This window comes from Glycine max, chromosome 19 (genome assembly GCF_000004515.6).
Source record: "Glycine max cultivar Williams 82 chromosome 19, Glycine_max_v4.0, whole genome shotgun sequence".
NCBI classification, from domain to species: Eukaryota; Viridiplantae; Streptophyta; class Magnoliopsida; order Fabales; family Fabaceae; genus Glycine; species Glycine max.
In genome coordinates, this window is record NC_038255.2 from 25,694,648 (window position 1) to 25,766,736 (window position 72,089).

Below are 72,089 nucleotides of genomic sequence, written 5' to 3' on the forward strand. Positions count from 1 at the left end.
ACCTTTTTCCTAACACTAAGTGTTAATTGACTATCAACACTTACCAAGATGAGTTCTTATTAACATAGATTGTTTCATCATATCAAAATGATTTTATTTGAAATAAAATAATAATTTTGAAAAACATAAAAAATATTTTGAACAATCAATAAAGTAATTCAAACATACCAAACAAGAATTATACAAGGATTGAAGGATATAGATCACAAACATTATCAAATATTCAAATTTGTTATAGATAATTTAAAAATTTAGAAAGTTCAAAGAACTCAATCAATCATGTAATCATTATTTTCTCTGAAATCTACATGCTCAATATCTTTATTATGCTCATGCTTAATAACACATTTTTTAGAATCAAAAGGATACTTTATATATGAAATTTTTTATATAAAAATAAATAAATATAACATAATGAATTTTGAAAAAATTTATGAATGAACCTTAAGTAAGTATTTCACATGTCATATTTAAAAATTATGCAAGAATCATACAAGAGATATAAAATCATACATAACCATTCATAAATGACTAATCACATACTACATCAAAAATCATGCATAATTATTTTTAAAAATATATATTATCAAAATAATCAACATAACTTTTAAATAATAAAAAAATCATAATAGCTTTCAAGAACAATCAATCATCAATCAGTTCAAATTAATTAAATTTAATTAACAATCAACTAACTATGCATAATACTTTTAAAAATTTCAAATTTCAAATTTTTTAAATTTCAATTTTAAATTTCAAATTTTAAATTTCAAATTTCAAATTTCAAATTTCAAATTTCAAATATTAAATTTTAAATTTCAAATTTTCACTTCCAACTTCCAATAACTTCCACTTCTAATTTTCAACTTCCATTTTCAACTTTTAATTTCTACTAACTTCCATTTTCAACTTCCAACTTCTATTTTCAACTTTTAACTTCCAATAACTTCCAAATTTTAATTTTCAAACTTCCAATAACTTCCAAATTTTAATTTTCAAACTTCTAAAAAGTTGAACACAATTACCAAAGACAAAAGATCAATCATGTATATAGAAATTCTTTAAACTAAATATAGTTAATTAATCATAATAAATTTTAACATAATCAAATAACATTCATCAACACATATCATGGTAATTATTCAATTATCTTAACATGTCAAAACATTTTTTAATTTTTTAACAGAATCTAATCGTCTTGGAAACAAAACATAAGCAATTCAAGCATTAATCAATTCAAACAAAATTCAATTAATCATACATACTAAATATAGTTATTTAATCATTGTAAACACAATCAAACAATTTTAACAATTATTTTCTATTTGCCACAAAAATAACTTAACTGTAAATACTAATCATACATTAATTCATAGAGATGGCTTAGATGTTACCTCTTTTGAGATTTTACTGATATTGTTGTTGTCGTATGTAACATGTCCATTTTTATGAACATCCATTGTCGATGTACCACTTCTTCCTTACAAATTCTTCTTTGTTGTTTTCATGAGATTTTGTCATGAGACAAAAGTTGACTTGGTCTTCATCATGATCTTGGAATAACCTGTTCCTAAAAATACTATCGAAAGACAAAGAATCTAAAGAGGCCATTAATCTTGAAGTTGTTAAACTTTCTACAAGAAACCTGCTCTGATACCACTTGTTGGATCGAGTGGCCTTAGAATAATTAAGAAGGGGGGTGAATTAATTATTCCTAAACCTTTACCAATTAAAAAATTACTCTTCTAAGGCTTTTACTTATGTTGTTAAGAGAATCTGGAGTAGAAGAGAAACTTAACAGAAAGTAAAAGTGGAAATTAAATGCACAACGGAAAGTAAAAGAGTAAGGAAGAAGGAAACAAACACACAAGAGTTTTTATACTGGTTTGGCAACAACACATGTCTACATCCAGTCCCCAAGCAACCTGCGGTCCTTGAGATTTCTTTCAACCTTGTAAAAATCCTTTTACAAGCAAAGATCCACAAGGGATGTACCCTCCCTTGTTCTCTTTGAAACCCTAGTGGATGTACCCTCCACTAGAACTGATCCACAAGAGATGTACCCTCTCTTGTTCTCAGTCAAACCCAAGTAGATGTACCCACTACTTGTACCACAAAGGATGTACCCTCCAATGTGTTGACACAAAGATCTTAGGCTGTTAAACCTTTGATACTTTGTGAATGGGGATACAAAAGAATTCTCAGGCAGTTAGTCCTTTGAATACTTTTGTATTAGGGAAAGGGAAGAATCAAAAGAATTCTCAGACTGTGTCTTTTTGAATTCTTTGACAAGGGAGAACGGAGACACAAAAGAATTTAGGCGGTTAGTCCTTCGTTCTTTTGGAAAAAGGAGAAGAGAGACACAAAAAGAATTCAGGCGGTTAGTACTTGGCGAATTCTTTTTGGCAAAGGGAGAAGAGAATGAAGGGGATGAAAAGCACAAGCTTTCAAGGTTTAGAAAACCAGAAAACTTCAGAAAGCTTTTGGTACAAAGAAGAAGAAGAATTTCAAAGAGATTCAAGGCTTGTAAAGGAATGATTGAATAAGTGTAAAAGTGTTAGAAAGATTGATTGAAAAATGCAAAACAAAGCCTTACTTTTATAGACTCTTCATGTCTGGTCAAGAGGACCATTTAGAAGAGTTATAACTTTTAGAAAAAACTTAAAACCAATTTGGAAAAGTCAAAAACCTTTTGAAGAGTTACATCTTTTGATTTATTCAGAAACAGTCACTGGTAATCGATTACCAAATCAGTGTAATCGATTATACAAAGCTTTTATGTGAAAAGATGTGACTCTTCACATTTGAATTTGAATTTCAACGTTCAAAGGCACTGGTAATCGATTACCAAAACATTGTAATCGATTACATCTTTTTGAAATTAATTGGAATGTTGTAAATTCAATTTGAAAACTTTTTCAAATCCATTTTGCTACTAGTAATCGATTACAACAATCTGGTAATCGATTACCAGAGAGTAAAAACTCTTTGGTAAACATGTTTTGAGAAAAACCATGTGCTATTCAATTTTTGAGAAAACCTTTTCATACTTATCTTGATTAAGCCTTCTCTTGATTCTTGAATCTTGAGTCTTGAATCTTGATCTTGATTCTTGAGATCTTGAATCTTGAATCTTGATTCTTGACTCTAAACTTTCTTCTTGAGTCTAGAATTCTTCTTGATTTACTTGAGTTGTTCTTTGATTGATCTTTGATTCACTTGAGTTGCTCTTTGATTGATCTTTGAGCTTTTTGTCATCACCTTTGTCATCATCTTTTGTTATCATCATTGTTATCATCAAAACACCTTTGAATCACCTTTGATTCATCATGAAGCTTTGCTTCTACAAGAATAATTAAGAAGGGGGGTTGAATTAATTATTCCTAAACCTTTACTAATTAAAAATTACTCTTCTAAGGCTTTTACTAAGTTGTTAAGAGAATAAGGAGTAGAAGAGAAACTTAACAGAAAGTAAAAGCAGAAATTAAATGCACAGCGGAAAGTAAAAGAGTAGTGAAGAAGGAAACAAACACACAAGAGTTTTTATACTGGTTCGGCAACAACCCGTGCCTACATTCAGTCCCCAAGCGACCTGCGGTCCTTGAGATTTCTTTCGACCTTGTAAAAATCCTTTTACAAGCAAAGATCCACAAGGGATGTACCCTCCCTTGTTCTCTTTGAACCTAGTGGATGTACCCTCCACTAGAACTGATCCACAAGAGATGTACCCTCTCTTGTTCTCAGTCAAACCCAAGTAGATGTACCCTCTACTTGTACCACAAAGGATGTACCCTCCAATGTGTTGAGACAAAGATCTCAGGCTGTTAAACCTTTGATACTTTGTGAATGGGGATACAAAAGAATTCTCAGGCGGTTAGTCCTTTGAACACTCTTGTTTTAGGGAAAGGGAAGAATCAAAAGAATTCGCAGACTGTGTCGTTTTGAATTCCTTGACAAGGGAGAAGGGAGACACAAAAAGAATTCAGGTGGTTAGTCCTTCGTTCTTTAGGAAAAGGGAGAAGAGAGACACAAAAAGAATTCAGGCAGTTAGTCCTTGCCGAATTCTTTTTGGCAAAGGGAGAAGAGAATGAAGAGGATGAATAGCACAAGTTTTCAAGGTTTAGAAAACCAGAAAACTTCAGAAAGCTTTTGGTACAAAGAAGAAGAAGAATTTCAAAGAGATTCAAGGCTTGTATTGGATTGATTGAATAAGTGTAAAAAGTGTATTAGTGTATTTAAAAGCAAATCAAAGCCTTGCTTTTATAGACTCTTCATGTCTGGTCAAGACAACCATTTAGAAGAGTTATACCTTTTAGAAAAACTTAAAACTAATTTGAAAAAGTCAAAAACCTTTTGAAGAGTTACATCTTTTTATTTATTCAGAAACAAACACTGGTAATCGATTACCAAATTAGTGTAATCGATTACACAAAGCTTTTGTGTGAAAGGATGTGACTCTTCACATTTGAATTTGAATTTCAACGTTCAAAGGCACTGGTAATCGATTACCAAAACATTGTAATTGATTACAGCTTTTTGAAATTAATTGGAACGTTGTAAATTCAATTTAAAAACTTTTTCAAATTCATTTTGCTACTGGTAATCGATTACAACAATATGGTAATCGATTACCAGAGAGTAAAAAGATCGATCACCACCCAGCGTCCGACTAAAGATGTTAAAGAAGCACTCCTTGGAGGCAACCTAATATCTCTAACTTTGCTCTTTAATTTCATGTTTCATACTTGTTCGTTTTCTTGAATTATATCCTGAATTCGCCTAAGTTTGTATGTAATTATAGGGTTTAAGAGAGAAATATATATAATAACAATGAATAACAAAGCTTTGCAAAAAAAAAAATTCAACTTGCCTAGGCGAGCGTGGTCCGATGAAAAAAGATAAAAAGGGTAGGGGTGAAGCCAATTTCACCCCATCTTCCCCTATTTTCTTCAAAAACTCATCAAAAGCTCCCTAAGACCCACGGGAACCACCATTTTTGCACCAAACTTCAAGCTTTTTTTGCATTTGTCTCAATTATTATTGCTTTCCATTCATCCCACTCAAGTAAGTGCCATCTCTATCTATTTCTACTTCTTCCTTGTGGTATTTGGTGCTTTATTTGTTGTTTTCTTGGCAATATTTGTGAGATAAATTATGTGAAAATCCATTGTCTAAATGCTTGGGTTAAGGGCTGCAATGGATGGCTCTAGGCCTATCCTTGATTCTGTTGTAAATTTGCATATCATGTTGCTCTTTATCCCTTATTTTTTCATGTTTTAACATGCGCCCACCAACCATTTGATAAAATGCCACAATGACCATTCCATGTGTTGTTTTGAAATTTGAATGAGGAATGAGCTTTATGCGTGTCCAGCCATCTTTTTAAATGTATGAGCAACTTAGGTTGATAGACTAAATGTCAAAAGTATGAACTAAGCTTGGAAATCAAGACATTGCCTTAAATACAAATTACATGAGTTACATGACTGCGTAAAATTGATTGGGTAGAATTAGTCTAATTGTTGGTTTAAACTTGCTACACCATGATGGGCACATTGCACCTAGATTGTTGTAGAATGTTAATTTCTTTCAAAATAATACACACTAAGTTGTGATTTGTTTTATTAGTTGCATGATAACACATGCAATTAGCAAAAAAAAAAAAAAGAGGAAAAAGAAAAAAAAAACACCCAAAATTGATTGACTTCATGCTTGCTTAGGATAACTAAAGTAATGGTTACGTATTTCATGCAAACTAATTTTTATGGATGTATCGTTGCAGGCAATGCCTCCAAAGAAGCTTCTCACTAAAAGGGCAAGGAAGGACGCCGTAGGCGAGGGATCCAGTGTAGCCTAACAAGCAGAAATTGAGTTTGATGGACACCGTTTCCGAAGTGAAGAGCATTAGCACCGCTTCAAAGCAATCAAGAGTTGGTCTTTCCTCAAAGAAAGATGGGTCCAACTAAAAGAGGGGGAATACATAGAATTCCAGAAGGAGGTTTCCAGGAGACAATGGACTCAACTGACAAAGCCCATGGCTAAATATGACCCAGAGATAGTCATGGAATTCTATGCAAATGCTTGGCCCATAAAAGAAGGAGTCACGGATAAGCGCTCCTAGGTGCGGGGCCAATGGATCCCCTATGATGAAGATGATATCAACTAGTTACTAGGGCATCCATTGGTTCTAGAGGAGGGGCATCGTTGTGAGTTCAGAGAGAGAAGAAGCCAGGTCTCAGGATTTGATGAGGAGGCCATGGGACAACTGTTGTGCTCCATGGGACAAGACTTTGCACAAAGCGTGACGGGGAGGCAGGTGCGGATCATATGCACTAGCATGACCACCTTGACACAAATCTGGATGACACTTCTCCTCAGCAACATCCTTCCTAGTGACCATAATTCTGATCTCCCACTGCCTAAATGCCAGTTGTTCTATGCTATTCTGACCCAGGTCAGTGTTCATGTAGCCCAACTTATCTTGGATGTCATTTACCAGTTTGTAGGTATCATGCCTCCAAGGCACCCAGTGGACCCAGAGAAGTCCAACAGAGCATTAGGATTTTCAGCCTTGATCACATGTCTTTGCCAGTTCTATGGGGTGTCAGTTACGCCCACAAAGCTCATTTGGCCTCCCATTAACAGGTCGTTCATTGAGAAGTATTGCATTCCAAGGCAGGCACAGGAGTCGGGGCAAGACCAACAACAATAGTCGGCCGCAGACGCACCACCTCCACCTCTACAGCAACCACCATCTCTAGAGTCCATCTTGACTCACATGTAGAGGATGGAGCTCTACATGCAGCATTTGGCTGACCAGCAGGCAGCCAATCATAGGGATTAGGTGCATTTGAACAATAGTTTCTACCAGTATACCCTATACCAGCAGTGCCAGGACCCCAACCCTTACCCATGGCCTACTCTAGAGCAGTTCAGGGCCACTGTAGCATGGCCTGGAGACAGGCCTAATTTTTAGGCAGGGGCAGGTCCCGTAGAGGCCCCAGGAGGAGAAGACGGAGCTAAGGAAGACGGTGACATGGCAGATGTCATGGATTTTTTCCTTTGAGGAGACTGAGCCTCTCGACCAGGATCTTCTAAATCTGTGAACTTGTCTTTATGTTATTTATCGCCTTCAGTATTTTTGTTATGTTATTTCATTGTGATGTTTTGTTTGAAACGGAAAAAAAAAACTAAACCAAAAAAATTATTCATGGTTTCTTTTCTTCACGCACCATTTGTTCCTTTGATAAGTGTAGTCTCGGATTACAACTTTGCTTGTGTTTCAAATTTTTCCTAAAAAAAACTAACATGCTTTTTAAAAGAAGCAATCACTAGTTTTCTTTGGAAAGTTTACGGATCAAAACACAAAAGGATTTTTTTGAAAAAGAAATGTGTACCTAAAGGGTGAAAACAATGAAAGACTTTCCCGAATGCCAAAATGGACTTGGATGTTTTGAATGACTTGATAAAAGAGCAATCATTGAAACACTGATTTGGCCTGAATGTGGAAACAGACCCTAAGCCTTAGTGATTGCGTGACCACCAAAATTTTATATATTTGAGTGTCCGCATGGATATGTGCTACGATTGATTTTGCATGAATTTCTAATTGTCATAATATGCAATTCATGGAAATGATCTGGGCATTCTTTTCTTTCTAATCCATTGGCCAGACAGCTGGCCCAATGCATTATTTTTCTGCCACTTGCAAACCTTTTGAGCCAAACATTGATTTTTTTTACCAGAACCTTGACCTAGGATGGAAGTTTCCAACCTTACCCTGGGATAAGAAAGAAAGGGTATCTTCCAAGGGGGACTTGTATCACCTTTTGGTTAGTGATGTTCATCAAAACAAGAAGACAAAAAAGAAAACACAAAAGAAAAAAAGAAAAACAGCAAAGAAAGACAAAAAAGAAAAAAAAAGAATCAATCAATCAAAAATAGAAAAGAGCAAAAGGAAAATAGGAAAGAAAAACAAGTTCTTTGGAAGAAACAATGTCTGAACCATGTACAAAGTTGTTGTAAAGAGTAAAAAGGAAGGGGAGCAGTAGTAACTTGGTTAAGACATGAGGGGATAGGAAGTGATCGCCCGTTTAAGTTACTAACCCAATCTTTGGGCCTACTCTCCTGTTCCACACAAAACAAAAGGGAAAAAAGGGGAAAGACCATAGCAACCAAAACCAATTTCCTACAAAGTTTGACCTTAGAAAGTCCTATTGATCCATGATGATCATGCATATTATCCTTGATTTGATGGGAAATGACTTGCAAAATCAATTTATGACATATCTGTGATTTGGAATTGAGACAAAAACACTTGCCTATACACCTTGTGCGATTTTCCTTTGTTCGGTTGGACCCAGTGTTTCTTCTAATGTCCTTTTAGAAACGAAATGCAAATGTCTTAAAACTCATTTTCGATTATGAGAAATTCTATCTGTATGCTTTCATTCCCTATTAGTCACATTGATTTTAAAAAAATGTGTGTTGTTCTGATCGGTTTAGGGTTTTGTTTCTTTACCAAGCGTGTTCACGTTTTAGTGAAAATTTCAAGGCTTCAATGTCTTCTGTCTTTACATTTCAAAGACTTCAATGTCTTATGCCTTTTATTTTCCAAAGACTTTAATGTCTCATGTCTTTACATTTCAAGACTTCAATGTCTTCTGTCTTTACATTTCAAGACTTCAATGTCGCCTGTCTTTAAATTTCAAGACTTCAATGTCTTCTGTCTTTACTTTCCAAAGACTTCAATGTCTTCTGTCTTTACATTTCAAGACTTCAATATCTTTTGTTTTTACATTTCCAAGACTTCAACGTCTTTCATCTTTACATTTTCAAGATTTCAATGTCTTCAGTCTTTACATTTCAGGAGTTCAATGTCTCCTATTTTTGTTGTGCAAGACTACAATGTCTTTTGTTTAGTACTTTTGATACTTCATCCGTTTATTCTTTTTTGAAGTCACATTGCACACCCTCGATTAAAGGCTACCGTCCCTTGTGACGGGCGTGTGAGGTGTTAATACCTTCTCCATGCGTAAATAACTCACGAACCCTTATTTTCAAAATTCGCAGACCTCGTTTTTTATTTTCCTAAGGTTTTCCTCGAATACCTTCCCTATGTGTTCTTTTTTTGGAAGACGTGCATTTTTATCTCACCTCACCCTCATGTCGAAGGGTAGGTTGTAACATCCATATAATATTTTTTTATAGCTAAATTGAGTTTCATTTAAGGATTAATTGTTTTTTTTAAAATATTATTCTAGATAAATTATATTTTATAAACTAATATATATAAATTAGTATAATGAAAAAATTAACACAAATTAAAACAAATAAAAATAAAAAACCAATTAGTTGTTTTTAAAACTATCTTTTTGAAAAAAAGTCACGTCATGAACCGATTTTTAATTTACATTTTTTAAATTACTGTTCACATTGATATTATTTGGATAAATATTTGGATAAAGATTACATTGTATTATTTAAGTAAATATTTTTTGGATTGTATTATTTGGATAAATATTTTTTTTTTGTATTTTGTGGGTGAAAATCTCTCTCATGTGATTGAAGAATTCAAGATTCAATTATTGTAATAATTATTTGAGTAATGTAATTTTTAATATTTTTTTAATTAATTTATGAAAAGGTGAAACAAACATAATATTATTATCTTTTGCATATGTATTATTTGTTCTCAAAGTATTGTCAAAGTACAAAACAAAACCAAAATAAAAAATTCTCAAACACTTTGCCAGTGCATTTAGGTGTCAAAAGATTGTTTAAACAAAAAACAAACAATTAATTTTATGAAGAGTTTTCCTTTAGAAGGACTATATGAAGATTTATTTAATACAGTTTCTAATTTTAATTTTAGTTTTTAATATATTTTGAAAAGCCGAAAGTGTTTTATTTTTAAATATAAATAGAATCACAATAAACATATTTAATGGTGTCTCCAATAAATCCAAAGGATTAGCGCACTCGTCTAAGATCCATTGTATTTATGAGTGATAATGTTTTATTTAGCATGAAAATTTGTATTTGATTTTTATCATGTGTAAAATTTTATTGGGCTAGCAATAACCACACACTGAGAGTGAGGTTAATCTCTAACTAAGTGGTGTTTGAGCAAGACAAAAAATAGTGTCTCCAATAAAATTATTTCTAAAATAAAATTCACATGAAAAAAATGGAGTATTTTTTATTTGAAAATTAGAGATTAGAGTAGGGGTGTTTGCGGGTCGGCTTAGGTCAGTTTTGACTAAATTCAGGACCTAACTCAATCAAATTTCATCGGTTTGGTTCGGTTCGGTTTTCACAATTTTTTTTTTGAAACCCAACCCAGCTCAACCTATTCATGAACAATTTGGTTCGGTTCAGACCAATGGGTTATCCATTTAAATTTGAACTGTTTTTTCTTAGAACTAATATTTTATATCATGATTCATCCAAATATTAAATACAATTAACAAAATGTTATCAAATGTCTGAAAGTAGTAAAATTGATTCATTTAATACCATCAACATAATCTTCTATATTATACTAGTACAAATTAAAACAAAATATTTTTCTATGAGATTTATTATAATAATTCAAATCACAACTATTTCTTGTAAATTAATTTCTTACAATAAGCTTTGCTACAATCAGATTTGTTGCAACCAAATTTGCTGAAACAAATGAACAAAATATGATCCATTGATATTATATACATGATAGAAAAAATAAATATGAAAAAATGTGAAACAAATAATAATGTACCTGAAAGTAATCCTTAAGAAGTTTCAACACAAGTAGTCACAACACTTTCCAACACTTGGAGTCTTAATATTAGCAATATTTCAATTCAAATCAAACAATTCTAAAAATTTAAACATAAACCCATTAACATAAAAATTAATTCATATTTTATACAAATATAAAAAAATTAAAATAAGAAATTACACATCTGATTCAATTTTTTCCGCTTATTTATTTCAACTTGCAAGTCATTAACATTTTGCTTATCATATCTAAGCCAATCTGACGTTAAGGAACTACAAAATGAATCTAAAATTCTAACCCATACTAAATGCAGACTAACTCATTTTGCAAGTCATTAACATGCTGCAGACTAACCCTTACGAGATGATACAGTAGATTCAAAGATGACCAATATATCTCTAATCATACAAGAAACAATATTTTCAATTTCCATCAATTCAAAATATCAAATTGAGGGTGGTCATCTTCAGCATCATCCTCCAAAAACATGCCTAACTCTTTTTTTTTTTTCATCTCATCCTGTTTTTTTTTCTTATTTTCATTCTAAATTCATTTTTTAGTTTGAATGGTTCTAATTCAAATAAATAAATGATACAACTTTAAATTTGTTTGATCTCCATGAAGTTTCTTTTACTAGAGATGATTTGAGGATAATTTGAGAAAAGAGAGGGCAATTTCCCTTTTTCTTTTCCGACCACGTCTCTCCACGTAGGTCAGTACTAGCCACACTATCCTCTTTCATAAGAGGAATTGCAGTTAATTCACCTTCAAAAACCCAAAACCCTAAAAAGCCAGAGAAAACAAAACCCCCAAAATATCTCTCGCTCTGAAACCGGCATGGATTTGCAGCAGAGCGAGTTCGATCGCCTCTTGTTCTTCGAGCACGCTCGCAAGGCCGCAGAAGCTGAATACGAGAAGAACCCTCTCGATGCCGATGTTCGTTTATTTTCTTCGCTTTTTAATTCTTTTTTTTTTTTTGGATTCGTCGTTTCGATAGAACTCCGAATTTTTTTTCTCCAAGGATCAGTTCATGATTGCTATTATAGATTTTCGTCGCAATTAATATGTTGTTTTTGTTGTTCTGTTGTTTTACTTTCATGTGAGTTGATAGTTGCTTGCTAGATTGGGAAATGGATTTCTTTTTTGCAACTTTTGTAAAAAATGTTCGTGTTATTCCTTATCACGTATGTTTTATTTTCATATGAATTGGTTGATGCTTGTTAGATTGGGAAATAGAATTTTTTTTTGCCATTTTTTGGAAAAATTATGCGTTTTTCCCCCTAATTTCTGCAGAACTTAACAAGATGGGGTGGAGCTCTATTAGAGTTGTCTCAGTTTCAGAGTTTTCCTGAATCGAAGAAAATGACCCAAGGTACTGCTAATTCACTATGCCCTAGGTATTTTTTTACTCAATTGTTTTTTCGGTTAATTAAGGGCCTGTTTGTCACAGGTTTTTTTCTCTCCATAAAACATCACTTTTATAAAAAAAAAAAAAAACATTTTTAATAGTTTTCCATGCGCTTCAGCTTTTCAAAATAATCTGAAGCTGGAAAAAATATAAAACCTGGTTAAAATAAAAAGTTATTTGAATAGTTTCTCATAAAATCACTTGTTTTTAAAAAAATGGATTTTATAATTGTAAACAAACATAATTCCTGCTCTTTATTTATAAATCTCTAAAAAAGAGTCACTAGGTCATTGTACATCAGAAGCACTTTTTTTAGTATTCCTGAGCTTGTGATTTTAATTTTCGTTTTTGTTTTTGTTTTGTGGATTTACAGAGGCTGTTTCGAAGCTAGAGGAGGCGCTTGCAGTGAATCCCAAGAAGCATGACACTCTTTGGTGCCTGGGAAACGCTCACACTTCGCAAGCGTTTTTAATTCCGGACCAGGAGGAGGCAAAGGTTTATTTTGATAAGGCAGCTGTGTACTTTCAGCAAGCTGTTGATGAGGTACTTTTTTTGGTTTGGTGTCAATAACTGTGAGTGATTTGGGAATTATTTTACTTGTAGAAATAATGTGTAACGAAATAGTTTTGTTTTATGTAGGATCCTTCAAATGAACTTTACCGCAAATCATTGGAAGTGGCTGCTAAGGTATGTTCTGTATTGTTGTTATATTAGTTTTGTACCATATTATCATATTGCTTAAATTACTCCTTTGTCATCTGTTTTGTGTTTGGAAGCTGCAATGGAATATAGAAATGGGTGCTGCAATTTGTTCAGTTTTGTTGTCATTGGTTTTTTCATCTGTTTCATGAAGTGGTTGACAAAACTAAGAGAGATATGGATTTTAAATTTTTTCTTGTGCCTTGTCTTTTTTTTCAAATGCTTTACAACACTGAGTATGGAGCCCTTCAAATATGGTGTGGTGATTTGTAAAATGGTTCTGATATCTGTATTTATGCTTGAAATTGTGAGACTGCCTTGAACTTGTAGATTGTGAATAAATCCATGTTGACCACAACTTCATGAATCTTGATGCATTCATGTGATTTAATCCAATTCTGAAAGCTGCCATTATAGATCACACAATTGTTTTGAGTCATACCAAATTTGTACCAGATTTGCATTTTGTCTGTGATGTGCACAAATCTTGCACCTACAGGTTGCATCTTTTATCCAGGTTGTGTCCTTGGCAACCCAATTTCAAAAGCCGACTTTATTTTTTCTTTTCCAAATTTTATTGTGAAGGTGAAGAGAATGTGTCAAACCTTTTGATCTGCCTATGTTAAGAAGCATAACCTTATTCTTGTGCCCCCACACCCTGCCTTCTTCTCTGCTTCTGTGATTTGTGGGAGTGCTGCTGTGTTTTGAGTTTACTAATGTGCTATGCATGTATAGACTGTGTGTAATACAATGTATAATATGTGTTGATTACTATTCTATATAATGAATGAATTAGCAGTGATTTTGATGTTTATCTTTCTGTTTGTTAACTATATATTGTGATGTTTGACTATAAAATGTCTAGATGTAGAAATCTACAACCATAGATTTAGTCAGAATGGGTGATTGAGATTTTCTTACTGAAATTTTAATAGTGTTCATAGTTATCAATCAGAAAATCACTATCACAGTGCTTGAATAAGTTACAGAGGAGTGCAAACCAAGTGTTTCTCTGTCATGGTGAATCATAGATGCTATTGCAGCCAATAGTAGGCCATTTCATGGTTATGGCAATCGCTATTTCACTCTATCTGAGAAGCCCCAAAATACCCCAATATTTTATCCTTGCCTCCCATTTTTAGTTTTTTTTTTTGGGTCAGTTTTGTCTCCTCTAAGACCAAATAGGGTTTGAAGAACTCAGACCAGCCACTCCCTCGTATACTTCTTTCTTCCTTTGTTTTTCTCTTTTCTTCACTTCTGCTGATAATGATTTGACATGTGGAGTTGTTGCTGGTGAGCCTGCAGCCTACACTTGGCAGCAACCAAGATTGAAGAAAGTCACTGCTAGTTATAAAGGGAGTTGTACTAGATGAATAGGAAGATGATGTAGAAATTGAAGGAGGAAGAACACATCTAAAGATCTACTTGTGAGGAGAATTGTTAGGAACTAAGAGTAGAAATGGGAAAGAAAAGCAAGATTTTATTGAATTAGTATTTAGTGTAAAGAATGGTTTCTGTTTGAAACAGAAGAAAAAACCAATGACAAATAGAAGGGAGATCTCTCCTCCAAAGGTTTCCTCTTCACAAAAGGGTTTTCCATTCACAAAGGATTGAAAGCCATTATCATGCTGCTAGTCTACTGGTTTCTGTTTGTGGTTTTGCTATGGGTCAAGAATTTGGGTTTGCTTATGTTTCACAAAGGAATTAGGATGTTCTTTAAAGCTGATCTGTTCCTTTTTTTAATATTGCTTTATATTGTCTGTCCTTTGGTGTTTTTTGATGGTACCCTTATCCCCCCCCCCCCCCCCCCTTCCCTTTCCTGTTGTCTAGAATAATCTTTCTTTCTTCATCAAAAAAGATAAGGTTCAGCAACTTGTTCTCAGATTGGCTACTGGGTCAATTCAATTACTAATGCCATTTTTTCAGGCTCCTGAGCTGCATGTAGAAATCCATAAGCAGGGATTTGGTCAGCAGCAGCAGGCGGCAGCAACAGCTGGATCTTCTACTTCTGCTTCGGGTACAAAGGTAATACTTCAAAGTTTTTGTTGTCTCTCTTGACCCTGTGATTATTTTGTATCAAGTTTTTGTAGTTAATCTCTGATTGTATATTTTTTTCATGATTTTTCTGAGATTTAGTAATTTTAAGTTCAAATCTTCTTCCACATATGCAATGTTCTCTGACTGAGTACAGATACATGGAGTGTTGATGCAGTGAAACAAAGGAGTTTGTTGACTGGAATGTATTGTGTCATTAGATTGAAAATTAATTGTTTTAAATGCTAATTTTTCTATGATATTTTTGTTTTTTTGAAGTGAGAGAACTGGGTGACTAAGGTACGGGGAACACAAATTTTATAGGATGGGGTCATAGTTTCTACCATGACTGCACCAAATTGACTTTGTATAGGTCTTAATTACCTAACTAATGTGTACAGGCTTTGAGATAGATTGGATTAATGTCTTGGTGAATTTTTTCTTTAAAGAGAAGAGAATACTATGTGTATTTTATCTTTTTGATAAAATAATAGAGAGAACTAATCTTTCAACTTGTCTGGTCTCAAGATAAGTGCTATTTGTCTATTTTTGGTTGGACATGGCTCTTGGACTGCTAGTTATTTATGATATCTGCATTTTGGGTAAGCACTCCTTGTGCTACAAAAATCACATTGGAGATAGATAGACTCTGATCTTCGTACTTGTGTGCTCATTCATTACCTATTTTGTTTGATTATTTTTCAGACTCAGAAGAAAAAGAAGAGCAGTGATCTGAAGTATGACATATTTGGATGGATAATTCTGGCAGTCGGCATTGTTGCATGGGTGGGATTTGCAAAATCAAACCTGCCACCGCCTCCCCCTTCCCCTCCTCGATAAGTGAAGCCATTTGATTTGATCTCACACATTATTGATTATTGAGAATGATATTTGATTTCGGTTAGTGTCGTTTATTTAGTTTGACAGTAGTAATGTTTGTCATGGTGTAGCCGTTGGCTTATCTTATCCATCATACAAAATTTTCTTACTGTGGGCTGAGCAGTTAAAAATGTCCGGCTTAGATGGTTGCTAGTATTTGCAAAATCAAAAGCATTGCCAATTTGCCATCAGTTAAGTATTGAAAATAATAAGAATTTTGCTGCAAGGTTTCCGTTTTTCATATATGGCTCAACTTAATTGAGCTCTTTTTAAGTCACATATTAGACACCGTTGCTAGGATGAATTAGTGAATGTTTGGTGAATATTCAAAATTTGTGCCTCCAATTGTGACAAGCTTTAATGTAAAAAAATTTATTAAGAAATTATTATTATTATTATATCAAAATTCTAGCAGTAGTATTATTCAACTTTTAAAAAAGGCTCTTAAGTTTTAATGGAGACCATAAGATTCTTTTATTAGAGTAATTCAGTTTAAATATTTTAACATGCCCCTTTTTGAGACGATTAATTGTCTTAAGAATTGGAGTCCTGGTTTGATTTTGCATTGTCTTCCCATTACTCGTGATCGTCATAGTATGTTTGGATTTTAGTTAGAAGTCTAAAAATCATGATTTGGACTACAATACCAAGGAAAAGGTTTTTGCTGGTCAAAATTTAGAAGGGTGCTAATTTCTTATCCGTGGTGAAGAAAGTGGTTTAACCATCTAGTAGTGCGTTTGACAGATTATGAAATTTCCTTCTCTAGTTCTACGGCATGGGAAGGTATGGTGATAGGCGTTGGATCTGCAATCAAGAGATAATCCTGTATTGAGGTCAAGATTATATACCTCCAGAATATAAGGAAAGAAAGATATTTATGAGTAATGCTTCTTATATTCCTTTAACATGGATTACATTCCCTTATACAGGAAGATACTAACAAAAATTGTAAAGGAATTCAAATAACAAACCCAATGATTGGGATACAGATGAGCAAATTGAATCTTTGAAAGATTGCATTGCAATGGAAAGATTTACCACTCATTTCCTAATGCACATAGTCGTTCCATCCTAAGGGGGTGCTTGGTGAGCCTTTTGGGCCTCTCATTAAGGTTGACAAGTCCATCTTCCTCTGGTGCCTTGTAGGTAGTTGAAGTACTTGGGTTGTTATTAGTTGGGCTTGGGATCCTATCTTCCCCATCCCTTGGGAAAACACCTTGTTCTTAAGGTGGTAACCATCACGAAGGGAACTCCAATCCTCCCAAGTAGCATCTTTAGGAGGGAGGTTGGTCCATTGGACAAGAATTAGTTGTCGTGGTGGGTCAAAGCTAGGATCCCACTTGGAGCCAAAAATGAGGTTGGACAATGATTTTACCATTAGAAAACTCAGCAGGAAGCTCTTGTGGCGTGGGCAAAGGACCATGGTGTGGTTTGAGCAAGGAATAATGAAAGATCGGATGAATTTTGGCAGAGTTTGGTGAAGCTAGAACGATAAGCCACTTGACCAATAACCTTAGTGATCTCATAAAGGTCATAATAACGCTTACGCAACTTTTGGTATTTGGATTCAGAAAGGGATAATTGGCAATGTGGGCGTAACTTAAAATAAACTCATTCATCGACCTTATAAGTGACATGGCGGTGATGAGGGTCAACAAACTTCTTCATTAATTGTTAAGTCTCGAGTAACTTGCATTGGAGAGAAGCAAGCATATCTTTGGGCTAGAGATGAGGGTGTCAACAACTTCCTATGAAGAGTTTCCCAAGATATAATGCGGAATGGAATGAGGAGGTTTGCCAAAAGTGACCTGAAAAGGAGTCAAACCTATGGCAGAATGGGATGTAGTATTATAGTACCATTCTGTTAGACTAAGCTATTTTGCCTATTGAGATGGTGAAGTATGAACATAGGCACAAAGATATTACTCTAGCACACAATTCAAAACCTCTGCTTGACTGTTGGTTTAGGGATGATAGGCGTTACTCATACACAATTTGATTCCATTGAGCTTGAAAAGCTAGTGCCAAAAATGGCTCATAAAAATAGGATCTCAATCAAATATGAGGCTCTTTGGGAAGCCATGAAGCTTGCAAACAATGTTGATGAAAAGTTGAGCAACTTTGTGAGCAGTAAAGTGGGTAGGTAACGGGCCCAAATAGGCTCCTTTAAAAAAATGATCTACAACCATCGATACCACCATGGATTCGAGAGATGAAGGGATGCCATAATGAAATCAATGGACAAGTCTTACCAAGGAACATAGGGTGGAGGAATAGGTTGAAGTAGGTTGGGAGTCTTTTTGGTGACGTACTTCGTTTGTTGGCAATCAGAGCACTCAAAAACAAAGTGTTGAACATCATGTTTCGTGCCTTCCCAAAAGAAATTGGCTTGAAGTCTGCTAAGTGTTTTAGCAATACCTATGTGACCTCCCAAGGGTGATGAATGAAATTATGTTAACGATAATTGAACAAAAGAACTAGTCTTCAGAATCCAGATTTGGCCTTTGCAAAATAACAACCCATTAGAGACTTTGTAGTGTGGATGAGATAGGGGGTTATCTTAGATTGCTTGTGACAAAGTAATAAAATCGAGATGAGTGGGGAGGGTGCGATGGAGGTCATCCAAGAAATGAAATTTAGGTATAGTGAGAATCCAATAGGCCTGAGCAAGGGAGGATTCATGGAGGCGAGAGAGAGCATTAACTACCATATTTTGCTTGCCAGAACAATACTGAATAATGTACTTATATCCAAGGAGTTTGGCTAAGAACGCATCTTGTTTTAGAGTTTGCACAAATTGACTGATGAGTTTTTTCAAGCTTTGGTGGTTAGTGATGATGGTAAAGGAGTTTACAAGGAGGTATTGTCACCATCTTTTGATCGCAATGGTTATGGCACAAAGCTCACAAATATAGGTGGATGAACAGAGAAGCTTGGGGAAGAACTGTTAGCTAAAGAAAGTGATGGGGTGGTTATTCTGCATAAAACAACTCTATTTCGGTGCCTGAGGCATCTGTTTCAAGGAAGAAAGGGGATTCTAGATTAGGAAGCACTAGCTAGCACCAGAGCTTGAGTCATAGCTCGTTTGAGATGTTCAAATGCAACAAGAGAGTTGGGGCCCCAAACAAAGTTATCCTTATTGAGAAGGGAAGTCAAAGGAGTGGTGATGCAAGCACAAAACCACCATGTGCCATCCTTTTTACGAACAAAGAGGACAGGTGAAGAGAATGGGTTCTGATTGGGTTGGATCATGCAGTGCCGAAGCATCTCATTTACCTAACACTCGATTTCTTTCTTTTGAAAGTGAGGATATCAATATAGTTTTATTTTCACAAGGGCTGCCCCAGGAAGAACATAAATGGCATGATCTGTATGTTGAGGAGGGGGAAGGACATGAGGTGTAGGTGGGTGTGGTGATGGATGTGGTTGGATAAGGTAGATGGTAGGGTAGAAAGGTCAAGAGGCTCCAAACTGAGGGTCGATGTCGGTGAGACCTGAAGATCAAAATAAGTTATTGTGTGGTTTGTGGAGAAGATGTGTTTAACCTGGTGATGGGCTCATATCGGAACGACCCTTTAACTCTACTAGTTGTGCATCCTTCATAAACTGCATGGTAAGTTTGGAGTAGTCTATGACTATTGGACCCAAGGCCTTAAGCCATTTAACACCCAAAAACCAAGTCTGCTATGACAATGGACATGAAGTAAAGGTCCACCTCAAAGTTGTGGGTTTGAATGAGAATCAGAACTACACGACATAAGCTAGAACAGGAGAGCTCGTTGTCATCGCCTACCATAACAGACAAAGGGGTAGTCAGAGTGACACAAAGATTCAAGAAACGCATAATGTGATCTTGAATAAAATTGTGTGTATTGCATCCATCAATAAGTACCATGACCCCATGGCCGTTGACAATTCCACTCACATGAGGTTTTAAGGGTGAGTTGGTCAGAGAAGGCATTTAAAACTGATTTGGGCCAAATGGGGGTCTAGAGGATCGCAGATGTCTGGGGTGGAAGACTTAGTCTCTAGCGGGGGTGAAGTGAAGGGTGGGTTGAGTTGGATTGATTCGGCTATGATGAGGAAGAAATGAGATTTACACATGGGTAGAGCTCCATCAATTATTGTAGTTATAGCTTCATGGTGCTTGGCCAACTAAGTTGGGGTATGATGAATGAATGCAAGTTTGGACAGAGTGGGAAGGAGAGGGGTAGAGTTGGTACACGAAACAAATGGTGGGGATTTTAAGGAAAATGCGGTTGGGTTATGGGGAGGTCGGAAAGGATAACAAGAGTTGCTTAATTTGTCCTCTTGTAACCTTGCAAGGGTTGTGGCCTAGATAAGGGTGAGAGGCTTGAGAGCTTGAACTTCACGGTGGATGTCGGGGGACAAGCCAAAAATGAAACAACTCAACAAAAAGAAGTGGGGAGACCCACAATGCAATTGGCCAAGCTCTCAAAATCAGCAAGGTAATTGTTGATAGAGCCACATTGTGTGAGCTTAAAAGGGTACCTTTTGGATCATCACAAGAAAGAGGGAGCAAAACGCAGGTCAAGTGCTTGCTAGAATGACTGCCAAGACTGCATCTGGTTGTTGTCCATTGATACCATCTTAAAATAAGATCATCCAAGTAGAATAAAGCAACTTGTAGTCGCTCCTCCTCAATTGTAGCATGGTAATAAAAAAATTGAGAAATGTTGAAGATACAACTCATTGAATCTATACCATCGAAGCGGGGGACATCGAGCTTCATATGATATTTAGAGCCCAAGGGAGAAAGGGGATCAATTTTAGTATTGGATCCTTTAGATTCGAGGAAAGAGAAGCTATTAAGAACCTCATCAAGTTTGGAGTGGAAGGAGCTCTAGGTAGTGGTGAGAGAGGTTTGGGCATAGGTAAGTTGGGTTACCGCTTCCTCGAGACAAGCAAGAGCCTAAGGGTGAGTAAGTTTCGCATCAATCATGAAGGATAATCGATAAAAGCACCAAATGATAGGTGTTGGATCTACAATCAAGAGAAAAAGGATAATCATGTATTCAAGGTCAAGATTGTACCTCTAGAATATAAGGAAAGAAAGAGATATTTATGAGTAATGCTTCTTATATTCCTTTATCATGCTTACATTCCCTTATATGGAGGAGTACTGACAGAAATTGTAAAGGAATTCAAATAATGAACCCATTGATTGGGCTACGACTCAACAAATTGAGTCTTTGATAGATTGCATTGTAATGGAAAGATTGATCACTCATTTCCTAATGCACATAGTCGTTCCATCCTAAGGGGTGCTTGGTGAGCCTTTTGGTGCATTGTTGGTAGTTGAAGTACTCGGGCCATTATTAGTTAGGCATGTGTCCCTATCATATGGACAAGTTAATTACTTGACAAGTTATGCATCTAAAGAACAAAAATAAGAAACCATGCAAAAGTATCATTTACATGGCAGACCCAACAAAAAAACAAAAAAAAGGCATACAAATTACGGTCTTGGCGTAGCTCATGTTTTACAAGGGAATAAAAACATGAAGAACAATCTTTTGTTATATGTAGTTGAAGAAGAAAATTCATGTCCTTGGTCATTTTTCACTTCAGGCTGTTGGATGGGTAAAAATTATGGCAGTTAGCATGATGTTTATGTTTGGGATTATAATTTAGAACAATAAAGCTAATGTAACTTTCCCCTCTATAATGTAACTTAATACAATATGTTAAGTGTTCTTTATAATATTGGGTAAATAGCTTATTTAGTGTTTGAATTATGTATTTGTCGAAAATTTTAGATCCTACATTTTTAAATGACTAATTTAGTTCACAAATGTTCAATTATTGCGATAAATTAGTCCAATCATTTAATATAAGTCATGTATGCTGTGAACTAATTTGTCAGTAAGTAATATACTTTTAAGATCTATTAAACATTAAGTGTCACTTTAAGGATGAAATTGTTAGTATGCTTAACAATTGAGCTATTTTGTTGTAATATTTACATTTTTGTGAACTAAATTGATCATTTTGAAAATTTAAGGATTAAGTTATCGGTAAATACAGTTTAGGAACTAAACATGTTATTTATCCTTATAATATTCCTTTATCAAAATTAGAGTTTAATCTCAACAATCTATCTCTCTCTCCACCTTTTATTAGTGGGTTCTTAAGTTGTCTTTATAATATACTAGAATTCTTGAGTTTTACCTTTATTATATCTCATCCACATTTTATTATCTAGGTTGCTAAGGTACAATTTCAGTTATAATTGAACAACAACATAAAGAAAAATACCCAAACTTAGAGGTGTATTGTGTTAGGATTTTAAAAGTTTATATATATATATATATATATATTAAAAAATCTTGTGATATTTAATCAAGATTTTTATGTGGGAGGACAACAAAATTTAATGGTATTCAATTAGTATTTTTTAGAACTTATATAAAGTCTTTACAAATTTCAATGGATTGGTTTTTAAGATGGATTTCATATGAACTTTTTAGTATAAAACATCTATCAAACAATCTCATATAAACCTTTAGATTTTGTTAGACTCTTTTCCTCTTTTTCTATTGGTCATCATACTTTCTTCAACATTCAACATAAAAATGAGATCTACTCAATTGAAAGAGGTACCGAATAACTGCCAAAAATAATATTCTTCAAGATGTATGTGTTATATATGCTTCTTCTATTTTTTGGAACCAAAAATTGTCAAATATATTCCTTCCATTTACACTTTTCTGTTTGCTTTCTAAATTAAATTAATGTTTGTCTTATGTGCCAAGACTAACCCATATTATTTTTATACTGACTATGCTCATTACCTGCTCCATGTAATGTTTTTATAATTGTCATCCTTAATTTGTCCTTCCTAATACTATGCTTGTTATTGCACCTCATTTGAACATATCATGAAATAATTGTAAGTACGGTCATTATGTTGGTGGGAGTGTTGTCATTAAGACACGTTATGTGCCTTTTTTGTAACCGAAGACCCATTTGGTCAAGCCCAAACTCACAAAAACTCACTAAATGCATACAAACATAAGCCATACACAATCATGTACATCAATAATTAATTATAGGCATTCAAATATAAATTTAATTACTTTTGCAATTTAATTAAAATTGCTTAATCATAAATTATGAAAATCACAATGTTACATTTTTTCTATCCATAAGACTCGTGTAACATCATTCTACCCCAAGACACATACACTTATAATGTTTTCTAAATATGCTTTTAGCAGAATTTAATTAAAAGGATGTATCGACTTTAAAAAAAACTTATTTCGTGGTAAGAATATTACATGCCAAATATATGTAAACTTAAAGAAAAAATATCAATAAAAAAATATAAGTCCATGTTAAACAAATTTTGGCATTTCAAAGTCCATACAAACCATATTAAATAAAATATGGTGAAATTATACTCATTAATTTAATCCTTAGCTAAATGAATAAAACCTATGTCCCAATGTTGCATTGTTTAAGAACATTCATAACCCTAAAATTAATAGTAATATAAAGTGGAGACCTAAGCCGTAGCATCATCATCATAATCTTACAGAGACTCACCTGCAATGGTGACATTCAACTCAAACACAAACAAGACAAACAGACAGGGAGTGAGATATATCTTAAAATAAATTTAAAACATTAAAGAAGTCATAAAGATATAAGATACCTTTATAAACAATTACATTCCAAAACACAAGTATGCCTCAGCCAAATCAAACATTCCATACGTAGTCACACATGAAATGCAATGCACATTATATTCGTAGACTTGTATGTCAAAGGTACCATTTTGGAAAATACTGTGAATGTGGCTCGAGAGTCCATGTAGTCAATATATTGCCACACAATGGGCAATCCAACACTATCACTCTACTAAGATGACAACGTCGACAACACGTTTGGGTGTTCTAGCCTTGCAAGGATATTCCAACACATGTGACCAGCATGGCATGTGCTTAAAAGAGATTCCAAACCGTTGCACCTCCAAGGTTAGAGTCATGTGTCAATTCATTCATGACCTCCCCAGTTAAGTTCATAAATGCCATTTACTTCAAAACACATATGCAAAACACGATGCATGGTTCATAGACAATATGCACATGGTTTATTTTTGAATTCCCTTAGAGATTCTTATCCTGTCGGGATTAGGTTCTCCTAACATTTTTCAACACACGTACACATACCATGTCTAAAGTTGTACTAATCTTATTAAGTTTTTCTTATCTCGTTAGAAACATAAGACAATTATTTGCAAATTTTATGTTGACCTCAAAATCTCTTTCAATCATTTAGAAACCTAAAATCAGGAAATATAAAAACTGAGCACATAATTCCAACAACTTATGCTTTACTCACTAAATTCGCAATATTTGGAGTTATAAAAATCTTTTGAGTGAAACCAAATCCATTGGCTAGATAACATCCAGGGCTACAACTCTTGTGAAGAACACAAAGTCTAATACTATCATTTAAGTACACATTTTGGTGTTCTAAGTTAACATTTTCAATCAGAAAATCAGCATATGCATCCAACATCAATTATCAAATTCAATTTCAAGATTTTCAAAATGGAAAAACATCAAAACATCCAACAATCAAATTCACCAAAATCAAAACAAAACAAAGTGGTTTAGGGTATTTACAACGCATCCAAGAAAATAAACTTGTTATAATCATAAACCTAAGATCATACAATCTACTCATGGCTCATTACCACTCATACAATAAAAGAAAAAGAGAGAACCCACTCCCCCTAATCTCAAATAAAGAAATTCCTCAACAAGGAAAAGAAAGACGACCATGCAACCACTCCCAAGAACACATTGACCCAATGACTTCGTCTGCCACGATCTCCATGACAACTCTCACTATGGAAAAAGCTTGGTTGTGATTTAAAACACAATCTCAAGACATCTAAATTCCTCGAGTTTGAAAGCGCAAAGAGAAATATAAAAATATTGACTACGAGGGACTCCATGCCTAAAGATAAGTCTACAGAATTCTTTGGTGCATATAAGGCTTTTTGGTCTCCTTTATATATAGGGGAAGAAAGGGGTTCATGAGGTTATTTTACCCAATGTGGGACTTAGAACATTTTTCATGATCAAGTATCTACTTTGGAGCTTATTTTCTCTAAGATAGAAGCTGATTTTGGTTTCTATGGTGTTGTGAATGAATTGTAGCTTTTTCAACAAGTTTTCCAACGATGCAAACAACACCTCAAATAGGCAACTATAACTCAAGATATGATGTAGTCTTTCCAGGGTTGTCATCTTAAAAATAACACTAGACTTAGACAACTTTTCAAGCATTTTAACTATAAGAAGTTAATCTAATACTCTTCTAACACCAAATATAATATAATATAGTAAAGACAACAACAACAACAATAATAATATACACAAAATACACATGTGTATAGGAAAACACATAGTATCACAACACAAGTACATGCTTAGGACAAAACCAATAAAATACAAATAATAATAACAAATATTTACAAAAAATGTAACAGAAGGATCCTAATAAGAGTTTTCCTTATGGTACATTCCTAATACTTAAAACTTGGGGTGTTAGAATTCTACCTCCCTTAAAATATTTTCGAACTAAAAAATCAAGACCAAACCACATGATCTTCTTTTAAAATTTTCCTTAAATATCGAAATCTTATGGTCATAAAGGATTCTTCAATGTTAGGCTCAAACTAAGTTGATGACTATCATGACTAGTTTGTCCCCACTCATTAGGTGTCTAACAGTTTATTGTTGGACTATTGGCAAGCGTACCAATGTCTTCATAGGTTATAGATTTATAAAAAGAGATTCTCTCCACAAGGACTTGAGTTACTCAATTCCTTCATATAAAGGTTATTAGTTCAATAGTTATGTACACATTTAATCGAGATGTCATGGGTTTGTCTAACTAACGAAAAATAACTAAAGTAACGAAATAACGGAAATAACAGAAATAACGGAATTTAGTGTGTCAGAAATACGTAAGATTTTGAAAACAATAATAACGAATTTAATTAATTCAAGAAAAACGTAGGATTTGATTTCATCGTTCATACCGTCAATTTCCTAATAAGATTAACATATATGAATCATTTTCTAACATTACTGATGCACACATTGAGTTACCCTAAACCGATTCCTCACACTTGAGAATCCTAAGAATATTTACCGAATATCGATCCTTCGCGAAGTAAATATCCAAACATTACAGTCATAATCTTTTACTATTTGCAATCAAAATGTTATGCTCTATTCCTAGCAACATAACGTAAAGAGTAACTTCATTCAATTCAAATTCTAAGAGTACTTCCCAATCAAAGTTAAAATCCAATTTCATGAAACTAGTCATCAAATAGAATCAAACATTACAAACAAAATGAAATCACCAGAAATTAGTAGAAAAGATTCATACATATATATATAATATCAAAGGAGATACATAAGGGTACAAAGATTACATCCAATCCTTTAGAGAAACTAACCGATCATTGCATAGAGCACAAAAATAACAAGAGAAATGACGAAGGATGTGATCGATGGTCACAACTCTGCAGCGCCCAGGCTCCACTTTGTGCTTCCTTCTTCCTTTTTGTGTTTCTCACATTTTTTTCTTTGTTTTCTTTTCTCCCTTTCTTCTTCCTTGACATGACTATTTATAGAAAAGAGCCAAGAGGTGTAGACAAATTCACCCAAGCGAGCTAAATTTGCCCAGACGAATTTGTTGCTTAACTTTGAAGGCACTCACTCGCTCAGGCGAGTTGATAATTTATGTTTGCAAAAACTTGATTAGCCCAAGCGAGCTGGTTGCTAGCCTAGGCGAATGGATGTTTGAAATCTTTGGAAAATGACTATTTTGCCCTTCCTTTTAACTTGGTTTATGGATTCAACAAACAACCATCAAAACCTACGAAGTGTTTACACAGTAAGCTCGGATACAGTGAAACTCTCTAACTCAACAAAGCTAAGATTCACTCAATTCACTCAAGTTTCTTTCATCCAACGGACTAACAATGTTACAGTACTTGTTCGTTTTGTCTCAGAATGTTTTCTTGTAATTTGAAAACCTTAACATGAACATCTTCTAGCTTTTTATATAGACTTCAAAGCTTTAATCCGTTGAGAGATCCCAGTTAGCCGTTGTCTAATAACTTTGGCGCTTGACATGAGGCTGCTATTGTGCAAAGAGAGAGTGAAGTACAGTTTGCTATTGTCACCTAGTGCTCAGAGCTGACTTTCATCATATGAATCAAAGGAAACGTTAACAACATAAGACAAAAGAAATTAAGAATGTCAAGACAAGACAATTTAAATCTTCCCTTTTGTGCGTTATGGTGCAAGCTTCTTACTGAGCCTATGAACGTTACTTTCTTGAGAATGTTTTTAGTACTTAAGGATCCAGTAACTGTTCCATTGCTTTTGTACTGAGTCAAGGGCTAAAGCACTTGTCTTCTCAAGGCCAGACGTTGAAGCAGTATCATCCAATGACTGATACCTTGTTTTTCGTTCAAAGCCTTTTAGTTCATGTTTTTTTGCTTGTGTCTCATAGAGATATACATGAACCTATAGCTTAAGCAGAAAAGGTTAATACATAAAATTTATACTTTGTTAACATAAAAAGGTTAGGGATTTAATTGTTTGGTACAGTCCAATGTGACTTGGACATAGCCAAGCCAAACTTAACAACAAGATTTGATGACTGATGTTTGTTCTGGAAACTGTGTTGATTCTCTATTGATAAAATTACTAAGATGCATGCTTGTATAATTATTATTATTATTATTGGTGAATTGTAAGATCGATAGAGTGTGAACTCCAACAAATTATATATGTGGTGTGTAAATTTATATTCTGCTATATATATCGGTATAGTGTTATTTTATCTGTATGCATTGTGGTTTGGGTTCGGGAGTGTCCAACTCTCGACAAGTTGTTTGTTATGATTATTAGGTGGTTGTGATCATAGTCATTATGTTGTCCGATTGTTTTGTGTGACAAGTGGTTTATACCGCTTAAAAAGCCACGATTGGTTCCTTGAGAGTAGTACGTAGGCCCAAGCCTTATCTATCTTTCTTGTTTGTTTGTTTGTACACGTTTATTGATGCAGATGACACAACAGCTACACATGCGATGCAGTGGTAGAAGTTAAGAGGATTGGATAGAGAGTAGGGAATGAATGGTTGTATTTTCTTCTATGATAAAGTGAGATTACGTTGAGAAAATGGATGATGGACAGAGATACATTGGGGTATAATGGGCGGAGATGTCCGAAGAACCTGGGGGAATTAACGAGTGGTGACTATCTGACATTTGGTGCACTCATTTGGCACAGGTAACTCATAGGCCTCACTTTGCTACTCCTAATGGACTCTGAGAATATGCTTTTTGTGATAAGTGACAATGCTCCTAACAAGCTACATTCACAATATTTTCTAAAATGGTATCACATTCACAATGTTTTCCAAAATGGCTCATAAGTGGTTTGCTCTGATCCTAGTTTTCTTTACTAATTTTGATGTATTTTGAGAGAGGTTTCTCCAAGGATATGTATTTTGTTAAAGTAAGGATGTAAAGATTTATCTGGCTTACTTTCATACTATCATGGGTTGTATCCGTATTATTTCTTCTATGACACTACTGATGATATTTAATTATGTATGAAGACTAAGTTATTCTATATCCATGTTTATTTTAATTCAATGTAAAGGTTTATCATGTAAGGGTGACATCATCATCATAACCTTACAGAGACTTATCCGCAAGGGTGACATTCAACTCAAAAATAAACAAGACAAATAGACAGGGAGTGAGATACATCTCAGAATAAATTTAAAACATTAAGGAAGTCATAAAGATATAAGAAACATTTATAAGCAATTACGTTTCAGGACACAAGCATGCTTCATCCAAATCAAACATTTCATACACAAAGTCACACACAAAATCCGATGTACATTAGACTCGTATGCATGTGGTATCATTTTGGAAAACATTGTGAATGTAGCCTAGGAGTCCATGTAGTCGTCAAATTGCCACACAATGGGCAACCCAACACTATCACTCTCACCGAGATGACATCGTCGATGATGTGTTAGCGCATTCCAGCCTTGTAAGGATAATCCAATACATGTTCTCAACATGAACTTAAAAGAGATTCCAAACCATTGCACCCTCAAGATCAGAGTCATACGTCAACTCATTCATGACTTCCCCAATTAGTTTCATAAATGTCCTTTACTTCAAAACACATGCACAACATGATGCATAATTCACTTCAAAGATAAGACAATTATCTACAACTTCTATGTTGACATCAAAATCTCTTTCAATCATTTAGCAACCTAAAATTAGAAAATATACAAATTGATTGCATTATTCTGAGATCTTAACCTTTACTCACTATAATTGCAATATCTGGAGTTGTATAAATCTTTTTTGAGTTAAATCAAATCCCTTAGCTAGACAACATCTAGGGATACAACTCTTATTAAGAACACAAAGTCTAATACTATCATTTAAGTACACATTTTGATGTTCTAAGTTAACATTTTCTTACAAATTCAATTTTAAGAATATCAAAATGGCAAAACATCAAAATGTCTAATAATCAAATTCACCCAAATCATAACAAAACAAAGTGCTTAAAGGTATTCAGAACCCATCCAAGAAAATAAACTTGCTATGATCAATCAATCTACTTGTGGCTTATTACCAATCATACAACAAAGTAAAAAGAGAGAACTCATTCCCCCTAATCTTAAATAAAGAAATTCCTCAACAAGGAAAAGGAAGACGATCTCGCAACTACTCCCAAGAATGCATTAACCCAATTGCTTTGTCCACCACGATCTCCACGACAACTTTTACTATGGAAAAAACTTGGTTGTGATTTAAAACACAATCTCAAGTCGTCTAAATTTCTTGAGTTTGTAAATGCAAAGAGAAATACAAAAATATTGACTATGAGAGGCTCTGTGCCTAACGCTAAGCCCTCTTAATTCTTTGGCGCATATAAGGCTTGTTGGTCTCTTGTATATATAGGGGAAGAAAGAGGTTCATGAGATTATTTTGCCTAATGTGGGACTTAGACTATTTTTCATGATCAAGTGACCTACTTTGGAACTCATTTTCTCTAAAATAGAAGCTGATTTTGTCTTTCTAGGGTTGTCATCATAAAACTAACACTAGACTTAGACAACTTTTCAAGCATTTTAAATATAAGAAGTTAATCTAATACTCTTCTAACACCAAATATAATATAATAACCACAACAACAACAACAACAATAATCTATAACTACAAATAAAGGCAATTACCCCCCTTGGTATACACATTTCTTATCCTAAATTATCCTTTACTATATATAACTATTTTTGTTTCCTTCATGAACCTTCAAGATGTAAGTGTTGCCATTTTCCCCAAAAAAAACTATTGTCACTACTTTCTTTAACTACTTTTTTTAAACAATAAAATAAAAATAGAGACACGAAATGCCTCTTTTTCAACTAGTAATAATAATAATATACACAAAATGTACATTGTATAGGAACACATACACTATTACAACACAAGTAGTGCTTAGGACAAAACCAATAAAATACAAATAATAGTAATAAATATTTACAGAAAATATAACAGAAGGATCTTAATAAGAATTCTTATGGTATATTCCTAGTACTCAAAACTTGGGGTGTTCGAATTCTACCTCCCTTAAAAAGATTTTTGTCCTCAAAAATGAAGATCCAACCACATGATCTTCCTACACATCTATCTTCTTTTAAAATTTTCCTTAAATATCGAAATCTTATGGTCATAAAGGATTCTTCAGAGTTAGGCTCAAACTAAGCTTATGACTATTATGACTAGTTCATCCTTACTTATTAGGCGTCTAACGATCTATGCAACTTTATCATGCTTATGGTGGACATAACTCTAGGCACTTGCAATGATCTTTCCTACTGCACCTACACATCACATCTTTCCTTCTTTACACTAGGCTTAGATCATAAACATAATTGTTGGTTAAGGTGATCAACTTAACTTAGATATAAACTTAGGATGTAGGTAATGCTAGGAAATCTACTCTTATCAATTTTTTCTCTTCTAAGAAACACTACCTTTACACTATCTCGGTTGCAACAAGGTTGGTATGTCTACTTATTTTTATCAACCTCATCTTAAGGACATGTGTGAGGGTTTGCCATAGGGTGCCTATTACATATAATTGTCTAAGGTAACACCCATCACTTGGTTTAGCCCAGCTTAGACTAAGGTCATCATCCCCTTATCAAAACAGAATTGTATCCTTACTTCCATTCTCAAGCTAGATAATCACTTATCTCACAAGTGTATGATATTCTACTAACAACTCAATGGCATAGGAAACATAAAGAACATGAAGAGGCAACTTAAGGGAAATATAATGATAACAACACAACAAAAACAACATGATGCAATCCTCCCAAGGAGGGGATCCATCACTAGAGCCATGGCTAGGAGACTCCAAGAAGATTGGGCTATAGATGCAGGAGAAGGCCCTAGGGTTCTCATGAGCCTTAGGGTAGATTTTGGGCCTATGGGTTAAGTATGAACCCACTTATATTTGTATATATTAGATTAGGATTTTATTATTTTTGGGCCTTGTATTTAGGGCTCCATAGTAGTGTAGATGCAATTGCCTTTGGTGTTTTGATGATGATTATGATGATATGATGAAATTGATGCAAATGGGCTTTTCAAGATTAAATTCAAGACAATACTTCAAGATTACAAGTCACAACATCAAGATGATCACTAGTAAATTAGGAAGGGAATTCCTAATTGAATTAACAAAAGGTTTGGCCAAGTAATTTAAATTAAAAAGTGTTTTTCAAAGGTTGTACTCTCTGGTAATCGATTACCAGAGGATGTAATCGATTATCAGTAGCCAAATATATTTTATAACAGCTACTGAAATTTGAATTCGAAATTTTAGACTGTGTAATCGATTACACAATTTTGGTAATCGATTACCAGCAGTTAATAAACGTTTTAATTCAAATTTTAAAAGCTGTAATCGATTACACAATTCCTGTAATCGATTATCAGACAGGATTTTCAGAAAAATAATTCTATGAGTCACAACTTTTCAAAGGCTTTATTCATGACCACCAATGGTCTATAAATATGTGACTTAAACACGAATTTGCTCAGAGATTTTCAGAACAACAAGTGTTTATCCTCTCAAAGAGCAAAAATCATTCTATCCTCTTAAAAATTCCTTGGCCAATTCAATTGTAATTCATTAAGGAATTATTTGAGTGCTCAATCTGTAAAATCCATCTCTTTCTAGAGAGATTTATTCTTCTTCTTCTCCTCATTCTCTAAGGGATTAAGAGACCGTGAGTCTCTTGTTGTAAAGGAATTCTAAACACAAAGGAAGGATTGTCCTTGTGTGTTTAGAACTTGTAAAAGGAATTTACAAGATAGTGGAACTCTCAAGCGGGTTGCTTGGGGACTGGACGTAGGCACAAGGGTGTGGCCGAACCAATATAAATCTGAGTTTGCACTTTCTCTTCCCTTAATCTCCTTTATTTATTATTGCTTTATTTTCATATTCAAATTGTTTTATTTGAATCAATATTTAAGAAGATTGTCATTAAGGGAATTCATAACTTGAAAAAAAAAGTGAAATAGATTTTTAATTGGGGAAGTAGTTTGGAATATCTTAATTCAACCCCCCCTTCTTAAGATATCTGAGGCCACTTGTCTAACATGTAGGGAGGGTGCCCTAGTAATGTAGGATTTTTCAGCCCTTGTATTTTAGGGCACATAGACTAGTTTTTGTATTAGGGGTAGTTTTGTAATTTCACGTGCATTAAGTGCACTATTTAATGTGTGTGTTGGGAGAGAAATTTAATTGAATTGCGAGAAGCCCAATCCAATTATATTTTGGACTAGCCTAAGGGGAAGGTGAGACTTCAAAGTTCGGACCTCATTTGAGGCATAAAATTCATGCCCCCCTCGCTCCCTCTCCCTCCACTCATCTTCTCCTACCTTCAAGCTCTTATCCATGGCCTCCTATGGTGGTGAGTTTGTTCTTGACTCATCTTCTCCTTAAAGTGACATCTCCAATCACCTTTCCTCTTTCTCCATTCTGCTGCCATTGATCTTGAAGAAACAAAGGACTTCATTGATGAAGAAGATCCAAGGCCTACAAACTCTACATGTAGCTACATCACAACAACAATAATAATAATAATAATACACACAAAATACACACTTGCATAGGAACACGCAGACTATCGCAACACAACTCTACATGGAGCTACATCACAACAATAACAACAATAATACTAATAATAATAATAATAATAATACACACAAAATACCCACTTGTATAGGAACACACAAACTATCGCAACACAAGTGCATGCTTAGGACAAAATCAATACTATACAAATAATAATAACATGTATTTACAAAAAAAAAATATAACAAAAGGGTCCTAATAATATTTCTCTTTATAGTGTATTCCTAGTACTCAAAATTTGGGGTGTTACACTCGACCCACAAAACCTTATTTAAGGAGATCGATCTATTTTCTCTTAGCTAAATGACTTATTGATAGTTTTGTTAGTCATTTTAACACTAAACTAACTAGAGTTAATGGTAAGAACTAAAAAAATTGGTGAGAAAATATTAGAAATCTAAAAACAGCTAAATTTTTTACATAGACTAAAACTAGACAAAATCATGTTTGTAGGGACTTAAAAAACATATTTAATCTAGTTATATATTGCTTATGATATATGGGCAGCTTATAATATATATTTTTATTAATTTTAGTATCTATATTTTGTAAAAATTTTAATTTTAGTCATCGCATCGAACATTTTGGTCTTTGAACTTTAAAAAATAAGTGTTTATAATATGTATTTTATTGTAAACATTGTTTCTTACATGACTCATCCCTTGAAAAACTAGAAACACTAATTTTAAAAATTTAGGAACCATAATATTTGATGATAAAATACAGGAACTAAAACCTTACAAAATACAGAAACTAAAAACATTTTTTTTCAATAAATATTGTATACCAAAAAATACATTTAAATAATATAAAATATATTTATAATATTAACCTTTATTAAAATTAACTATAATTGTTTTTATCAATATACTATTAGTCTATTATTGTTTTTTTTATAGGGCTATTAGTTTATTATTCAATATTATATATATAGGTATTTCCAATTTCCGATTGACTTTATTAACGAAGTTGGCTTGATTATAAATCTAGTGAATTAGGATCTTCTCGTAGCAAAAATAAAAAATGAGAACGTCAGAACAGCAAGTGAGAACTGAGAAGCCCTACTTTGGGCCAGGGCCAGGGCCAGGGCCAGGGGGGACTAACTTGTAATATTGCAAAAATAACTAGCTATCTGTGCAATTTACCAACTTTTCAAGTCACGCACGCAGTTAAACTCTTGAGCAACCAAGACCCCCTTAATACTCTTCACATTCCTCTGTGGTTGAGCACAGCCAAACTCAAAGAAGAAAGAAGAAAATCCAGCGAAAGTAAAACCAGCATCCGAAAAAGATGAGCAGCATCGGAACAGGTTACGATCTCTCCGTCACCACTTTCTCCCCCGATGGCCGTGTTTTCCAGATCGAGTATGCTGCCAAAGCCGTCGATAACAGCGGGTTGGTACTTTTTTTTTTTTTTTAATTCGTGGTTTTGAAATTGAAACGGAAATAGTTTATTGAATAATTATGATTTTTTTTTGTGATTTTGTATTTTTTTTTGTATTTGGTAGTGATCCTAGATTTGAAACTTTGTTGTAGGACTGTTATTGGGATCAAGTGCAAAGATGGGGTTGTGTTGGTAGGTTTTTTCTGAAATTTTCTGGTGCATTAGGGTTTCTTTTAGTGTTTATTTTTTTATTTAAAAAATTGAATAATTTTATGAGTTGGGTTTTTGGGCTTTAGGGCGTTGAGAAGCTTATTCCGTCGAAAATGATGCTTCCGGGTTCCAATAGAAGAATACACTCCGTTCATCGTCACTCTGGGATGGTACGTTGCCATTAACCCCTTATCTTGTTTTGATTTTGTAAATATCCGAAAGAGATTTGCATAAAAGAGACGTGGTTTTACTGGCATTTGTTAACAAGCTTCACCATGAAATGCTAGTGATGAAGTGATTGTGAGTTGAGGTTTATAAAAATTGTCCGGGATGCAATTGCGGCTGCGACGTCAGGGATTTTTGTGGTCTTCCACGGCTGTATCAGCTGCATGTCTACAATTTTACACATATCAATTATTGCAACAAAACCGCAATTGTGATTATGACCGCAATTTAAAACTTTGGTTTGAGTGAGATGTAGGTTAAGAGTGAAAGAAAGTGAAGTACGAGCACCCTGTGTGTGTATAGATCAGTAGCACTAATTGGAAGTAGTTTTTTTCCTTTGTTTATTGGCATTCTGATGTGTTTATTTCATGCCCTGTTAGATTCTATTTGGTAGTCATAATGAATCTTAGATTAACACCCATGACTGTGCATGATTGACCAAATGTTAAACAGTGATTCCAGGATGTTTTTCTTATTTGTTAATTGGAGGTGAATATTAGAAAAGTCATGAAACTCATGATGTTATTGATAAAATTCAGTTAAGTAGAAATTGTTGTGCGTCAGGTGCCATGTACTAAAGCAGCAAGTGTATTATAACTTTATAAATTAAAGCTTTACATTGGCCATACTATCACATTCTGGTTGATTTGATGTTTTGGACTTATTTTGATTTATGCATTAATCTTCCAATTTTAGGCTGTAGCAGGATTAGCAGCTGATGGCAGGCAAATTGTTGCTAGGGCCAAGTCTGAAGCAACTAACTATGACAGGTTTACTTCATTCTCTTGCAACATATGCACCTTAAGATGCCTCCTCTCCCAACCCTTTTATTTATATAATCGTGTGACTGAATACTCTTATCTTTTTTTATGGGCTACTTCCTTGGACTAATTGACAACTAGTAAAGTAATTTAGCCTTGTCATTATATTTTGAAGTCAATGTAATTTTAAGTTCTTCTCATTTAGCTTTAATTTCTTCATGGAGAAAAAGTAGTAGCCAGTTTAGATGGACCAATTGAAACACTGTATAATTGACTTGACCTTGTTTTAACTTTTGAAGTCGAACTTATAATAAGTTCCTATTTTGCTCTCTTCCACAAGAAAAATATGTGATAGCTAGCAACTTTCATGCATTACTTACTATTGCTGCCCTGCCCTGATTGAAATAGGATGTGCAATTTTTTTATTTGATAAACAATAGATTTTATAACAAAGTAGCCTGACAAATCATTTTAAGTTACTGTAAATCTCTAAGAGGGTTAAGATTAGCATAATAGCATGAGAATCTACAGAAACCAATCACCTGTGACCTTCAATTCAGTATGACCAAAGTATAAGGATTTCTTAACTCTGAGGTTTAATTAAATGTTTGCTTTCTTCTTTTAAGAAGAAAAATGTTTATGCTGGCTTATGTTTCTTTTCAGTGTATATGGCGAACCAATTCCTGTTAAGGAACTTGCTGACCGTGTGGCTAGTTATGTGCACCTCTGTACGCTATATTGGTGGCTCAGGTTATATGTGAACCAATTCCTGCTAATGTCTTGTCTTGTAGTCATTTTAAAGTTGTATTGTCATATTTCGTATTAACAACAGATCTATAATGGTGCTGCAGACCTTTTGGATGTGGTGTCATACTAGGAGGTTATGACAGGGATGAACCACAGTTGTACATGGTCGAACCTTCTGGTGTTTCTTATGTGAGTATACTTTTTGTTATTTGATAGCAACTTCCTGACTTCCTTATAATTACACATGCAATTGCTATTCCTTTTTTGAAGTTCCATGTGCTATTTTTGTAATGATATGTTCGTTTGGTAATTGTTCTAGAGATATTTCGGTGCTGCAATTGGCAAGGGCAGGCAGGCTGCTAAAACGTAAGTATACATCACTTATAGAAATGTAATTGTGCACTAAATCAAATAACTATATTCTTTTTTACTGTCTGTTGGGGGTGATATCTTATCCTCTTGTATTGTATCCTTAACTTACTCTTAAATAGTATTTTATTTTCTATAAAAAAATATATCCCATGCTATCTAATACTAACTACTTTGAGTTGCTGTTATGTGGGATCTAGGCTTGTGAATTATGGCAACAAGCTGCTGAAGCTTAAGCAAGATAGCAGTAGACCTTCTTAGTAACATCTCTTAGTTTATCCTATTTGTGGGATAATTATTAGAAAACCTACTGATAATGTGTTACTTCAATTTTTTCACTTGTTTTCATTATTTTAATATCTGCTTCTAATTGTTTGAATGAATAAAACTAAAGCAAGGAAGCTCTAATGTAAATTAGAATTCACTCCTGAATCATTTAGCTGTTGACTCTAACGCAAAATACCTTACTTGCACTCTTTGTTGATGTATTCCTTAGGCCATATTCATTGTGGGTTTGGGGAGGGTAATTTTATTCAAATGTAATCTTGAGATATCAGATTCGTCTCAATATGATATTTAAGCAATGTTGTTATTTATTCGCAGAGAGATTGAAAAGTTAAAGCTTGCTGATATGACATGTCGACAAGGGCTTATTGAAGTGGCTAAAATGTAAGTAGCCTGATTATTGGCTATAGTTTTTGTAGTTTTTATAATATTCTTAAATCGAGATTTTCCTATGCTGTATTTTGAATGTATTGTTATGTCTCTTTATATACCAATTGTTTTTTTAATCAGCTAAAGAAAATATATTACTGATGGTACAAGGAGTACCATGTCTCGTATACAATTGTGTGTATGATGCCCTTCAACCCAAAACAATGCAGCCTCCCTAATGCAGAGAAAAATTTACATCCCATTTAAACCAAAACATATCTCAGCAACTGCAATTGAAACCCGCAGCCAGCAAAACAACAAATCAAAGCTGTCCAACTAACTAAACTAAAACTAATAAAGTTTTACAACAATACAAAAGTAAACCAGCACTAACTACAACCACATTGTATCAGCTGAAATATACCAATCACAGAAGCTGCATGCGCAGCCTACCATCCTGCGTGTTGACCAAATCCAGTACCAGAGTTTCAGCATGTTCAGAATCCCACCCAAAGAATTCCCTATACTGCCATGTATAACTCCGAACTAATAATTATACTTCTCCTGCATGCAGTATGATTTTTCTTCACATTCATAACAGCCTCATATCCATGCTGCCACATGCCCCCTCTGTCACAATAAACCATTTTATTCTTTTCTCCTACAAAGCTTTCATACATAGAATTGGTTCCACAGACCATAAAATGAAGCTGAGAAGCCTCCCATTTTAGACTTTTGCCAGGACCATGATCTGATTTTGATCCCAAACACCTGTTCTGCAATCTTATGCTAATCCTTAAATAAAATACTGTTCCTATGCTACCAAAGTGATCACACAGTAGCTAACAATACCACCCATCACCCTTTTTTAATTTTTTAACTCCTCTTTATATACCAATTGTGTTGGGGTCTAATTTTTAAGCATTAGAAAATTGAGGCTATAGGGGTAAAAATGCCTCATACAATTTTTATTTGGAACTTCTGATAGCAATACAGGATCAAGGTAAAATTATAGAATTGAGCATGAGAAAGAATAGGATGTTTTAGAGTTTGTATTGTAGTGTGCCTGTTTGTCCATATCCATATCAAGACTTTAAAATTATGAAGTAACAAGAAATGTATTGGTTATCCAACCAAGAGAAAAATGATATTATTTTTCCCTAAAGCTGTTACGGGTAATTTATCTTGTTGGTTTTTTGTGCTGTAAATATATTTGTAAATGAACAAGAGATGCGTTATGTGTAGAAGCTTCATTAATATTTTATTCTTGGGCTCTATATATAGAGCAAAAGTGCAATACAAAATTCAAATACTAACATTATGCTAATCTTATAATCAGACTGATAATTTCCTAAATCTAAATGGTAAGATCATATACTTGTCTTTATTTAAACAGTATCTTAAAACAGAACCAAAATTCCTAAAACTAAATTCAAAATTCAAATTACAGTCATTTAGGAATATATTTTCATTATATCTTTTATAATTACTTGAATGCCGTTGGGCTGTGGGTATTGAGATTGAGTTTCAATTTGTCTTGCAACTTCCAAGCTATATTTTATTGGATGGGTAGCGTTATATTGGGGCTTTTATTTCAAAAATGGTGAATCTTTTGTAAGACATGCTTCTCCTTAAATAAGTCAATTGCTTGATATAAATAAGACATTTCTTACAAAAAAAATTTGCATTTGTTTGTGCCAAGCAGTATATATGGAGTTTTAGGCATATATTTTCATTGAGGAGGGATCAACTTACTCCAATAGTAACTTTAAAAGAGTTACTCTTCATCCTAAAATTGATTTTCTTGAAATCTAATGGTTAAGATAAACTACTTCTTACAAGCATTAGATTTGAAGAAAATGAATGATGAGGATAAGGAAAAGAGTTACTCTTGAAGTAAGTTGATCCCTCATTTTCATTATCTTTTATAATTAATTGAATTCCCATTGGCTGTGGGTAGTGAGATTGAGTTTCAATTTGTTTTGCAACTTCCAAGCTATATTTTATTAGATGGGTAGCGTTATATTGGGGCTTTTAATTTCTAAATGGGTGAATCTTTTATAGACATGCTTCTCCTTAAATAAGTCAATTGCTTGATATAAATAATACATTTCTCACAATAATTTTTTGCATTTGTTTGTGCCAAGCAGTATATATGGAGTTCATGACGAGGCCAAGGACAAAGATTTCGAATTAGAAATGAGCTGGGTGTGTGATGAATCAAACCGCCAACATGAGAAGGTAAGGCTGGGTGTACTTTCGGTTACTTCTACATGTAGACAATTTGTTTCAGTTACCTTATGACAATGATCAATGTGCTTCATTTGTGATTAGTTGTAATTTTATCATTTATTTCTTTTGCTTTCTTATCTAGCATTTTCTTTTCCAAATTCTATTTCCTGGCTGGGAGTATAAAAAAGTGAAGAAAATTGTTTTTGGAGGGTAAGTTACTGGTAGTGGAAATATTGGTGTGTTGAGTTGGATTGGGGATGGAGGAGAACACTGGAAGAAGTTGTTGGCTTGTGCTGGAATTTAATTTGGGTCTGATCTAAAAGACCATTTGATGAACCTAATACAAATTCAGTGTGTAGTGAAAAGACTTCCTGTGCTACTTTGTGCTCTCAGTAATTCCATGATATTCCATTTTACAAATAGGGCCAATTTTGTTATATTAGGTGTTTCATTATTTTTGGGTAAAAAGATTAGATGTGTAGTATGAAGCCTCTTTAGTTTAGTATGGCTGTGGTGTCCAGATATTGTGTCTAATTGTTTCCTGTCTCTCTTGGCATGGCATTCATCTCATGAGATGACCTAAATTCAGTTTAACAAGTTCCTCTGGCTTCTTTTAATAGGAAATTATGCATTAAAGTCTAGTCTCAGCCATCCTCCCAAAAGAGGATGTTTTGAGTTAGAATGTTTCTTCTTCTAGCAATGGTTTGTCTGGAAATATAGTTTTTTGTTAGCTTTTGAAGCTTGTTGTTAATCTATATGCTGCTGAATTAATTCTTTTACAGGTACCAGATGAGCTTCTTGAATTAGCAAAGGCAGCGGCCAAAGCAGCTCTTGAAGAAATGGATGCAGATTAATGGACTAGAAATGTTTATTTCAAAGTTGTATTTCATAACTTTGTAATTGAGCATTTGAAACATCTATAGGAAACACAAGGCTTCGATAGTTGGATATTGTATTCTTCTTGATGATTTAATGCCCTTATTGATTTCCTGTTTCTTGGACAATTGTTTTGAAGTTCTATAGAAGCTGACCTTTATTGATTTGTGTTGAATTCTCTGTCAAATCCTTGTGCTTATGTGCACAGCATTGAATTTCCTTTATTCAACACGTCATTTGTTAAGCGAATTGTTTTTAGCAATGTCGGGAACACTTTCAACATTATTACATAAATTTATATGGGTCTCATTAATAAATCAAAAGGAGGGTTCATGTGAAATTTACTTTGATAATAGTCGGTTAAAAATTTCCTTGGCATTTTTTGTTGAGGTCTGAAAAGTTTAATACGCCTGAGGAATTTAATGAGTTATGAATTAAATCTTACGTTTTTTTGGCATATTTTAACAAGTGTCTTGGGGCAGTGGTGGCTAAGAGCTTCCTCGGTGTAGAGGGAGGGGATCTCCCTGGTGCACATTAACTATAAATGAGAGTTTTTCAGCAAAAAATCTCAGTTCAAAGTATCATTTGATTTGCGGATATTCACTTCAAAACAATGTTGCCACTAAACACCATTTTATTAAGCAAATTAGTGGCCTCCAAGGTGACACAAATGCAGTCCTGAATATTTTGGCTTCTAATAAATCTTCGTTGATGAAGAGATATAAGTTTAGGAAATCTTCTCAGCTTTATTTCCTCCAATTTTGGTTTCCACCAGAACAAAAGGCCAACATTATGCCTTTGACGAATCGCTCGAATGAAAGAGGGGATTGTGTTTTGCAGCCGCCCCTAACATTTCAGAGGCTAAATTAATATTTAAAATTGGTTTAGAGATGACTATAATGGGCCAGAGATTGTCCATCCATCATATTAGTATGAACATGATACACAATCTTGGGAGTGTTGCTAGGTGCACCCAGCAAACTTTTGAAATGTCAAAATTGCCCCTATCACATTTCTTCCTTAAAAATGCCATTTTTTTTTTCCGGAAAAGTTTCTTACCTCCATTTTCAAAAAGCTTTGCTTCTCGTTTTCACTTTTTCCTGCGGCATTGCCTCTGGTTCATGGGGGTAGCAACGTTGAGTGCAGCGGTGAAGGTGAAGTTTCCGGCGTCAAGCTTTGCGGTGGTCGGTGGCAGCAAACGAGGTACGCAGATGGTGTTTGTTCGTCGTGGACGTACGGATGACTTCCGGATCAAGTTGATCTGTAAAAAGCTTACGGATCAACTTGATCCGGAAGGATGTTACAGATCAAGTTGATCCGTAAGATACGGATTTGATCCGTAACATCTTTCCGGATCAAGTTGATCCGTAAGTTCCGGATCAACTTGATCCGTAAGTGTATTATTTTTGGTATTTGCTGTTTTTGCATCTGTTTTTGCATTTTTGCATCTGTTTTTTCATTTATTTTCCTTTTTTCTTTTAAATTACTAATTTTTTTGTATGACCATTTTTTGTTTGATTTGGTTAGATGGATGAAGATGAGTGGATGTATGAAATAATGTCTGAACGAGCGGATATGGATTATGAAAATGCAGAATCATGTGGTGCGAATGAACCACATGTTGATTGTTCGGATGCGTTCAAGACTTCTCAGGTTATAATGTTAGTGTTTGTCACATATTTAATAAAATGAATACTAGTAGAAAACTTAAATTATGTGGATTTTGTAGGTGTTTGAGTGCCGAGAGGATGTTTTGCGGTGGGCTCGATCCGTGGCTCATGAAAACGGATTTGTGGCGGTGATTTTAAGGTCAGACACAAACACAGGTAGTAGAGGAAGGAGTACGTTTGTGTTAATTGGCTGTGAAAGGAGTGGCGAGTATAAGTGTAGGAAAAAAGAATTTATTAGAAGAGACACTGGGACTAGAAAATGTGGGTGTCCCTTCAAGCTTCGTTGCAAGCCAGTGGCTGGAGGAGAAGGCTGGATGGTGAAGTTGATTTGTGGAGTGGATAATCATGAATTGACCAAGTCATTAGTTGGACATCCATATGTGGGGTGATTGACTAAAGCTGAAAAAACACTTATTGCTGATATGACGAAGTCCATGGTGAAGCCAAGAAACATTCTTCTAACTCTGAAGGAACACAATGCCAATAGCTGTACGACTATTAAACAGATATACAATGCAAGAAGTGCATTCCGTTCTTCCATAAGAGGAAGCGATCTTGAAATGCAACATCTGATGAAGCTTTTTGAACGTGATCAATATATTTATTGGCACAGAATAAAGGATGAAGACGTGGTTCGTGATATCTTTTGGTGTCACCCTGATTCAGTGAAGTTAGTCAACGCATGCAATTTAGTGTTTTTGATAGACAACACCAACAAAACAAACCGGTATAGACTCCCATTGCTCGATTTTGTTGGGATGACACCGACTGGGATGACATTCTCTGCCGGTTTTGCATATGTGGAGGGTGAACGCGTTAATAATTTGGTATGGGCTTTACAACGCTTTTGAGGCCTTCTTTTAAAGCGTGATGCCCTCCCTGGAGTTATTGTCACTGACAGAGACCAAACATTGATGAATGCAGTGAAAGATGTATTCCCTGAATGCACAAATTTGTTGTGCATCTTTCACATAAACAAGAATGTGAAGGCTAAATGTAAATCACTAATTGCGCAAAAAAATGCTTGGGATTATGTCATGGATTGCTGGGGATCTTTGACTGATTGTCCTTCAGAACAACAGTTTGATGAATGCCTGAAGAAGTTCGAAGTTGCTTGCGCACTTTGGCCAATATTTGATGACTATGTCAAGGAAACATGGATAATACCACACAAGGAAAAATTTGTTTCCGCCTGGACTAATAAGGTGATGCACTTAGGAAACACAACAACAAGCAGGTATGAAACTGTTCAACTATTTCTATTAACGTTGAAAAATTTATGGAATTGTATTATTGTATATGTTTATTTTTATTTGTGTATTTGAAATGTAGGGTTGAATCTGCTCACTCGTCTTTAAAAAGACTGTTACAAAATAGCATTGGAGACTTATGCAGTGTGTGGGATGTCGTGAACAACATGATTACGTTGTAGCACACACAGATTAAAGCATCATTTGAAACAAGTACACATGTCGTTGGACATGTGTTCCAAAAAACCTTATACATGAGGCTACTTGGAATGGTTTCAAGGTATGCTTTAAATCAGATTGTTGCCGAATTAGAGCGTGTTCACTATGCTGGCAAGAATCCCTCAAGTTGTGGTTGCGTGGTGAGAACAACGCTTGGTCTTCCTTGTGCTTGTGAGCTATCCAAATATGTTGGTGGTTGCATCCCACTTGATTCAATTCATATGTTCTGGAGGAGACTCAATTTTTCAGACCAAGGGTTATCCGAGCCTGAGGTGGGCATCAAGGACGTAATGGAAACAATATACCAAAAATTCGAAGAACTTGATGTTTGTGGCAAGTTTACTCTAAGAAGTAAACTTTGGGAAATTGCACACCCTGATAAGAATTCGATGTGTCCTCCTCCAACAAAGGTTAACACAAAGGGGGCACCGAAGAAAACTACGAGTAGGAACCCAAGGTCAACAAAGCGCGATCCATCTTACTGGGAGTATGTAGATGCCTTTGAATCACAACAAAATAACAATTCATCGGTGAGACGTACTGCATCATCCTCTGAGCAACCGAATCGAAGAACGATGATGCCCATGTTGGACCAGTTTCAGCCATTTATGCACGACTTCATTGATAAGATTGTTGATGTCAAAGGTGATGGTAACTGTGGATATCGGTCGGTTGCCGGTTTATTAGGTATGGGTCAAGACTCTTGGTCGGTGGTCCGCAACCATCTGCTTAAAGAACTTGCCAATTTCTCAGAAGACTATATCAAGCTCTTTGGTGGCACGGAGAGATTTGAGGAATTAAGGATGTCACTACTTGTTGATGGGTTAACCAAGGTATGTAATTTATGAATTTGATTTTTAAGACTTTAGTTTGAAATTAAGTTTGACGTGTATATTTGTTTTATTCAGGTGACAACGGATAAGTGGATGGATATAATGAACATGGGACATGTCATTGCATCAAGGTATAACGTAATCATTGTATCCTTGTCTAAACAACAAAGCATGACATTCTTTCCCCTTAGAAGTCAACCGCTGACAAATTCTTCATTGCATCGTATAATTTGTATTGGTCATGTGTATGATAATCATTTTGTTGAGGTACATTGTAGATATGAAGTGTTTTTTTTTATGATTATGAAATGAGTTTTGTAGGATTGAGTTAACATTTTTTTTGCATACACAACAGGTTTATTTAAAAGAACGTTGTCCCTTACCGCCTGTATCATTGTTATGGTCTAGCAATTGTCATCCGCAGGCGAAGTCATGGCCAAATCCATATATTAGCAGAATGCAGCATTACAAGAGCTTCGTGATGTTCAAGAGAGACTATGTTGACATAAATGATGATTGAACATGTAATTTATAAATGCCTGATCATTTTGAACATGTAATTTATTTGTTACGTCCACAACAAAATTATTACTTAATTCTAAAAAAACATGTATGATATATCGTTGTCTGACTTGACTACACATTATTGAAAACCGTGTATGATAAATTGTTGTCTGCATTAACATAAAGCGTGTGAAAGGACCTTGTACAACATGACTACACACATGCAGATCTGATGCAAGCTAAAGCATGTCATGTCATTCGTGTAGTTGACAACACATACAGAAAGCATGTGCATGCGTATTTTCAATCTTTAAAAATGCAACACTAATAATAAAACTCATCTATATATATGGCACAACCTAACCTTGTAAGAAAGCACAAGTTTCAGTATCAACCCAAATCTTACAAAAAACTATGGCATTCTTGGGAGAGACAAGCAGTCAGACAGTTGTGAACTCCACATTAGGTTTTATTTTTCCAAATGGATCCATTGTTCACAACGACAGTGGTGTTTCCTTCCAAGCTTCCACTCCAGTTCCCATTCGAGTACCTAACGGGTGTGATTTTCAAACGTTAAAAACCAGAGCACACAATACCCTTAAGCTAACCGACAAGCAATTTTTGGATGAAATTTACTACCGGCAGCCTTTCACGTATGCAGGTAATCAATTTCGGTTTCAATGTATGCAATTGAAAGATGATGCTGATGTTAACACAATGTTAATGTGTAATCATGAATTTTCTTTTGTTGGTCCGATTGAGTTATTATGTAGCATTGCTAGAACCCCAGATGGTATTTTAAACTTACTTGAAACTACTATGACCCCTGCTCATGATGCCCTGCTATATTACAATGGGAGGTGGAACATGTCACGCCAAAATGAGTTTGTTGGTTACTCGTTCACAGGAAAAAATCCCAAAAACTTTGACATTCCCACCGGATGTACCATGGATGAACTGAAGGATTTGATCAAACAAGTTGCGCCTCGTGGGATTCCGCCTTATGGTGTTGATGAAACACAAATGGTAACGCGATTGTTTTTTCGGAAACCAAGTCACCATGAGTATTCAGAAAAAGTTATAAAATTTGAAATAATTGAACTCAAAACCAACGAGGACGTGATGAAGGTGCTCATTGAGTCTAACTACTGGAAAAAGATTGGGCCAATAGAAATTTTAGCTGTTTTCAGTAAACCTTTACCGCAAATGGAAGACGAGTTGTCCTTGTCGCAAAATTTGCATGAGTTAGTTAGTTGTAGTATTTGATGGAAATTTAATTTAGTTCGACTATGTTGAAGTTAATGTACTGTTTGAATTCATGGATTGCATAATCGTTTTCAATTACAAGAATCTCAACTAAAAAAATAGATTTCTATATATAACAAACTAATTAATAAATTGTTTTTCTTCTTACGGATCAAGGTGATCCGTAAGAAGAAAAACAAGCAGAGACAATTTTGGCATTTGTCGCAACCTACCCTTTGGCGGGAGGGCGACGCGTGACTCGCGGGATGCGTGTTCCACGAAAGGAATACGCGCGGAGTCGCCACCAACGTTTATTTGAGGAAAACGTCGGAAAAACCGGAAAAGACGCGATCTACGAACTTTTAAGTGAAAGGTTCGGGAGTTGTATTTACGCACGGGGAAGGTATTAGCACCCCACACGTCCGTCCCAAGGGACGGCAGCCTTTAATCGAATGTGCAAACATGACTTTGATTTTTACGTTCCCTTTTATGTCCTTATATCCTTTATACCCTTTTTATATTTTTCCTTTTTTGTGGTCGACAAGGGTGTTTCCCTTTGCTCCTACGTATTCCTCAATTTGCGATGAGGAAATCAGACCTACGTAGTTCTTTCTTATCAAGTGATTCTTTTTTACTTTAAGAGGTGATCATTTTAAGGCGTTGGACCTTGAAAATGATCCATTTTACTTATTGAGAAATTGAAATGACAAACTTCAAAAAACCTATTTTTGTGGACGAGCTTGACTAGGCGAGTTGATTTTAGCCTTAGTTTCACCTTAGTTATTAGTCAATTCAATTAAGAATGAGAAATCCCAAAGGGAAAATGTCCGATTGATTTTCCGCTTTATTTTACTAAAAGGTATATTTTTTGTTATTATATTATTATTTTATCTCTTTTTGATTTCCAACGTGGTTACGGCACGACCGAACGGTCGGAATTCATTTTAACCGAAGTTAACGGATAATACAATTCAAACGTTCGGTGGAAATTTATTTTATTTTTAAGTTAAGCGAGAAATGACTTAAGTAAAATGGCTTAAGCACGTCAAGAGGGGGTATAAAAAGTAAATGAAACAAGAATAGAAATACACAAAACACAATGTGGACCACCATGGGTACATAGAATGAATCGAAAAGCTTGGTTCGAGGTACTTACCCGTTGAAGATCGAAGAACGATGAAGAACGAATGAAGAACGTCGAAGAACGGTCGAAACCTTTGCGAAATTCTTCACGGAAAACGTTACGGAAACGTTTCGGAAGCGCCTCGGCTTAGAAGTGCCTAAGGGGCTGAACCCTTTTCTTCTTCACTTCCTCCCCTATTTATAGCAAAATAGGGGAGATGGTTGCCACCCAGCTTGCCCAGGCGAGCCAGGTTGCTTCCTCCAGAAGCAACAGCCTTCTGGAGGGCCCAAGTGGGCCTGGTTGCTATTTGCACCCCCATTTTTACTAAGTACACCCCCTGCCTTTTTTTTGGTGATTCTTTTTTCATAAAGTTACAGAAACTTACGAATTTCGTAACGATACTTGTTTTCTTTCCATAATGTTACGGAACCTTGCGGATTACATAATCATCCCCTTTTTGACCTACGGAATGTTACGGAACCTCACTAATTATGCAACGATGCTTCCATTTGATTTCCGGGGTGTCACGGAAACTTACGGATTGTGCATCAATATTTTCTTTTGTTTTTCGGCATGTCTCGGAATTTCACAAATCGCCTAATGATGGGTGCCAAGCACCTCACAAGGACCAAACAAAGGTCGCATGTCATCAAGCAAAGGTCCCTGGACGAAATTAGGGTATGACAGTTGCCCCTCTTTACTTGTCTTTTATTAGAGATAAAAGGAAAGTAAAGATAAGACACTAATTTCGTTCCTCTCGATTGACGAGAGTCGCGGGTGACCATAAAATCTCCGCATGCAAATGACTTGTTGTTCCCGAGGGAACAAAAGGTGCAGAAGACGATGTCAGTCTCTGCATGCTATCAAGCGTTCTGTCTTACAGATAGCAAAAGAATGTTTATACGGATAACCACTCGGGTATTTCCGCCCGTCAGCGTGACTCAAAAGTCAGTATGACAGATCTTGTGAGTGCGGAAGATAATGTAAATCTCCGCGTGTCATCGGGCCCGCCGCCTCTGGATGACAAAGGGTGCAGAATGACCAAATTTTGTCTCTGCGCGCCATCAGACACGATTGTGTCTGAATGGCAAAGGGGTGCGGAATGACCAAATTTTGTCTCCGCATGTCATCGGGCCCGCCGCCTCTGGATGACAAAGGGTGCAGAATGACCAAATTTTGTCTATGCGCGCCATCGGACACGACTGTGTCTGAATGGCAAAGGGGTGCGGAATGACCAAATTTTGTCTCCGCATGTCATCGGGCCCACCACCTCTGGATGACAAAGGGTGCAGAATGACCAAATTTTGTCTCTGCGCGCCATCGGACACGACTGTGTCTGAATGGCAAAGGGGTGCGGAATGACCAAATTTTGTCTCCGCATGTCATCGGGCCCGCCGCCTCTGTATGACAAAGGGTGCAGAATGACCAAATTTTGTCTCTGCGCGCCATCGGACACGACTGTGTCTGAATGGCAAAGGGGTGCGGAATGACCAAATTTTGTCTCCGCATGTCATCGGGCCCGCCGCCTCTGGATGACAAAGGGTGCAGAATGACCAAATTTTGTCTCTGCGCGCCATCGGACACGACTGTGTCTGAATGGCAAAGGGGTGCGGAATGACTAAATTTTGTCTCCGCATGTCACATGACCTCAGGGTCAGTATGACAGATCTTGTGGGGCGGCCGACAAAAGCAAGGCTCTTGCTCCTACGTATCCTCCAATGAGGAACTCAGACCTACGTAGTTCTAGATAACTTGTGAGACTTGAAAAAGTCTCCACCGGAAGATGTTGACATCTCCGGAAAGGGCGCAGATGACCATACTGGCCTCTGCTCATCAATCACACTTGGGGTCACTGAATGACGAGGTGCGGATAACCGTAAGGTGTCTCCGCGGGCTACCAGCTCTTGGGTCATGACAACAAAAGGTGGTGTGGTCGACAAAAGCGAGGCTCTTGCTCCTACGTATCCTCCAACGAGGAACTCAGACCTACGTAGTTCTGGATAACTTGTGAGACTTAAAAAAGTCTTGGTGTTTTCTCCACTAAAATGCAAACATGCTTTAGTAAAGAGACAAATATTCCAACTGATTAGAGCAGCATATGCTTTTTTGAGTGAAAAACAATGCGTCTACCGGGGAAGGAGAGTCTGCTGATGAAACCCCCCATAACCATAAATGAGATTTTGGATGTTAGCATTTCGTTTCTAAATGACCATTTAGAGGAAACACTGGGTTCGACAAAAATAGAAGAAATCCACTCAAAGTGTATCAATCTCGCACAGGTAAGTTTTTTATCCTAATTCCGAACCATAGATATGTCACGACTTGACTTTGCGAATTATTTCCTATCAAATCAAAGATTACACGTGTGATCATGGATCAATAGGACTTCCCTTGGAAATGGGTTCTTTTGGTGGGTTTTCCGGTTTTTGAGTTTTTTTGGCTTTTTCCTTTTCTATTTTGGTTTAGTGTGGGGCGAAAAAGTCGCTAGCACACAAGATTTTGGTTGGCAATTAAAGGGAGAAGACCACTTTAGGTCATGGTTTCCTTTCCTTCTTTTCGTTCATTTGGTGACAATTCTGTATTGTTCAGATATTGTCCGGTCAAAAGACCTTTCTGCACATTTCTTCTATTTCTTTGATCAGGAACTTTCGTTCCTTCTTCTTCTTCCTTTTCTTCTTTTCTCCTTTTTTTTTTCTTTCTCCCATTCTTTGATTGGGAATTTTCTTTCTTTTCTTTTTGCTTTCTCCCACTCTTTGATTGGGAATTTCCTTTCTTTTCTTTTTGCTTTCTCTTTGATTGGAAATTTTCCTTCTTTTCTTTTTTGCTTCCGAGGGTAAGGATTGACATTCTCACCTTGGGTCAAGGTTTATGGTGAGTCAGGATTTTGGCTCAAGGCTTGTAGAATGGCTAGACATGATACATGTCAGGGTTTGGTTTGGTTCAAGGATAAAAGGGATGCCCCACATTATTTCCATGACACAAATGCAAAAATGATGATTTGGAAATTTTATGCAAAACTGGTCATGCATGCACCTATGCGGACACTCAAGTGTCAAATTTTTATGGTCATGTGATGCTAGGGCTCATGATTCATTTCCTCTATTTTTAGTCAACCCAATGTTTCCAAAATATGTTCTTTTATCAATTTGTGCATTCATCCGAGTCCATTTTGGGCGTCCGGGAAAATTTTCACGGCATTCACCCTTCAGGTGTATACACATTTTTTCAAAAACTAGTTATGATCAGTGAATTTTTTCAAAGAAAAGTTGGAAGTCATCTCTTTTCAAAAGCATGTTGGTTTTTCAGCTGGACAACTTATTTTTCTTTTTTCTCTCTTTTTTTTCATTTGTTCATTTCTTTTTCTCGTTTGTTTTTGTTTTTTTTTTCTTTTTTTTTTCATGGGGTATTTTGCTACCTAAACATGTGTATATTTTTGTGCGGTATTTTTGCTATATACATGCATATCCAAGGTATCTTTCTACCTAAACATACATATATATATTTTGTGAACTATTTTTGTTTACATACATGCATATCTAAGGTATCTTTCTACCTAAACATACATATATATATATTTTGTGAAGTATTTTTTGTTTACATACATGCATATCTAAGGTATCTTTCTACCTAAACATACATATATATATTTTGTGAAGTATTTTTTGTTACATACATGCATATCTAAGGTATCTTTCTACCTAAACATACATATATATATTTTGTGAGGTATGACTACCTTCCGAGCTTGTGCTCATTTTATTTAAATTCTTAGGATCATGAGCAACTAGGTGTGTCCCAATATGACTTGAGAAACAAAAGGTGATCAAATAGCAAGTAGAAATTTAAAAGGTACTAGGCTGCCTCCTAGTAGCGCTTCTTTAACGTCTTAAGCTGGACGCCTAATGATTTGTCGGTCATGACCTAGTACTTTGCTTACCTTTGGCTTTGGACTTGGTCGCCTATTGGTCGGCCATGTGTCATAGGCAACGCTCTAACCTTTTTATGGATGAGCAGAGGTGAACTCTAGAGGTGGTGGCGGTGTGTCTATTGCCTGCTACCGGCCATCCCAATGCTGCTGTGGTGTTTCGCCCTGCGCCTGCCTGGGGGCGCAGTACTTCTTGATGAAAGCTTGATTGGTGAGGGGGTCTGATGACTTTGCTGGGGGCGACAGACACTCCCTAGAACTGACAGAGACCCATATTTAGAGCTGGCAACTCCAAGACCCTGTTGGCCTTCTTCGGGTCCACTAGGTGTCTTGCGGGCACGATCCCTGCAAACAATAGATGACATCAGAAATCAGTTGGGGGAGGTGCATACTTACCTATGCCACGACGACATGAACTTGTTGGGGGGGGAACGGGCGCTCTGTAGGGCCGACAGAGGCCCGTAACCAGAGCTGGAAACCCCAGGGCCCTGTTGGACTTCTTCAGGTCCACTGGGTGTCTTTGTGGGTGCGATCCCTGTAAACAATAGATGGTATCAGAAATCAGTTGAACCATATGCATACTTACCCATGTCGGGACGACACAGACCAACTGATACTTTTGCAGGGGGAGATTGGCATTGCGGTTGCTGGGCAGAATGTTGCTAAGTAGCAATGTCATCTATATCTGTGTAAGAGTGGTCATGTTGGTGCGCATGATCCGCACTCGTCTCTTTGCAGCGGCACGGGTGAAATCTTGCCCCGGTATGCATAGTAGCTGTGTGATAGCCTCCCTCTCTTGTTGTGCTCGCACAGTTGGCCCTCCTCCAATATCAGGGGTGGCCCAGGAACCGTTAAAAGGAAACTACTGGCCCCTTAACCGGGAGTGCAAATCTCGGTTAAGCATATAAGGGCAGAGGACCTTAAATTATCTTAAGGTGTGGATATGGAGCCCACTGAAAGTGAGGACGCGTAGTCCTCTGATGGCGAGGGCATGTAGCCCTCTGATGGTGAGGACGTGTAGTCCTCTGAAGGTGAGGGCATGTAGCCCTATGATGGCGAGGACCTGTAGTCCTTTGATGGCGAGGGCCTGTAGTCCTCTAAAGGTGAGGGCATGTAGCCCTACGAAGGCGAGGACGTGCAGTCCTCTGATGGTGAGGGTGTGCAGCCTTCTGATGGTGAGGACGTGTAGTCCTCTGAAGGTGAGGGTAACTAGTACCCAAGGCGAGGGCGGGTAGCCCTCTGATGGTGAGGACGTGTAGTCCTCTCAAGGCGAGGACGTGTAGTCCTCTCAAGGTGATAGGTACAAGTACCCAAGGGTCCACCCTTATGAGAAAGCAAGAGATTGACTCATCGAGAGGGCCGGTCATCCCAAATCCATAAGATTTGGACATTAGATGTAGGAAATCTATGCAGTTAACATGATTTTTAGGGATGCAGATGCATGCAACCTTTGTCGTGAAATTTGGTAAATGCGGACCTCATATGAAACAATGAAATGTAATGGAAAGTTGTACAATGTTCATGACATTCTTTCCCTATTTTGTGATTTTGATTTTGATTTGATTTTTCTTGGAAAACACAAATTGACTGTCCTTTTGAAAGAGGTGATAATTCATGCAACCTCATCCTATCTTTTTGCAAACCTCTCCGGGAACTCCCTCAGAGTGTATGTTCTTTTTGATTTGACCATTTTGGAGTGACGGCAATGGAGCCATTTGATGTTTGATCAATCCATTGAAATCCTAAGGTTTGTCCCCCTTTTTTGTTAAAAACATCGATGGGTGAGAACTTTTGATCGGCCCCTATGTTCACTTGAGGCTCATGCACGGTGCCCCTCATTGCCCCAGTGTAAGGCTTTGAGGTACCAATCGTTGTCTTTCGTCATGACCTTGTAGTGAGGAAGAATGAAAGAAGCAGTTGATTCTTGCAAAATGAATTTTCCAAGGACGAGAAATATTTGAAGGATTTTTTGATGGATTAAGTCAAATGACTCCTATGTAGAAGCAAGATGTTTTGATGTTTTGATGATGCCGAAGGATCAAGTTCTTCTAAGTTTTATTCGAGACAAGAAATCAAGATATATGATCAAGTTGATCTCTAGAATCTTAGGAAGAAGTTTCCAAATTGAAAAACAAAAGGTTTGACCAAAGAATTCTATAATTTCAAATTGAGATTTGCTCTCTGGTAATCGATTACCAGCAGTTGAAAATGTTTTAGTTCAAATTTTTAAAACCTGTAATCGTTTACACAAGTCTTGTAATCGATTATCAGAGGGGATTTTCGGAAAATAATTTCCAAGAGTCACATCTATTCAAATGGTTTATGAATGGGCATCAAAGATGGCTTGGAAGCACGAATTTAAAGAGAGTTTTCATTGCCCACAAAGTTTATCCTCTCAAAAGATTAAGAGTTTTTCTGAACTGAACTGTCTTATCCTCTCAAAAAGATTCCTTGGTCAACCACTTGCATATTCAATAAGCAATTTTGATTGGTCTTCATTGTACCATCTATCCCTTTTAAGAGAGATTTCTTCTTCTTATTTCTGAAAAGGGATTAAGAGATCGTGGGTCTCTTGTTGTAGAGGATTCCTGAACACAAGGGAAAGGTTGTCCCTGTGTGGTTCAGACTTTGTAAAAGGAGTTTTACAAAGAGAGTGGAAAATCTCAAGTGGGTTGCTTGAGGACTGGACGTAGGCGCGGGAAGTGGCCGAACCAGTATCAATCAAGTTTGCATTCCTCTCTTCCTTTAAACTTCTTTTATTTATTGCTATTTATCTTTTGCTTTAAAGAAGTTTATTTTGAATTGTCTTTTGAGTAATTCATGTTAAGGGTGCATTGTTAATCCAAAAAGAAAGAGTGATAGTTCAATTGGGGAATAGTCTTTGCATCTTAATTCAACCCGCTTTTCTTAAGGTAACTGAGGCCATTTGTCCAACACCCTACTTCTCTCTAAAAAGACAAAATGAGGTCACATGAACGTCTATATTTTTACTTGAAAACACAGTCAATCAAATGCCTTTTTATTTTTTATTTTGAAACTTTTTTTTTATTTTGAAACTTATTTGTTTTGAACTTTACTCGTTGTTTTACGGCACCCCCACCAACGTGCAAGACGAGTAATCTCTGATTGAACAGTCTTAGAAGTCAACACTCAGGAGCGCAGGTCGCTTGAGCAAACAGACCAATGGCTTGCACCCACATTCCAGTGAAAGTTGAATAAGCAAACATGCGTTTGTGAGAGGATGAGGGACAAAGATATCAACTTTATCCATTTCATTTAACATTGTAACTGTGGTTTACAATAATTGCATAAACTTGGAAATCCTGATGAGTCATTAGAGACACCTAACAACAACCTTCAAAATTGCCCCATGTGTGGCATCTCTTGTCAATGTCAGGATTTACACGCAATTCTCCTTAAATTTCAGCCAGCCCGCATCAATTAGACCTTGCACCTTATGCTTCAGAGCCCTACAATGCTCAATGGAATGCCCCGGGGCTCCTCCATGATAAGCACACGTTGCGTTCGAGTCGTATCCTTAGAAAAATGGAGGTTGAGGAACCTTGGTTGGGGTTATGGCTACCATTGAATTATCGAGTGGATATGGGATCAAGTTTAGCATATGACAACGGAATTTGGGGTGAACCCTACAGGCTTTTTGCTGCAAAATTCCTTTTTGTTGGTGTTTTTTGGTTTGTGCTAAAGGTGGCCTTTGTCATTGGAAGTGCGGTAGACATGCTTTATGGTTGATTTAGGGATGGTCTTTGTGGATAATTGGGTGGTGGGTAAGGAGGAGGTTTGTTATTGGCTGAGTAATGACATTGTTGGGTTGGTGGGAAACTTGGCCGTATAGGAATGGCAGTCACAGCATGGGTTTCTCCCTCTTTCTCACCCTCTTCATTTGCCCCAGTTTTCTCAGTCGTCCTAGTAGGATGATCAAATTTGCCTCTTTTCGGACCCACATTGATCCTTTCACTGGCGAAGACCAAATCTGCAAAGCTTTGAGGGTGCGTAGCCCACCATCTTTTCATAGTAGAGTACCGATAATGTGTCTACCATCACGATTATCATCTCCCTTTTGCACATGTTCTGTAGTTGCATCCTATCTGGAACCATATCAGAATAGTACTGATACTGCCTAACGAAGGCAACCATTAGGTCCTTCCAAGTATGGACTCGGGAAGGTTCCAAGTTAGTGTACCAGGTAACAGCTACCCCAGTAAGACTTTCTTGGAAGAAATGTATTAGCAGTTCCTCATCTTTGCGTATGCCCTTATCTTCCGACAATACATCTTTGGATGGTTCTTGGGGCAAGTAGTCCCCTTGTACTTGTCAAAGTCCAGCACCTTGAACTTGGGAGGGGTGATGATATTGGGTACTAGGAACAACTCTTCTAGGTTAGCAAAGGCATAATCTTTACCTCCTTCAATGGCCCTGAGCCTTTCCTCTTTCCCATTTCTGCCATAGCATGAGGGTTTTTTAACCGCTGTGGAATGTGAGGGTTGTGGTTGTGGGTGACACTGAGGGTCCTCCAAAGTGTTTTCAAAGGATATACCACCAATTGCTTGCCCTTCAGTGGCATATCCGGGCCAAGGCTCGAAGTCAACTAGATCGTGGTGGGGAATTTCATGTGTCTCCCCCATGGTTTGAGAGATATGTGCCTGATCAGATTGAGGTTATTGGTTCTCAATGAGTATCGGAGTGGAGTTATTGAGATTTTCATTGAGAGTGTATGCTACATTGGGTGGTGTATAGTTGGGAGGCAAGCCATATGATGGGAAGACGTGCTCGTTTTGAATTTGCACATCATGGGGTCGTCCGTACTTCCCAAATCTTTGCCTACCATATTTGAGGTTGGATGATTCATTTGCTTGAGGCCAGATGGGAGCATCGGGTTCACCTTAGCGACAGCGCTAGTAGCGGCAACTATAACCGTATTGGCTTCCATTATCTTCTTCATGCTCATCATGGCCTCCATCATTGTGGCCATTTGCTCTTTCATGGCCTCCATGTCGGCCTTCATCTTCTCTTGCACCTCCTCTGCTTCACCCATTACTCTAGCTCTAGCACGAGTTCGGTAAGGGCGCCGTAAAGCGTGTCCTTTTCTTTTTGATAACAATGATTAAGTTCATTTTATTTTATTTTATTTTATTTTTCAAGGAAAGAATGCAATGAGCAATGCAACAAATGAAAAGCATGGATGTATGCGAATGATGTATAGTTGAAGTATTGCGAATTTTTACGCAGGATATGAGGTTGAATCAATTTAGATTTTCAACATGGTCCATGACATCTTTGTCAAGGTGAAACTGGAAGTAACAAGGACATCAACAATCCTAAATATGTTTGGTAGTAGACGAAGCAGTGATGTGACTCGATTCATCTTTTGCCCCAATTTTGCAAGACGGTTACTTCCATATTTCAACTTGACTTGATGAACCTTTTTGTAAAAGCATGAGCTTGGTTCAACCCTATAATCCAAGGAATGGCAATTCTGATCGCCAATACTTCAACAACATCTCATAGGGATGAATGACTCGGGCATACTTTAAGCTATGCATGAAAAATGTAATTATGAAATTGAGATGCCCGAAGAAACATCCTTCTTAGTTAACCATGCATTAGGTACCATGTTCAATTATTTTGTTTTGTTGTTGTGTGTTTTTTTTTTTTTTTTTGGAAATGGGTTTATGATCCCAACATGGTTGGCTCATGGTACCGAATATATGCAACCAAGAATGCATCATGAATTTTCATGCTTCCTTTTTTGTTTTTGTTTTGTAGAGGAAAATGCATGGATGACGCATGAGCAAACATGAAAACAAAAGGTATGCAGTTTGTAGAACAAAAAGTATGTTGAACGCATATGCATGATGATGCAATGACTCATGCAAAATGTGATGCTGGAATGCAGGAACGATATGTTCATTATGATGCCATGAAGAAATGCTTATGTCATGCATGATATGCATGCGTGCTAGAGATAAAATGCGGGAGTGATTTGATTCGCACTGATTTTTGGAGTAAAAACGTGGGATAAACTCATCTTATTCAAAAAGTTATAACTAGTCAAGATCTGAGCGACAATACAAACTTCCTAGCGGTTTCTAACCATATGGTTCCTTAAGTCTATCATATGCTGACAATAGCTGAGAAGTCCGTGGATCTCCTCGGGGGCGGAGTAGGTGTCCGCCACTGCTTTGGCCTTGGCTAGCAATCGGGGAAGTTCTTGACTCCTGTTCAAAGTAAGAGCAAATCGGTCTATCCACATGGTTGCCTCTTGGTGCAATGAATCAATTACCCTCTCCCTTGCTTCCCTTTCTGCTGATATCTTGGCGTACTCATCTTCTAGCCTTTGCTCGTGAGTCGCTGCTAGATTTAGCCTCTCTTTGCACTCATCGATGATGGCCCACATATTCCCTTCAGTCTCACTTTAACTGTTGGGACAAATTTCTTTTCGACCTAAGGCAAGCCTTTAGCTTGTCCTTCAAGATCATGCCTTTGACCCGTGATGATTCCTTTCACCTCTTCGGAGCTTGAGCTCACTATTGCTGCCCTATAAAGCCCCTCAAAACTTTGCTTTGGTCGTGTTCTTCCTTTCAGGCCTTCTTGGTTTCTCGTTCCAAGGCTTCAGCGGTGGCCATATTGACGTCCCTTAGTTCATCATACTCTTTTCAGACTTTGATGGCTATGGACTTGAACTTCTCTTTGACTACCCGGGCTCTTTCAAGCTCTGCCTTTAGGGCTTGTACCTCATCACTTTCTTCCGAAGCTTTAACCTCATCATCTCTCATAGTCTTTAGATTTGGGAGCCAATCCAATCCTTGTGTCCGGACTCTCAGTCACTTATGATAGCCGCCGATGCTCCCATTACTGCTTCCCCTAAGCTCTCTGTCCTTTCTTCATGCCGCATCCCATGCCTTGCGAACTCCTTGGAGTACCCTCGCGTTGTGGTCACTGAAACCCCGTGCGATGAAAGGCGTGATGCTTTCGTCTGATGGCACTCCTCTCATGGGGTAGCCAAGCTGTCTTATGGCGAGGACGGGATTATAATTAATACAACCCCTTGTTCCCATCAAGGGAACATTTGGACATCCTTCGCATGAAGATAGAATCCTGATTCTTCCTTCCTTCTAGCGAGGGAACCAATTAATAGACGCCCCTCCATGCTAGCCAAGAGTTGGTCCCAATTCGCCTTTCCTTTTTCGACGCACGAGCGGTGACCTTGTAGCGGATAGACGGGCCTACCTTCTTGGAGAAAAAGGTGTGAAACCAGCCACACATAGAGAGCCAGTGCACAACAAACAATTCTTGCGTCGCTCTTTTCACATCCCCAGTCGGACGTTCATACATGGCCAAAATGGCGACGACCGGGCTTTCCTTGCCATGATGAAAGGCGAGGAAAGCGTCAATCGCTGCTAGGTCCACTAACCCTTCCATATTTGGAAAGAGGACACCTTCAAAGATCAAAAGCGCCAAGATGTCAATAAAAGAAGCCCATTCGCCTTGATTTTGCCAAGGCCTTTGCCCTTTCCTCCAAACACTTCCTTGGTACTCCGACTACTCCATTTCTGTTTTGCTTTACACGGTCCAACTCTTGTGCTGATATTTTCACTACCTTGGCAACTCTTGTCGTGGAGGGATAGAACCCAGAGAAAAGATATGGCTTCCTTCCTCCCAGTGGGCATCCCAGGATTTCTTCAAACTCTTTCACAGTCGGCACTAGCTGGAAGTCCTCAAATGTGAAGCACCTTAGGGGCTGGTCATAATACTGGGAAAGGGATGAAATCGGTTCCATGGAGACTTCTACCCTAGCTAGGTCCCAAATCTTACCATAGGCTTTGCGGAAGGCTTGCCGTTGAAGTTGACCCATTAATTGCCCCAACTTTCATAAACTGGTGACCTCTAAGCTCTTGATTTTGACTTGATAGAACCTCTTTTTAAGCGAAGGCTTTTGACTTGATCCCATGTTTTACTAAAGTGAAATAAAATCTAGTGCGAATCAAAACTCCGACATCTATCATGGGTGGAATGGATGAATGCATGAAGAAATGCATATGACACAGATGCAATTTACGAATACGGGAGCCCGAGAAATTGTTTCCTTCTTGGATACAACGTTTGGGCAGCATGGCACCCAACGTATGTTTTTAAGAAGGCAACACGGACCCTCCGTCGGTTTGCTAAAGTGAGGGGATCAAAGACGAAACCCACGCATGAAGCATATGCAAAAGACGCAATGCGGGAATGTACATAGTATGACAATGTTCACTGAACATAAGCAAAAGGGTATATGATACTTATGCATGGCAGTGTGAAAAATGGCACGCAGTGTGTTTGCTCCGTGCCCCTATTTAAGGGACCTATAAGGGAGAGAACTAACTAGGCTTTTAGCAATAATCCCCAAGGTAGTCATATCTCTCTTGATGGTTTCTAGAGGTATCATCCCCTTTGAAGAACATATTGCAGCAGTAGGGACTAATAGCAACAATAAGTTTTCAAAGAGAAAAGCTCTAGATGAGGGTTCACTGTAATCAAGCAAGTCGGAGACCTAGCATGATCACAGATTCACCTCCACTCCTTATGTTCCCATGAACCCGGGTATAGGGCCCTTTTTCACTCACAGTGTGTGCAAGTAGTGTTGGTGTTTGTGTGCATCAAATGAATAAATATTTACTTCATGCATACATTTTAAAACGCACTAAAAGCAACAAAGAGTTTATATACACAAGAACATAATGAAGGGAAACCAACAAAGGGACAAGTCGCGGTAAAACATTGCACAAGATTAAATGGCCTAACTCTCTAAAAACAGTCCCCAGTGGAGTCGCCAACTGTCGCAACCTACCCTTCGGCGGGAGGGCGACGCGTGACTCGCGGGATGCGTGTTCCACGAAAGGAATACGCGCGGAGTCGCCACCAACGTTTATTTGAGGAAAACGTCGGAAAAACCGGAAAAGACGCGATCTACGAACTTTTAAGTGAAAGGTTCGGGAGTTGTATTTACGCACGGGGAAGGTATTAGCACCCCACACGTCCGTCCCAAGGGACGGCAGCCTTTAATCGAATGTGCAAACATGACTTTGATTTTTACGTTCCCTTTTATGTCCTTATATCCTTTATACCCTTTTTATATTTTTCCTTTTTTGTGGTCGACAAGGGTGTTTCCCTTTGTTCCTACGTATTCCTCAATTTGCGATGAGGAAATCAGACCTACGTAGTTCTTTCTTATCAAATGATTCTTTTTTACTTTAAGAGGTGATCATTTTAAGGCGTTGGACCTTGAAAATGATCCATTTTACTTAGTGAGAAATTGAAATGACAAACTTCAAAAAACCTATTTTTGTGGACGAGCTTGACTAGGCTAGTTGATTTTAGCCTTAGTTTCACCTTAGTTATTAGTCAATTCAATTAAGAATGAGAAATCCCAAAGAGAAAATGTCTGATTGATTTTCCGCTTTATTTTACTAAAAGGTATATTTTTTGTTATTATATTATTATTTTATCTCTTTTTGATTTCCAACATGGTTACGGCACGACCGAACGGTCGGAATTCATTTTAACCGAAGTTAACGGATAATACAATTCAAACGTTCGGTGGAAATTTATTTTATTTTTAAGTTAAGCGAGAAATGACTTAAGTAAAATGGCTTAAGCACGTCAAGAGGGGGTATAAAAAGTAAATGAAACAAGAATAGAAATACACAAAACACAATGTGGACCACCATGGGTACATAGAATGAATCGAAAAGCTTGGTTCGAGGTACTTACCCATTGAAGATCGAAGAACGATGAAGAACGAATGAAGAATGTCGAAGAACGGTCGAAACCTTTGCGAAATTCTTCACGGAAAACGTTACGGAAACGTTTTGGAAGCGCCTCGGCTTAGATTTTCTTCACGGAAACAATTTTTCCAAGCAAATTCGAAAGAGAGAGAAGTGCCTAAGGGGCTGAACCCTTTTCTTCTTCACTTCCTCCCCTATTTATAGCAAAATAGGGGAGATGGTTGCCGCCCAGCTTGCCCAGGCGAGCTCAGCTCGCCCAGGCGAGCCAGGTTGCTTCCTCCAGAAGCAACAGCCTTCTGGAGGAATCTTCTGGAGGGCCCAAGTGGGCCTGGTTGCTATTTGCACCCCCATTTTTACTAAGTACACCCCCTGCCTTTTTTTTGGTGATTCTTTTTTCGTAAAGTTACAGAAACTTACGAATTTCGTAACGATACTTGTTTTCTTTCCATAATGTTACGGAACTTTGCGGATTACATAATCATCCCCTTTTTGACCTACGGAATGTTACGGAACCTCACTAATTATGCAACGATGCTTCCATTTGATTTCCGGGGTGTCACGGAAACTTACGGATTGTGCATCAATATTTTCTTTTGTTTTTCGGCATGTCCCGGAATTTCACAAATCGCCTAATGATGGGTGCCAAGCACCTCACAAGGACCAAACAAAGGTCGCATGTCATCAAGCAAAGGTCCCCGGACGAAATTAGGGTATGACAGCATTTAATAGCTTTGCTGGGTGCACCAGCAATAATGCTGGGTGCACCTAACAACACTCTAATCTTGGTTGGTAAATATTATTGGCCCCTACCTAGAGGGGAAAAGTCCCTTTTATCCCCATTTAAAATTTTTAACCCCTCCTTCTTCCTCAACCCTATCTCGCGTCGTCTTCCTGACACCTAGGGGTGTTTATTACCGAACCAAACCGTTTGTATACTGTCAAACTGACCCCAAAAATTCGAAAAACAGCTTAAATAGAAAAAAACCTAAAAAATTGCATACTTTTTACAGTTTGGTTTGGTTTTTGAATCTTATTATAATAAACTGAACTAAACTGAAAAAATCGCATATTATAATTATATTAATTTTTATTGTAATAATTAATAATAAGTATAAAATAATTTATTAATTTTCCTTTGCTTTATAATTAAGATGTATATTTAATTTTTTATGATAAAAAAGATGTACTAATTTAAAAAATTGTGTTAAATATCAAGTGAACACAAATCACTATGATGTTACAAAAAGAGTTGGTAATATCTTTTTATATTGATGCTAAATAGAAGTGAAAATAATAATTTTAACTAAAATATGTTAAACAAAATATAATAAAATAATTTTTAAAAAATAATATAGCATAATAATTATGCAAGTTTAGTTGATAGATTTTAAATAATGATAATAGATTAAAAAAATAAAAATTGTCAAACCGAATTGAATCAAACCGCAAAAAGACTGGTTTAGTTTGGATTTAGTCTTATATTTAAAAAAAATCAAATTGAATTGCATCTTTATTTTGCGCTTGTTTTGGATGACTTTTTTTTTTTTTATCTAAAAATCAAACCAAACTACACTGCAAAAACCCCTACTAGCACCCCCTTCCCCTTCCTCGTGCTCTAACCCTATCCCTAACCACGACAAACACTCCCACCTCCTCCCCAACCTTCCCTTCTCCCTTCTTCGCGCAACCCTTCCCTTCCCCAACCCTATGGCAATTTTTCCATTTTTTTTCTAGCTTGTTTCATCCAACGAAATAGCGATTTTTTATTTATTTATTTTTAAAAAGAGTAATGGAATCGCGATTCCATTAGTTTTATTTTGTTTTGAAGATCGCAATGGAGGTCTTAATGTTTTTATTTTATTATTTTTATTAAGAGTAATTTTTTTCTTTTTTTAATTAATAGTTTAATTGTTTCTTCTTTAATTTCAGATGGCTCGGACCAAATATACTTTGTATATTGTTGCATGCGATCCCTCTCATTAGGGCCTGGGCCCCTCACATGACGGGGATCATGTTGAAGAGAGGCATCGAAGGCTGACTGCGTTAGCATGCGGTCGACAATAGCAGCTAGCAAAGCCACAGGCAGAGGCATGTCCACCTAGTAGGATTGGTTGACCTCCATTTAGAGGAGTTAATTTGTCATTGAATTAATATTATAGGGACCATTGTGTTGGTCATGTACGGATCCGACAGGCGTGGCCAGAGCTGAAGCTAATTAGTCATAGTGCCCAGGTCTTAACACTCCCTACTAAGCCAATGATGACGGCTTACGTGGAGCGATCTAGGTTAGTAAGTCTAGTTATGACGCGATACCCTCCTACAAACAAGAGCTTCGTGAATGCCTTTGTGGAAAGATGGCATTAGGAGACGTCATCCTTCCACTTGCTCGTCGAAGAGATGACCATCACTTTAGATGATGTGTCTTGTCTCCTACATCTGCTTATCTACCTATGATAGACAAGTCCATTGATCATGTCCCTTCCACCTTCGATAAAGAGACCATGAAGATTCTGCTAATGACTTGCCTTGGCATTTTGACAAAGGAAAAGGCTATAGTGGCGGTAGCCGTAGGTGCTACGGTGAAGTTGACGTGGTTGGTAGAGTTGTATCATTGGTACGTCGAGTCAAGGTCATTCGTGTAGGCTACGAAAAGTTATCTTTTGCACTTGGTTAACAGTAGATATTTGTCGACAAGTCATCAACTCACGTCCATGTCGCGTACCTCCTTTACCTCAGTAACTTGGATGATTGCCATGAGTATGCGTGGGGAATCGCTGCATTGGTGTACTATACGACCATCTCTTCTATGTCAGCCAGTACACCAGCAAGCAAGTTATAGGTTGTGACATTACTCATGGTATGTAAATTATTTTAGTATTGTGAGGAGGAAGATCAATTTTATGTGCCTACAAGAAACTAAGTGGACAGGTGAAAAAGCGAAAGAATTAGACAACTCGGGATTTAAGCTGTGGTATACCGGAAAAATCAGATCAAGAAATGGGGTAGGGATTATTGTGGACAAGGAGTGGAAGAAGGATGTCGTGGATGTAAGAAGAGTAGGAGATCGTATCATAGTCTTAAAATTGGTAGTGGGACAGGACACCTTTAATGTTATTAGTGGGTACGCACCTCAGGTTGGGTTAGCAGAACACTTTAAGGTAAAATTTTGGGAGGATCTAGAAGGGGTACTTCAGGATATACCCCAAGGAGAGAAAGTTTTCCTAGGAGGGGATCTCAATGGACATGTAGGTAGCGTGGCTAGAGGTTTTGAGGGGGTGCATGGGGGTTTTGGCCTAGGGGAGATGAATGGGGAGGGTAAATCCATCTTGGAGTTTTCGGAGGCTTTGGATCTTTCTATAGCCAATACATGGTTTAAGAAAAGAGAGGAACATCTTATCACTTACAAAAGTGGAGGGACATGTTCTCAGATAGATTTCTTCCTTATCAGGAAGTCTGATAGGAAGTATTGCTTGAACTGTAAAGTTATCCCGGGAGAGAGCTTGACTACCCAACATAGAGTTTTGGTTATGGATGTAAGAATTAGAGATAGGGCAAAGAGAAGAAGTCCTCTGGTAGCACCAAGGATCAAATGGTGGCACTTGAAGGGTGAGAAACAAGGAATCTTCCAACAAAAGATATGGGAGGGTTGGTGTGGACAATCACAAGGAAGTGCAAATGATATGTGGAACAAGATGTCCCAAGAGATTATTAAAGTGGCTAAAGAGACGTTGGGTGAATCTAGAGGTTTTGGACCTAGGGGTAAAGAATCGTGGTGGTGGAATGAAAATGTTCAGAGCAAAGTTAGAGTAAAAAAGGAGTGTTTCAAGGAGTGGTCTAGGTGTAGAAATTCTGAAACTTGGGATAAGTATAAGATAGCTAGAAATGAAACCAAAAAGGCGGTGAGTGAGGCAAGAGCCCAAGCTTTTGACGGACTATACCAAGCTCTAGGAACCAGGGACGGAGAAAGATCTATATATAGGCTTGCTAAGGGTAGAGAGAGGAAGACTAGAGATTTGGATCAAGTAAAGTGTGTTAAGGATGAAGAAGGCAAAGTCTTAGTGCATGAAAAGGATATCAAGGAAAGGTGGAAGGCGTATTTCCACAACTTATTTAATGATGGATATGGATATGACTCTAGCAGTCTAGACACAAGAGAAGAGGACCGGAACTATAAGTACTATCGTCGGATTCAGAAACAGGAAGTAAAGGAAGCGTTGAAAAGAATGAGTAATGGTAAGGCGGTGGGGCCAGACAACATACCTATTGAAGTGTGGAAAACTCTTGGAGATAGAGGTCTTGAGTGGCTCACCGAACTCTTTAACGAAATTATGAGGTCAAAACGCATGCCGGAGGAATGGAGGAGAAGCACGTTAGTGCCAATCTATAAGAACAAGGGGGATATACAAAATTGTGCAAATTATAGGGGAATCAAGCTCATGAGTCATACCATGAAATTATGGGAAAGAGTGATCGAACGGAGATTAAGAAAGGAGACTCAAGTTACTGAGAATCAATTTGGTTTCATGCCGGGAAGGTCGACCATGGAAGCGATTTATTTATTACGGCGGGTGATGGAGCAATATCGCATGGCCCAACAAGACTTGCACTTGATTTTTATTGACTTGGAGAAAGCGTATGATAGAGTGCCTAGAGAGATTTTGTGGAAAGCTCTAGAGAAGAAAGGGGTTAGGGTTGCATATATTCGAGCTATCCAAGATATGTATGATAGGGTATCGACTAGTGTTAGGACACAGGGTGGAGAGTCAGACGATTTTCCCATCACAATTGGTTTACATCAAGGGTCAACCCTTAGCCCCTACCTTTTTACCTTAATTCTGGATGTCCTCACGGAACAAATCCAAGAGATAGCGCCGAGATGCATGCTTTTTGCAGATGACATAGTCCTCCTTGGAGAGTCGAGGGAGGAGTTGAATGAGAGGTTGGAAACTTGGAGACGAGCTCTAGAAACACATGGCTTTCGCCTAAGCAGAAGCAAATCGGAGTATATGGAATGTAAGTTCAACAAAAGAAGGAGGGTTTCTAACTCAGAGGTGAAAATAGGAGACCATATTATCCCTCAAGTCACACGGTTTAAATATCTTGGGTCTGTAATACAGGATGATGGGGAAATTGAAGGGGATGTGAATCATCGCATTCAAGCAGGATGGATGAAATGGAGAAAAGCATCGGGGGTGTTATGTGATGCAAAGGTACCGATCAAGCTAAAGGGAAAGTTTTATCGGACTGCGGTAAGACTGGCGATTTTGTACGGAACAGAATGTTGGGTGGTCAAGAGCCAACATGAGAATAAAGTAGGTGTAGCGGAGATGAGGATGTTGCGGTGGATGTGTGGTAAGACTCGACAGGATAAAATTAGAAACGAAGCTATTAGAGAGAGGGTTGGAGTAGCGCCTATTGTAGAGAAGATGGTGGAAAATAGACTTAGGTGGTTTGGGCATGTAGAGAGAAGACCGGTAGACTCTGTAGTGAGGAGAGTAGACCAGATGGAGAGAAGACAAACAATTCGAGGCAGAGGAAGACCCAAAAAGACTATAAGAGAGGTTATCAAAAAGGATCTCGAAATTAATGGTTTGGATAGAAGTATGGTACTTGATAGAACATTATGGCGGAAGTTGATCCATGTAGCCGACCCCACCTAGTGGGATAAGGCGTTGTTGTTGTTGTTGTATTGTTATTATTTGTATTATTATTATTATTTTCTTTATTGTTGTAATTAATTTTTTTGTCAATATTTTTTACAGTCATGGATGTTTGCGCATCTTCCCAGTGTTGGCTATTCCGAGGGTGGGACCGGTGCTCTAGATGATCTAGTAGCCAACAAGAGGTTCCAAGTTTTGCCCTTCTGATCAGGGAGAAGCAAGATGAGCTTGAGTTGTAGATGGATGTTGTCATCTGGTGTCCTTATGAGTGCCATAAGGGGTGTTAGGCCTTTCCCACAGTAGGCCATTTTCTCTAGCTTCATTAGATGCGAGATTGACATGTGGCCTTATCGCCTGGAGAGGGTATTGAGGTAGTTCTGCCATGTATAAATGATTTCATGCCTTCCACCTCCTTGTCCTAGGTATCAACTTTGTGATAAGGCGTGGGTGGAGTCGCAACCAACAACTTGTCATTCCTCTAGGTGATGTTGTGTCTCTTAGGGGTCCTTGGGCTTGCACATCTGACTATTTACCTTGGTTTTACAAGGTTTCCCACCCCTATGTCAATCCTCCAAGGATGGATAGCCACCACGTCCTCCTGTATGTTTACCACCCATCCTAATAGAGCTACTGCCCGGGCAACCACTAGCAGACTATGTATCTGGTCAAGACTACTCTTGACAGGTAAATCAAATTGGATTTTGTTAATTTTTTCCCGTAAATTGTCACTTCAAAAATAGATACTAATTGAAATTGTTCTTGCAGGATTGATTCTGGATGGCATCAAGCACTATGCAAAGCTTGTTGGACCTTAGAGTTGTGCCAGAGAGCATGAGTCATCATCAGACTATAAAACAAGCTTTGCAATTGTTGCAGGAGGGCTTCGAAGCTTGGTGTAACTCAGAAAGGCAAAGGAAAAGGGCTGCCTAGGCCAAGGACAAGGATGGTGACAAGGGTGACAAGATGGGTGGCAGAGGCGGATGATTTCATTATTATTTTTACATGTAGTATGGAAAATTTTTTGTTGTTTTGACATATTTTTTTAGTTGATGGTATGTTTGATTTACTTATTTTTTGTGTTCGTCAACTATTTAAACAACACATGCTTAGTACTTAGTAGTAACAACAATGTTTTCTTCAATTGATTCATAAAACAAACATTTAGGTAAACAACAACTAAAGAAACACTTATAATACATACTTTTCCTAAAAATAAAATAAATAAACACAATACTATTTTGATAAAGTAAAAACATGACTACATAGATTTAACACACATTAGAGCAATGATCTCATTAGCAGATCTTGATTTCCTTGGTTTGCGTGATTGGGCAAGGGTTTCATCTAGAAATCGGCCAAAATTTGCTTTCAACTCAGTCAGACCTTTGCTACTAACTTTCGAAAAGATAAATGAACATTTTTCCCTCACCATTGTCATGTTTAAGCTCTATATACTTGTATTCAACACAACCATCACCTACATAAACTAGTTGACGGTAGAAAAGATCAAGTAAAATTCTATAACCTCCGATGGCATCCATAATTGTTTTCCTTAAAGAATCTAGCGACATATCCTCACTTATTGTGATGACATTAGGACCACTAGGACATTCAAACAATATTCCTTCAGATGATGAAATCATGTCACCTTCACAATACACAACAACATATACACTCTCCATGTTTCCAACTTGAATACCAAGCAGATGTTGAGTTTCATTAAGCCCTTACTACTATTTATATTAGATTATTTATTGTTCTCTCATGACCCATACCATACCAGCAATTGAAATCACACCAAAAATATAAACGGTTTAGATTGTGTCTATATTTAATATGGTTGGTATGCGTATAAGGAAAAGGAGTGTTCGATAAATATGTCTCAAAAAAAGTTGTGTTCAGTCAATATGTCTCAGAAAAAGTTGTCTTAGTCAACAAATGCAACATTGTTATGACACCCTCTACCCTGACATACATATAAATAAGAAAAACATATACAAATGTGGAATTAACTAAAATGATTTTATTTTAAGCATAAAAGAAATCATGTGGGTAAAAGGGTCACATTCACTTTACTATTACCAAATAAAACTTATTAAAAACATATCCAGCTTAGAACAAAGCCATCAAAGTTTACAAAAGAAATCTTGTTAACCCGTGGAATAAAATAAAGTAAAATAACATCATGCAATTGAAATAAAAACTCATGCCCCAATGTCACATATTATCAAAGCATTGTGTCCCAGTGTCTTCTAGCACGAGGTTCTTTAAAGTCATCCACCTAATCATCTGCTCCCACAAACACAGGGTTTGAGATCATCTTAGGATCCAAACAAAAACAACACACAGGGAGTGAGTTATCACATTTCTAAATAAAATACAGATAAACAAAGACATAATCAATATAAATTATAGAAGTATTTATAACATAGCTCAACTTAATACAATCCATGTTACTTCACCACTTTATTGTAGAAGCAAGCTTCATGATGAATCAAGATTGATTCAAAGAGTTTTGATGATAACAAAGATGATGACAAAAAGCTCAAAAGTCAAGAACACTTCATGATAACAAAGATGATGATCTCAAGAATCAAAGAATGAGTTCAAGATTGAATCAAGTACACTTCAAGGATCAAGAGGAAAGTTGAATTCAAGAATCAAGAATCAAGTTTTAAGATTCAAGACTCAAGATTCAAGAATCAAGAGAAGACTCAATCAAGATAAGTATTAAAAAGTTTTTTTCAAAAACTGAGTAGCACATGAATTTTTCTCAAAAACCTTTTACCAAAGAGTTTTTACTCTCTGGTAATCGATTACCAGATTATTGTAATCGATTACCAGTAGAAAAATGGTTTTCAAAAAACTTTCAAACTGAATTTACAACGTTCCAATTAATTTCAAAATGATGTAATCGATTACAAGTATTTGGTAATCGATTACCAGTGTGTTTGAACGTTGAAATTCAAATTTAATTGTGAAGGGTCACATCCTTTCACAAAAAAGCTTTGTGTAATCGATTATACTGATTTGGTAATCGATTACCAGTGATAGTTTCGGAACAAAATCAAAAGATGTAACTCTTCCAATAGTTTTCAAGTTTTTCTAAAAGTTATAACTTTTCCAAATGGTTTTTAAGTTTTTCTAAAGGTTATAACTCTTCTAATGGTCTCTTGACTAGACTTGAAGAGTCTATAAAAGCAAGACTTTGATTTTCATTTTAGACATTTCATTCTTTAGACAAAAAACTTTTGCCAATTGATTTCTGAATCTCTTTGAACTCCTTCTTCTTCTTCCTTTGCCAAAAGCTTTCTAAAGTTTTATGGTTTTCCAAACCTTGAAAACAAAACTTGTGCTATTCATCTTTTTCATTCCCTTCTCCCTTTGCCAAAAAGAATTCGCCAAGGACTAACCGCCTGAATTCTTTTTGTGTCTCTCTTCTCCCTTCTCCAAAAGAATGAAGGACTAACCGCCTAAATTCTTTTGTGTCTCCCTTGTCAAAGAATTCAAAACGACACAGTCTGAGAATTCTTTTGATTCTTCCCTTTCCCATATACAAAAGATTTCAAAGGACTAACTGCCTAAGAATTCTTTTGTATCCCCATTCACAAAGTTTCAAAGGTTTAACCGCCTGAGAACTTTGTCTTAACCATTTGAAGGGTACATCCTTTGTGGTACAAGTAGAGGGTACATCTACTTGGGTTGTTGACTGAGAACAAGAGAGGGTGCATCTCTTGTGGATCAGTTCTAGTGGAGGGTACATCCACTAGGTTGTTCAAAGAGAACAAGGGAGGGTACATCTACTAGGTTGTTCAAAGAGAACAAGGGAGGGTACATCCCTTGTGGATCTTTGCTTGTAAAAGGATTTTTACAAGGTTGAAAAGAAATCTCAAGGACCGCAGGTCGCTTGGGGACTGGATGTAGGCACGGGTTGTTGCCAAACCAGTATAAAAACTCTTGTGTGTTTGTCTCCTTCTTCCCTACTCTTTTAATTTCCGCTATGCACTTTAATTCCCGCTTTTACTTTTGGTTAAGTTTCTTTTCTATCCTTCATTTACTTAACAACATAGTAAAAGCTTTAGAAGAGTAAATTTTTAATTAGTAAAGGTTTAGGAATAATTAATTCAACCCCCCCTTCTTAATTATTATGAGGCCACTTGATCCAACATTTATCATTTAAAATTCATTTTTCAATCACTAATCACGTTACACATGAATCATACACTCGAGTCAACACGTAACAAAACTCATCAATTCCATAATAAACAATTCACATGCGTTATTCAACAATTATACTAAGACTCAAGCCTATATGCAATGTGGTATCATGTTAGTGAAAAACAGCACCAGGGCGCTTAGGAGTACATAACAAGACATACCACACAATTGGTATGTCAGGTTATTCTCACTAAGTAAAATCATAAGGTGACTAGTTAGGGTCACTCTTTTTTGTGAGAATGCTCCAACCATATGGGATCAACATAGGATGAAAGGAGCACTCAAACCGAGTGTATTTACTCCCAAGGCCTAGTTTTTGAAGAATCCGTTAGGGCCTCACCTTCTTGATTCACGTCCAACCCCTAAAACAACTTTTGCATACAGACACTGTTCATGAATTATACAATATTCACAACCTCACACTTGTTTTCAAACACATTTAACACATTGCGCTACAATTTAACACTCCAGGTTCCTAACTTGGAACCCTACACTTTTCTTAAGGTAAACACCAATCAGGTTATTTTATAATTCACAACTCACAACACAAGTAATTGTCACATCAAGTATTAACCATACATTTATTCACAACCATATTCCACAATTTAACATCTCACAATGTCACAATCCACCATCACATGTTTACGTGTATTTCGCAAATTAACACATGTTCAACTTTGCACTTATACTCAATCTCAATAACAATGTTATAATCTCAAAGCAACATGTTATCTCACAATTCATCACATATTCAATTTATCACTTATACACAATTTTGATCACAATTTCATGATCCCAATATAATAATTTATCACATTAATCTAGTAAATCTTATCCAAAACACAAACAAATTATACAAAAATGTTTCTCACAACATGAGAAGTAAAAACCCTCAAACAATTTCACATAGTCATACAGGAAGAATTACAATACAATAAATATCCCAAAACAAACCCCAATTTGATCCTCTAAGGATTCCTACACATGTTCATTCTAACCCGAATTGCGATAAACTCATCCCTTACCTCTAAGCAGGCTCACGTGTGTAGTCCGACAGTGATAGGGGCATCTCTAGCGGTTTCCCAAGATTCCCCAAGCTTTT

General features: G+C 36.6%; 2 protein-coding genes across 2 annotated transcripts; both read left to right on the plus strand.

The window, feature by feature from the left end:
* The first annotated feature begins 11,561 nt into the window (after positions 1–11,561).
* On the plus strand, positions 11,562–15,803 carry LOC100499753 (uncharacterized). The gene is given in 6 exon segments (NM_001248621.2): positions 11,562–11,701; positions 12,059–12,137; positions 12,547–12,716; positions 12,813–12,860; positions 14,799–14,897; positions 15,612–15,803. Coding segments are annotated over 6 exon segments (630 nt in total). The 5' UTR covers positions 11,562–11,602; the 3' UTR covers positions 15,747–15,803.
* An 18,496-nt stretch (positions 15,804–34,299) lies between these two features.
* On the plus strand, positions 34,300–40,804 carry LOC100527499 (putative proteasome subunit alpha type-3). The gene is made up of 10 exons (NM_001249983.2): positions 34,300–34,492; positions 34,634–34,673; positions 34,778–34,861; positions 35,613–35,686; positions 36,341–36,427; positions 36,529–36,613; positions 36,744–36,790; positions 37,397–37,462; positions 39,598–39,688; positions 40,462–40,804. The coding sequence occupies exons 1-10, from the start codon at positions 34,389–34,391 to the stop codon at positions 40,531–40,533; spliced, it is 750 nt and encodes a 249-aa protein (NP_001236912.2). The 5' UTR covers positions 34,300–34,388; the 3' UTR covers positions 40,534–40,804.
* Positions 40,805–72,089: the final 31,285 nt, after the last annotated feature.

Coding starts and splice junctions, on each gene's coding strand:
- LOC100527499 (NM_001249983.2), top strand. CDS start 34,389: ATGAGCAGCATCGGAACAGGTTACGATCTCTCCGTCACCACTTTCTCC. Junction 36,614..36,743: donor AACCTTCTGGTGTTTCTTAT/GTGAGTATACTT, acceptor TAATTGTTCTAG/AGATATTTCGGTGCTGCAAT. Junction 39,689..40,461: donor CAAACCGCCAACATGAGAAG/GTAAGGCTGGGT, acceptor ATTCTTTTACAG/GTACCAGATGAGCTTCTTGA.